The sequence below is a fragment of the Hirundo rustica genome, chromosome 2 (genome assembly GCF_015227805.2).
Source record: "Hirundo rustica isolate bHirRus1 chromosome 2, bHirRus1.pri.v3, whole genome shotgun sequence".
Taxonomy (NCBI): domain Eukaryota; kingdom Metazoa; phylum Chordata; class Aves; order Passeriformes; family Hirundinidae; genus Hirundo; species Hirundo rustica.
In genome coordinates, this window is record NC_053451.1 from 88590453 (window position 1) to 88651400 (window position 60948).

Genomic DNA, 60948 nt, shown 5'->3' on the forward strand with positions numbered 1-60948 from the left:
AAATGTTAACAGTACACTAACAATCCCATAATAAGCTTTGTCTTAACCATCTATCCCATCCTCATCTCACCTAATCCCTGGTGCATGTTGTATTTTCTCCTGTCTCAAGTTGGATATACAATCATCTGAGTTCCAATACATATGCACTTTTATCTGTAAGACAGATACAAGCAGTTACTCCTGCTTCTTCAGAACAGCATTGCCAGCTCAACATCATACAGTCATGTCTTACTTAAGCAAGCCACTGTCCTTTCAGCAGCTACAGCACCGGAAATTTTTCAGTAGAAAACAGCAGTAATACAGAAATTATGCACCATTTGAGAATTCTGAGTAGTGCTGCAAGCAATGCAGCAAAGAGTTGAACCAGATGCCAAAATAACTCTAACTCTGCTGCTCTGGAGATGGCAAGAACTTACAGAATCATGAGCACAAAGTAATTTGCATGTGTTTTGTTAAATATGTGTGCATTAAAAAAACATGACAATGGAGGAAAGAACTAGTTGGATGTATACTGGCAAATCAAAGACCATTTTCATTATGTAGCCAAAGTCATACACTCAAATTAAGTTCCAAGCTTCCCTTAAATCCACAAGCCATGAATTAAAGCCCTAATCCAGACCTACCTCAAACTATTAGCCAGTGCCTCCCATCCCTGCGTGTCGAGCACAACCACATTTTATTCCATAGTCTATGATAAGGTAACTTATGTTCTGACCAGGATCACCAAATCCTAGCTTGAGGGGGTGGGGAATAAGTTGGGTGCTCAGCATGAAGTATAACAGGAAAACTGTAGAACCAGAAGACCTTGTTTTCTTTCCACTGCAATATACCTCTGCCTCGCCCTAAATTCTGAACCAGATCTGAGCCTCTGACCCTCCTTAGTCTGGTCTCCACAATACTCCACACTTTGCCTCTCCAGATGCCTCTCCAATCCAGTCCAGCTAATATTTATGTGCAATATTAGTTTGGTTTTGGAAAGCATTTTGAAGCGCCTGTATTGCATTAAGTTCACCATCATCACCAAAAATGAACAGAGTTAGGACTGCCTGCCAAGTTGGTGAAACTGAAGTCTGAATTTACGTCGTTCAGATTCAGTAAATGAAGTACAACTCCCCAAGTCATTTGGGTAAAATGAGACTTTTCAAATGGAAAAATCTTCTCAGCCACACATGAAATTGTGTCACTATTACTTTCCTCGAGGAGAGAAGTCATCCAGCATTTTGAACAATGTAATTTGGACAGAGAGCAAAGGATTGAAATGAGACATATCAGCAGAGTCACATTTGCAGAACCTTCTTTTGGAAGAAGGGACAGGATTTCAAGGCTACAAATTGACACTCTTGACTCTCTTGTTTCAAAACTTTCATTAGAATCCCTACTCACTGCACTTATGAAGCTTACAAGGTGAAAAATAGATTATACCCGCTATAACAAATAATTTCTTCACCTAATCAAGAACCTCTCTTTTTACTCAGGTGGAAACATGCCTAAAAATACCAAAAGACCACCAACAAAACCAGCATACACGTATCACATACATCCTAGAAAATTCAAAGGTTAGGTTTTCCAGGAAGATAATGAAAAGACGGCGCTGAGTTCACAAAAGCTGTCTATCGCCTTCACATAATTTGGGCTCCATCTCTACCAGCTGTAACCACTGTTCCATCTCAAATCATTTTCAGTGCCACTAACTGCAAACGCATTAAGCGGATTTTACTTATGCATATAACTCCACTCCTTAGTTACTGCACTGCAGATTTCCCAGAGTATTTATCCTCAGCACTCCTCCCAGAAGGAAAGCTTGCTTCCTTATGTGCCAGTTCACAAATACCTTCACAGAAATGAAAATGTGGATCCTGTAAACTATAGCTTTATCTTCCACGTTCTTCCTTGCCAGTATTCCACAGACCTTTCCATCAACTCCCTTCAAAAAGCCTACAATTTAAAACACCAACAGTACCTTTTCCCTTTATTCCCAAAGTGCACTGAAAGTGTTTGAACATTTACAAGTCTGAAAGCGTCAACCACAAACCAAACATTTATGACTACATCAGAGCTCGTAATTATATTGTGATATATTATTACAATCCCATTCAAACAATCGTAAGGTTGAACCCGCATTTACGAAGTCAGTATAAATACAAATGTATTATTGTATATATGCACTACATTAAATCACACCCTCTACATAGGTGGAACTTTCATCAGCAACATTCTGCCAGTTAAGAGGAAAAAAACCCCAACAAGCAGTCAGAGAGCACTTCTCTATGCCATGGGCAGATCTAAGTAAACTAACGAAGTCCAAAACTGAGTATTAAGCCCAAGAAGGTCTTCTGTAGCACAAAGATGACACCAGAAAAGAGAAACTTAAAAAAAAAAAAAAAAAAAAAGGGCAAGATGAAAGAAGGAGAAATAGATTCAATAAAAAACAAAAGAGCAAATAACACTTATACACTTATGAGAGGTTACAATGGGGAGTGGAGAAGAATGCGGAAAAAAAAAAATTGGTATTGATTGGCCAATACTGGGTGAAAGCAAGAAAAAGAAACTGTTTCAGAGGAAAGCAGTATTACACAGCAAAGTATCTTAATCACCACCTAGGATCAAAACCAAAGGTTCATTTTATCTAGCATCTCACCTCCACTTTCACAGTGAGCTAAGAATATGAAAGGGGCCAGGCTGATCTCAAGCAAGCAGCAGGCTACAAACAATAATCATGATTCCAATCCCCCAGTAGGTGCCCACTGGGTATTCCAAGAGGAGAGACGTGTTTTCCAATAGATAAATTACACGTGCAATAGAGCAACAGCTCCCTAGCTGAGATTTTCAGCTCACTACACTAAGAAAATAAGTTTGTTTCCTTTAGAAACACATTATGGCTTTACTTCATCCTAGTGCCTGGTCGTTCCCTTCCTCACAACCAGGAATGAGAGCCCAGGCACTAATAAACTCATTGTAGGAAAAGCATCATCTACAGAATTTTTTACTTAGTTTGCCTTGTCTTTGTATCCTCCTCTGAAGACCTTCCAGTTTCTCAAAAATCTACAAAAGCAAACAGAATTTAGTGCCAAGTTATGAGGCGTTTTCCACCTCTTTGATTTAAGCATTTCATATTGTCATAACTATAAAAATTCAGCAAGTCTTTTGTGTCATAGCCCAAACGGGGAATGTGGTGACAGAACATCTGGGTTCCTATTTCAGCAAAAATCACAGAACTCTTCTGCAGGCTACATGGCAGCAGCAGTACGCTGAGACAAGCCACCATCCTTCTCTAGGATTCAGTTTTCCTACTGCATTTGCGAGCGTTTAAGGATTACCTGATGCTTACACCTCCCTCTCAACAGACCTGCGCAGGAGAGGACGATGAAGCTATTACAACAAAGCCTATATCAAAAGCTATCTTCAAATAGCTCAGCTGTACCTTCAAAAGCACCTGGAGGCATCTTCGGGATGCCCGGTGCGTTTCCACACGGCCTGCAGAAAGCGGCCTACCTGTGGCCGCTGTAGGCATTCTGCCGGAGGGTAGCAGGCAAAAAGGTATCCCTGAAGGAGATCCAAGCCTCCCACCCCAGTCTGCCACACGGCTGCCGGTCCCGATGGCTGCGCCGCATCTCCTCCCTGACGCCCGGCCCGTAACTCGGGAGACAGAAGGCGGTCCCGGCTTTTACCCTAGCGTGCCTTACAGGAAGAGAAGACAAAACCCCGGCTTTCTGTACCATTTTTACAGGAATTTCTGCTTCCCCACATCCCCATTCCTCACCGCGCAGAGCCGCATCACCGATGCGGGCCGGCGTTAGACAAAGCGATCCCGCCGAAAGCATCCCCCCGGCCCCTCGGCGAGCTCACCCAGGTGGGACATGGAGACGGTGCTGTTGCCGAAGCGGGCCTCGTTGTAGATGACCACGGCGGCCGCCCGCTTCCGCGCCGCGTTGGTGACCTTGTCCTTGAAGGTGCAGCCGCCGCGGGCCACCAGGGCGATCCAGGTCGGTGGGTCGCCCTCGCGGGCCCCGCGGCCACCGGGAGGCAGCGGCACGTCGTAGTCGGTGTCGGCGGCGCAGCCCTCCATGTGGCGGGGCGAGGCGCCGCGGGGAATGCCCACATGGCCCTTAGCGCTCTCCTTGGGCGAGCTGTCCCCGTAGCGGCCGCTCTCCGTGCGGCCGCTCACCGTGCGGTTGCTAAGCGGCTCCACGTAGGACGTGCTCACCCACGCCGTGTACCACTCCAGCGCCCGGGCGCCCGCGCACGGCGGCGGCGGCGCCCCCAGCGCCACCAGCGCCGCCGCCACCAGCGCCAGCCGGGCGCGACGCACCATGGCCCGGCCGCCCCCGCCCGCCGAGGACAGGAGAAGGGTGCGCAGGTCGCTCCGCCGCCGCCGGCGCGCTCTGCCCCGCGGCCGCCCCGCGCCGCGCAGGTACCCGCGGTGCCGCCCGGGGCGGAGCCCGCCCGCCGCGGCTGAGGGCGCGCAGGGGGCCGGGCCAGGCCGCCCCGCCCCGCGGCATGCCGGGAGAGCGGGGGCGGCACACAAGGTAGGCGGGCGGGGCGAATGGCGGCGCGGGGCTTGTGGCCGCCTCGGTGCCTGTGCGGTGCGGCAGTTACGGGGTCTCAAAATCGATTAGGTTGGAAAAGACCTCTGAGATCGTCGAATCTAACCTGTGATCGAATACCACCGTGCCAGCTAGACCATGGCACTCAGTTCCATGTCTAGTCTTTCCTTAAACACTCCTAGACTCGGTGGCTTTACCGCCTCCCTGAACAGCTCGCTTCAATGTCTTACACCCTTTCCGTGAAGAAATTCCTCCTAGTATCCAACCTTAACCCACCCTGGCGCAGCTTGAAGCTGTGCCTTCCTGTCCTATCCCTGGTTGCCCGGGAGGAGTGGCCGACCCCCACGTGGCTGCAACCTCCTTTCTTGTGGTTGTAGAGTGGCAAGGTCTCCCTTAAGCCTCCTTTTCTCCAGGCTAAACAAACCCAGCTCCCGCAGCTGCTTCTCACAGGACGTGTGCCCAGACCCTTTACCTGCTCCGTCGCCCTTCTCTGGGCCGATTCCAGCACCTCCGTATCCTTGAATTAAGGGGCCCAGAACTGGACACAGCACTCGAGGCGTGACCTCATCAGTGCCGAGGACAAGAGGAGAGTTACTCCTCTAGCCCTGCTAGCCTCTCTATTTCTAATACAGGCATTGCCCCCGGTCTGCCGGGGCTCTTTTAAGGAGCACAGCTCAGCCCCGGCCCCCTGCACGCAACTGGTGCCCACGGGGATCAAACCGCAGCGCCTCCCGCACGGAGTGACCGCTGCCCCTGCCGGGCACCCGCCTTCCCCTGCCAGCGAGCCCTCGGGGGCTGCTCGGCCTCGGACCCTGCCGTGGGGGCGGTCCCGAGCCCTGCACAGCAGCCCCGGCAGTGACACAGGCCTCGAGTTAAGTGAGTCACCGCCACACCCTCCGTGGCACGCCTCGCCCGCGTGCGAGGGTGCAGCATGGCTTCCTGAGGAGTGGAGGCACGATGCAGCACCAGAAGCAAGGACTCAAGGGAGCAGGAGGTGGCCAGCAGACAGCAAAGAACAGAACGGTGCACAGACACGCAGGGGAAAGGGAACGGAGCTACACGCGGTCGGATACACACGGTGCCTGTGCTGTTGTGCTGAGGGGAGCTCATTCCAGAAGGATGAAAAATGGTGACATTTTTCATCTGTACTGTATCTGTAGGAAAAAGTATGTAAGTACGAGATTAAGGTACTGAATAGACACGATCATTCTATGGACTTGTTTTCCGTTAAATAGAAGTATTTGACATACGCCTCTTCTGGAATAAACACAAAGTCTTCCCTATTTCTTTCGTGGAGCACATCTGTACATTTTCCCAGCTTTTAAAATGAATCACTCATTTTCACCAGCTACCAGCCTTTTTTTAATGGTTGTTTTCCTTCAGAAGACAACAGTTGTGTGTTCTTGCACTGTTACCTATGTTGTCGAACAACATTGTCAAGCTTTGTTGATATCCTTCCTAATCGTGATTATATGTTGTGGGCGCTGACACAGGCAGGGCCTAATAGAGCCTGGAACAGTTTGTGCAGAAGATATTATTGGAAAAAGCCATGAGCTCGATGAACTGCCCTATTCTGTGTCAGCATCAAGCCAATATGTTCCCATTTCTGTTCCAGAGGCCGTGTTTCAACAAACAAACAAATAAACAAACACCTTCGAACCCAAAGTATTCCTTAAAGCAACTCTCTAGCACTCTCCCAAAATAGAACTTGGCAGTGTTAGGACTCTTTCCAAAGGCACCAAGCATAGTGACAAGAAGATTAAATTGGCAAAATCAAGAAGACAGGACTGAGCAGACAAAGTAATGTGGAAGAGGCTGTGGAGAACTTGGAAGCTGAGGGAAAACATAGTAAAATTAGAGTTACTGAAAAATATTAGGGAAAAGAGGATAAGGAAACAGGAGCATCTAGCAAAATGTTAGATGGAAGAGGGCATGTGGAGGTGGTGGCAGAGAAAAGACAGGTGAAAGGTGAGTTTTATTGAAGGATGACAAGCAACACAATTTGGAAGGAGCACAAATTCAGTAGTTAGCAAAAAGATTAAAAAAAGAAAGTGCTTCAGTAATTCCAAAAATGTTCAAATTAGGGTTTGGTGGTAGGTTTTTTTGTTCATTTGTTTTTGTAAATAAATGAAAGACCCTTGGTGTAACCAGAATACGCATCACTCCAGAAATGGGATAAAAGCAAAAACAGTAAGTAAAAGGGAAGAAACCAGCTGCAGGAAATGTTCTTTTAAAAATACAGATTACTAGAAATTAGAAGCTTGTGTTGACTGAGATTTGTACAGGTTAGGGAGCTGTTGACACAGTTCTTACAGTAAATGCAGTCCAAGCAGTGGCAAGAGAAAGATTTAAAGTGTAAATAGGAAACACAGGCTGTTATTTGATCCTTACATAGGCCATCTATTCTATTCTATTCTATTCTATTCTATTCTATTCTATTCTATTCTATTCTATTCTATTCTATTCTATTCTTTATTGGATATGAAGAGGGGATTTTAGTATGAGAGCTTGAATTTTGTTGAAAGGAGGTGATGTGAGAAAACAAGATGAAAAGGTAAATTGTCAGACTTGGCTTAAGAAAATGCATTAGAGGAAAGTGGACAGAAGAGAACAAGCTGCAACAAGAACTTGTAAGGGCAAGGTTGGCAATGGAAGAAATAGCACTGAGGAAACTTCCAAAACACTAATAATGCACACCCAAGAGGTGAGTGCTCTGTTCCTAGGGAACAATAGAACAGCAAACTTTAAGAGTGACATTTAACTGCCACGGTGAAAGCAAAGAACACAATAATGAGAAGATGAAGGAATGATTAAAGGTGCTTGGCTTTTTTTCTCCCAGAGAAAAGGGAGATTGGAGTCTCAATTCCCACAAATATTTTGAGAGAAATTAACTTGGTCTAGGAAAACTCAGGGAGAAAAAAAACAAAACAGATATTCAGATCAGAGAGTAATTGTAATGGTTGTTAGCACAATGTGGGTTATTCTGGCAAATGCTGTACTGAAGAATATCCTTATACAGTTTCTGTTTTGAAATTTGTTTTATTTGCATTTCTTCTTCATGGCCATTTTGTTAACAACTTTCAGTATTTCTAGAAATCAAAATACATTGCAAATTGCAATACACATCCAGAAGTGAGACAGGTTGCGTTTCAACCACTGAAGTGATCAAAATTTCATCAGAAACAGAGTCTTCTTTGGTTAAATAATAACAGCAGTTCAAAATAGCTGTGCCTAAATCCTGTACATGCATTTCTTTTGCCCAAATTAGCAAGAAGTGAGACCCCAACTTTTCAACTTCATTTTTCTTTTTTCAGCAAGTATACAGAAATGACTAAATACATCTTTTAAATATTTCAAGACCACAGTTAAAATTTTAAACATGTTGCACAACAAACATTTTGGGAAGCTACAGAAATAATGAAAAACAGAACACATGGAGATTACACATCAGCTAGTTGAAATGCTTAATAAATACATAAGATCCTATCAAGACTTACGAAAATGCTTGTTTGATCCAATAATTAAAGCTCAACAAATAAATGGGATTTTTGCTATTGGCTTGAACTGAAGCAAGATCAGACTCTACAGTCTTAAGGAACTATGGTTTTATTTTGGTATTTCAGATAAAACTCTGGGATAAAAGCTTCAATAAACCTCACTTACCATGTGATGACCAGATTACTTAAGACATTTGTCTGTTTAAAGAAAAATTAGAACTACCCTATTAATAACAATATAAAGCCCAAATAAGCAAACTAAGCAAACTATTATCACGTCCCTTTTTGTTTGTTGGGGGGGGGGGGGGGGTGTGTGTGTGTGTTTGTTTGTTTGGTTTTTTGTTTGTTTGTGGTTTTGTTTTTGGTTTTTTTTTTTTTTTTGTCTGGAAAATTACATTTAAAAATCTGCAGGTTGTATTTTTGATGAATTTCTAGGCTTTCAAGGACTCTCATAGTAGTTATCCCTTGCATGAAGGAAGCATGAAATGAGAACAGGTGATATAACACAGCATTTCTTCATGAGGCCCCTTTTGTCACTTTACATGTAACCAGCATTTCATGTTTTGAGGTCCTGTCAAGAGCCTCATGGCAGGTCCATACAGAAAAGCTTCTTGATGAATGTGTCATTTTACAATGCAGGAGATACTCCAATTAATCTGTGTGCGCAGGGAAGCAGCCTATAACAAGCAGGGTGTTGTAAATTCAAAACCTTTCTTAGTACACCCTGACTTCTTAAACCATTAAAGCTCTTCTGAACCTTCTTGACACAATCCCTTACTGCTTTCAAGGCTTGCTAATAAGGTAACTGATCAGACATAGGACCATGTCACTGTTACCAGGGGATGTGAATGAAATTGAGAGTATAGTAACAGTAGCACTTCTAAAATTCTTCCTCTCTTCTTCAGCTTGCTTAAACATTAAGATTGTACTCTGGATTTGCTTAATCTGTGTGTATTTAGGAGTGGGGAACAGAATGGGGGTTTCAGGTTTCTCTGGGAATAGTAGTGAACTGGGAAAAGGAAATATGTAATTATACTTTCACAGAAATGTCATACCTGTGAAATAATCTTACAAGGACTAGTATTCTTCCTGCTGAACTCAGATTTGAAAGTCCCATTAATCGTAATGGACAAAGTCATCAAAATAGTGCACGAAGATTATAGGAAATCAAGGAGGATTTTACTTGATGGTATTCTACAAATCTGTATAGAACGGGCCATCTTGCTTCAGTATTGCACAATGCAAGATTCAGGGGCAAACTCAAATGTGAAAATGCAGCTCATCTGCCAAGAAAAAAAAAAAAAAAAAAAAAAAAAAGGAAATAGATTCAGGCAGGACACTTCCTCCTTTTGTGTAATTACCTCTGCAAAAGTCTCTGGCAATGAGACAAGAATAAAAAAAGCATAGTGAGTGTCTAAGCAAAGTTTCCCTCCTTCATTTGCCTGAGCTTCTTACAGAATATCAGGAATACTAGTGATGCCTGGGGCCCGGGACTGGCCCTAGGGCTAAGCTGGGCATGCTGGGGCCCCTTGTAGTTAAACCAGCATGGTGCCCAGCTGTTCTGGGAATGACTCCCTCTCTCCATGCCTGAGCCAAAATAAGCTCAGCTACACTTAATTGGCTTCCAGCTGATCATAGCTCATGCAGCTGCCTCTGAGCTGTGCCCAGGAATTAACCTGTACAAGCTCAGAGCACTCGCCCAGGCACTCAGGCTCCTCCCCAACCCAGACATGGTGCAGGCTGATGCCCAGAGCTCAAGTGCCCTCCCAGGGATGCTGGAAGAGATTCCCCACAGGCACATAAACCCCATCTCAATGTGTCTCCTTCTTAATGTAAAAGGGAGAGCAGCCATGTAATTTTCAAACTGTGTGGTGACTTGGCTGGTTAGCCATGGGAATTTTCTTTCTGTGATACCCTTAAGAACTGCAGAATAAGTTCACCAGGAGGACATCTAGAGAAAGAGCTGGCAGCAATTAAAATACCTTTGAACTTTTTTGGTATTACCACATGATAAACCTATACATAATGTGTTTGCAATAAAGTTTCCACTTTCCACACCGGGAAAAGTAGTTTTTCATGGCCTGAAATACCTACCATCTTTAGGCGTCTTTAAAAAAATAAATGCATGAACAAGCCCTTTAAATCTTGGGGAGGAATCAGAGTTAAGGGACAGGCTCCACCCCTCAGTGAGTTAGTGAGGGCTTACAAAAAATCAGTTGCACAAGCCAGTTAAAAATAAAGCAGTGGCTGGAGCAGGGAGGCCAAAAGAAATTGTGACTACAGGCTATTAAAAATACTTTTCCTGTCTCAACAGGAACAGGCTAGCTGAGAACATTTACTTAAATTCTTCTTATGAGAATGTTTATACTTGTATTGAGATAATCCTTGTGGGGCTGATTTGATTTTGGCCTTTAATGTGTTTAACCAGATTTGTGTCAGAGACAAGTTCTATTGGAGCTGTGTTGTTAGAAGTGATTGCATTTTTTCTGCTAAAGAGAGAAGTTTTACTCAATTTCCAAGTGAAATATCAAATTATCTAATTAGGGGAGAGCACACATAGAAAAGAGAGCATACATAGAAAAGAGAAGTTGGAAATGAGGACAGCTTTAGCAAATAATTTGTTTTTAAACTTAAATACCTAAATTTGCAGCTATTAAGTTTCTGTTACATACCTACAAATCAAGGTAGACCAAGCAGCAGTAATGCCTCCACAATGCATAAAGGGTTCTGAGTAGGCAATTTGCATTTTCTGCAAATCAGAACATTATATTTAGCACATAGTGTAGTTCCTCTGTGGCTGCACAGCAATAGAAGTCAAAACAAACAGATACAAAGCATTTTAAAAACAGCATTTCAGATGACGCATTGCCTGCTTGAAATGACAAGTCTGTACATTGCAGGGTAGGGCTAATATCCACCTCTCCTTTATAATTTGAAAGTCTGTGTTGATTTATTTTCCCTCCACTCCGTGTGGGACAGGGCTATTTTGAAGGTTTTTGGGAGAAGAAAAATATCACTGTAAAGAAACCATCTACCATGAAATTTTAAAAGTGTCTGGAAAGGAAATTCAGGAGACTTCTTTCTCAAAGCCCATTCAATCATCCTTTACTTGGAACCGCTTTTAAATACTCTTCTACTGCAATGGGAGAAACTTCTCCGTACCAGTTTTGAAGCCAGATGTGTTCAATGTTCATTTTCATGAAAAACCACTCATAGCTACGAGGCCACTTTCTTACCACTGGGTGCCTGGAAGGACAAAGAAAAGCAAAACAAATATTAGAAGATATGCCAAAGCATACGCATAGTCTGCTTTTTTTCTTCAGCCTAGTGTGCTCAGCCAGAGTGAAACCTGAGATATGAGAACACCACCATTCATCTTTTTGGCCCTTCCTTGCTGTGACGTTTATGATTTTCCATACCCCAGTCTGGGGGAAACTGCAATGCAGGCAGCCAGAAATCACCACCTCCCACTGCAGAACCCTGCCTCTAAAGGTAGATGTTTGTCTCTGAGGAAGCGAAAAACAGTTAGAGAAGACTCTTTGAATGTATGTCAGGGTCGTGCTTGTATCTGTTTAAAGGAAACAGTGTCCTGAAAATACTACATCTTTGGTAGCAGTTGTATGGAGGGAGGGCTAATAAAACTGGGTAGCAGGTAGAGCATAGCCTCTGCAAGCTGTCACCTCCGACAGCCTTCTCATCCTGTATTTATCATTTCTCTGGTCTCCCTTCAGCTAGGTCAGACAGATTCTCCTTGACTGGGTGCAGATGTCTGGTCCCCAGGCCCCAGCAAGTGCAGCTGTGGGAAGCTCAGCAGCGATGCACAGAGTGGATACCACAGTTCTAGACACAGTGTTCACAGGAACATGGGTGGGAAGTGGTGCAAGTCCGGGCAGGGTTGGCTCAGTGTTCCTCTGCTCCTGCAGAGGACCCTGCAGCAGAGGTGCTTGGTTTGGCAACCTCTTTGTTTCCCTCTCTTTGGGAAAATGGTATTTCCTACCATTTTCTGAGTTGTCCCTTTGAGCGCCTGTGACTCTGGGGTTAGTAAATGGCATCAGATGGTGCTGGCACTGGATGTGTCCCAGCAGCCCTCACTTTATCATTGTGGCTCTTGCACTTTGGCATCAGAGCATCCTCTGCTGAGGTGTTGGTGGACTGGATGATATGGAAATCTAATTTCTGTGAAGTTTGTAAAGAAGGCTTGTGTGTCAATATGGCCCCATCTGTTCATGGTCCCACTTTTGCTATTGATGGCACACACTGACAGTGTCCCACCCTGACCCCATCCTCTGGGTCAGAAAGAATATCATCTCTGGGCTGTTTTGGATCCAAGCTCATCCCAGTTTCCCAGCAGTGTTTGATTGACCAGGCAAGGTGCACCTGGAGGACAATCCCTGGCAGCCTGTGTGGGAGGTGTGTGCCCCAGCTAAGGTTCAGGCTTTTCATGCCTGGAATTCTGGAGACCCACTGAAGGGCATGGGGCACACCCTGTGTGTGTGCTACACATCTGGGTTGTGCTTGCAGCTGTTCAAAGGAGACTGTTCAGTAAGTACCATGGCTTTGAAGCAGCTGGGATATGAGGAGATGTAATTAAATTTGTAAACTCCACCCTGAAAATGTTCGTAAGCCCAAAGGCAGTAGACCTCTGCTCTGTCTCTGAGTCCACTACCTGTCATAAGGTGGGGTAGAATCATTAAAGATAACAAATACACCATGGAATTATGGAATCTCTCCTTGGAACCAGGTGAAGTATCTTCATAATCCCCAGATTATAAACCATGTGCTTTACCAGAGTCCAGCACTAACTAACTGCATTTCCATGTTTCATTTCCTCAAGAGCTAAAAGGTGTGTCATTCTAAGCCACCCAGAAGCCAACATGCCTCATGGCCCCAAAGTAAAGGTCAGGCTTGTTATTTCTCATTTTTTTTGTACCAAATGGCCACATTTGTGTATTTGTCTCAAACCCTTGGGTCGCACTCTACTACGTGCCTGTTAGATACAGACCTGGAAAACATTGCTTGCTTGGCAAATTCTGTTTCCTCTGGAGGCACCATGACCATCTGTCCCATGAGAGTCAGCCTGGCACACCTTGGATCCTCTGGATCAATGATGTTTTTTCTGTGCATAGAGAAAAATGCTTATGAGTAATTGTTTGCTTGCTTTCTTAAGGGTTTTTGTAGAAGTGTGGACTTCTGCTCAACTCCTGCTCACATATAAAAAGCTTTGTCAAGCCTTGTGGGTCTTCTTTACTCCTAGCTATACTGTTAGGTGGAGGGGGGAAGTCTGGAAGGAACACTCAAGTGGCACATAGCTCTGCTGTAGATAGTTGCTTAATCCTAATTTATGGTCACAAAAATTGGATTAGTATATATTGGAAAGTAAAAAGAATGTGAAAATGGCAGTATTCCCAGACAGATGTACAGACCTGTATTCAAGATGCTGAGCAGAAGTAGTGAGATGGTTAGTCTGTGCCTACAGAAAAGAGTATGAATATGTGTATCTGTGGGTAAAACATAAGGTCTTTTCATTGTGCTTGTCCTAGAAAATCAATCCTTGTTCATTTTTAACCCACTTTTCAACTGCTTTATACCAAATAGAAAAGTTCTCCAATTGCTTTCAGACCAAGACAGAGAAGGTACTTGTTACTTTTTGACTCTCTTTGTATATAGTAATAATAAATAACTCCCATTAGTAACTGCAGGGCAGTTGCTGAGTCTGACATATACAATACAAGGACATAAATCATAAGTAAAACTATCAATTGCAAAAAGAAAGAAAGAAAGAAGAAAAAAAAAGGCATATGAAATGACTGCAAAGGCTTAATCTTGGCAAATACCGAGCAGCCCAAAGTCCTATTGCCAGCAGTTTGAGGCTGCTTAGTATCTCAGGGAACCATGGTTCCCATGTCAGCCCAAGAAATTACATTAGGAAATGAAAGCTGTATTTCTTCTTCACCGTGTTAAATTACATCTCATCTGTGTACAATTTTACTTAAAGATCTTGGCTTGAGCCCTTTAGCCTTAACTGTGTGCAATCTGCAATGGCTTCATTTTTGGTTATATTTCTCAATGTGTGTCTAGTGTATGCAGGAAACATATGGGCATCCTCCCACAGCTAATTTAACACCTGCAGATTCTCTACAGATGGTTCTGAGAGACTGTGTAGCTCATCAGATAAAATATCTGCTTTTCTAAAGAGGCTCATGAACAGAGATACTTGGCTATGTTCAGTAAGCACTTGCCACTGTCTGCAGCCTGACCTCCAACGTGCCGTTTGCAGTAACATCCTCTCAGGGATACTTTTTCAGTGTCCTGTTCAGTTTGGAGCAGTAGTTGTCTGAAGGTGATGTTCAGTTTAACAACTTTTGGACAAATTCCACTTGTATTCGTTCTCCTCTCCCATGGTTATTGATGGGAGGAAGGGTCAAGGTCAAAGATCAGGCTCAAACTTTCTGTCCGCATCAACTTATAATGGTCTAATTTTCTCTAGTGCAATTTTTAAAGTTCTAAAAGTGGCGTTCTGAGTACCCAAAAAATCTGCATTCCCTGCCCAGACACTGGGTTTATTTCTATCAGTGTGTATGCAGAGTACAAACTTGTCTACGTGATCACCTTGGTACACCACAGATCCTCAGCGCCGACTCCTAGTGCCTGCTGATGTTGGCACTTCATGTCTGGGTTCTAGTGGCCTGAAAGAGCTCTGTCCCTAAGGAACACAGCTCCATGCCCTAGGGACATCCATAGCTCCCGGCATTTCTTTTGCTCAGCCTTTGGGTGTTGTGTGGCTGCCCAGCATCCATGGCGCAGTGAGATGCTCACCCACCAAAACACAAATAAGTAAAGGCAAATGCAGTGAATAGAGCTGAAGAGAAAGGAGCCAATCCCACATGCAGAGGGTGTCAGCTGGGGGTCTGTGTGTCCAGCAGCCAGGGCACATTCACACGCTTGCAACTGTTGGCCCTGGCTGGTGAAGTGTTAAAGTCCACTTGAAGCAATCCTCTGATCTACTGTTATCTTTTATGCTTAATCTTAATACTGCACCCAAAGCCTTCTTCATATATTTACATACTCAGTATATATTTAACATTTATATTGATGAAGGAAAGGGACTTCTTGTGAGCAGAAAGAAAATTACTGTGCATCTGAGTATATGATACAATTTCCTCCACAGCCAAACAGTATCATAAAACAACTGAAGAGCCAGGAAAAGCAGGAATATTTGCAAGTGTCTTTCTTGCACACAGCTCCTAGGTACTATGTGGTTAATTACTTTAAGAGAGGATTTTCAGAGGGATTGCTATTAAAAGATGTCCATGTTTCACAGAGCAGATCAAGGTGATAGATTTCGGATGTGATCAGGAGCAGTAAGAAGTTTTGGCCTGACCTTCTCAGATTACAATTATTTGGTGTTTTTGTGCAAGTCCATGTTTATTCTGAAAGCATAGTATTTGGGTTTGAGTAGACAATAGAGCTGATGTCGCTGTGGTTAAGCAGTGAACCCTGCCTGCCTTTGCTGAGAAAGTTTTGCCTGATAGGACTAGTGTTTGATGTGACTCTTCCCCGATCAACATGAAAAGCTGCCCTCCACATATTTGGCTGACAACAAAGCCCACACACTGTGCATCCATAGCTTGAATATGGCTGTTTTTATGTTTTGGGGTTTTTTTCCTCTGGCTTCTTCTGCTTACAGTTTTCTGTACATTCTCATGAGCCAGGGTGCTACATTGATTGACACACATATTTCTATCTTCCCAGTAAAAAATATTCAAACTGAATTTTGCATATTGGAATAATATTCTGGAGGGTCAGTTTGTTTTTCTGGAAAATGACTCAAAGAAATTATTTGTTAAGATTGTGATAGGTGAGGTTTTGGAAGAACTGAACAGGACAATGATAAATTTGAGTTTGGCGCACATTACTTTGTTGGTTTTGCTTTCAGGTCTGCCTCTTATCATAGGTTTTTTGTTTCAGATTAGGAACCTTGTATTCTAATCTGAAATTAGCATTAATATTTTCATTTTCAAGGGAACCCTTTATATTCTGAAGTGAATCTGTTTCTGGGGTTTTTTTGTGGTTTTTTTTTTGTTGTTTGTTTGTTGGGGGGGGGGGGGGGGGGGCGCTAGTATTTCCCTAATGATGTTTGATTACTTTTATACTTCTTAAATCATCAAAACCCACTAAACTTACAGCTACCATTTCTAAATGTTGTGAATGGGTCTTGAGTTTTCAGTGTTGTTGCCAGTGCAACTAATACAAATGCAGGATTTGCTTTCTTGGAGCAAGGTAATATGATCAGGATTGATGTTGTATTTTTATTAAAGATAATAAAGGGATATTTACTAAAACATTCCTCACTTGTATCTGTAGAGGTGTAGTCATGCATCCACTAGATATTTTCTGCCTCTGTATAAATACATATTCATCTCTCAATTGCTGAGTTCTTTTCATCTTTGCTGGCACAAGAACATGTAGATGCAGAGGATCTTTATGTAACATCTGTTTGCTGCTGACTGGTTGTGAGGGGCAGGCAGGGTCAGGGGTAGAGGTGGTGACGCTGTTGCTCTGTTGAGAAAACCCAAGGTGATTTCTCAAGTGGTTGGTCTTAACCAGAATCAAGCCCTCTGTCTCCACGGAGAGGACTTCATGAATGCTACGGTAAAATATGAGCAGAGGGGAAGAGAAAGCAGGTAACTGTTAAAGAAGACCAAGCACTAGGAAACACATTCTTTTTTTTTCATGCTTATTTCAAATACATACACTTTGTTGCAGAAAACTAGGAAGACCTGATTAAAATGGAAGAAGATTCAGTTTATGCATTTTATAAGAAAACAGTGCATTAAGAGGGATAATCTTAATTATTCATCTGATCTGTGAAGAGAGAAGAATTGATTGTTCCTGTTCCTCTGCTTACAGTGAACAAGTATGCAGAGTTTGACCCAGTCCAGGCAGTTTTCTTCCAAATGTGTGAGATGACTTCACCTACAAAGGTGCCAGCTTTACTGAGCTTAAGAAGAGGCCAGCATCCAAGTGAAAAGTATTTCCCAACAGAAATGCAGTGCTGCAAGCACACTGCTAATGAACATGTCCCACTTATTTTACTATGTAACACTTCTGCAATTTCTGGGAAGTGGTTCAGAGTGAAGACTGCCACCTATTCATTAAATTGTTTACTACACTAGTGATCTCTTGGAGTTTAATTAGAAGGTTCTTATACAGGAACTCCAAGTCCAGGTGTAATGAACCTATACTTCAGGTTGCTGTGGTTCTATTGGCACTTAAGATGATGATGTTGGGACTTGGTTGGACTTCCCTTTCACAGCCGAGATCTCTGCTTTGACTGATGATGCTCTTTCTCCTGGTTTCTGACCAACGTATCCCTGAGTATTATCTTCATTCTCAGCCTCTGCAATCCATTATTGAGGTGACACTGATCTGCTACAGATCAACAGGAAAAGCAAATTAAGGGTTTGGAAGGCACCTGGGAAGGGAAGATAGGTACTCCCAGGAAAGAACTGGCAGGAGAAAGGCAGGAGGGATCAGTACTGTTCCAGTCTGGGTGTAAAAGCAGGAGTATATGCAGAGGAATCCCTCTCTTTTTCTTCTTTCCCAGCCTCCTTTTCCCACAAAGGAGCCAACATCCTTCTCCTCCACCCCCTGAGGAAATGAGACCTTCCATCCTCCCTGGGAGGATACACAAATGTCCCCTGAACACATTTCTCACTGCTGTGTGAGAAAGCACTGTTCTTATCCCTCTACTTCTTCAGAGTTGAAGAGAAATGAAGTTGGGAAAGAGCTTTCTCCTCTTGCAGAAAAGAAGAGACAGAGAGCCAAGAAGAAAGCCCCAGAGAACAGCTTCCCTACTTTTTTATTTCTACTTTAAAGCACACAGCTCATGAGTGGCATAAGGGCTTCCACATATTCTAAGCTCTCCTATAATGGTAGCAGTCATGAAAACCCATGTAATTATGAGGTGGGGATTGGCTGCTGACACAGCTCATCCCTGTCACCTTGCATGGATGCAAGGTAGGTGACTGTCACACCATACTCAAGGCTCCTCTTCACATCGCCCCAAACTGGGCACAGGGTGAAAAGGCAGAGTTATTTTCTACTATATAAAATGCATCAGAGGATTTTTGTCCCCTAAAATCTACAGAAAGGAAGGGAGAGAATGCTCTGTCCTTAGAGAATTACTGTAATGTGCGTATGATTTTGATTTATAAATGTTATTCATTTTGAAAAGTAAGTTACTCTCCTCATTCATTTAATTTGTTCACTACTAACTACCAGAGTCTCTGAAGCAGAAAGAATGTATTGGTACTGCTAATCTGCATGGCATGAACGTCAAACAAAATCTCCACTGAAAGCAGTTTCATAATCTGAAAAGCCCTTGCTGGCCTTCAACAGGATAAGGCTAGGCAGTTCTGCCCTGCTCTGATTTTGACAAGTATTTCTTTATCAGTCATGTTTGGGAGCCAGCAAAGTTAGTATAGAACATCTTTGCCTTTGGAAGAGGTCTTCTGTTCTGAATCTGAGTTGAGTCAGGGAGCTAAAGTGTATTGTAAAGCCTATTCTATTCATCTAAGTGAGCCTGTGCTCCTGGTATATGTGTTTTAATGTTTTAAATAATTTCATTCTTTCTAGAAGATAATCCTTCCTAAAATGTTTTAATTAAAGTGTGTTACGTGAAGCCAGTCTGCTTGCCTCTCTCCATTCACAATAACAAAGCATTTCTTCAGCTGAACTCCGTGTTTCAGACAGGACACTTTTATATCGTTTAACCATAGACAATTCATGGAGGAAAAAAAAAGAATCACAGCATCAACTCTTTCTGTAAATAGAGTCAGAGAAACACTATTTCACTAGAAAGGGATTTTAGGAAGCTGGTTATTTAAGAATACAGGAAAAATAGTAATTTAGAACTGTAATGTGTGTATTGGGTCATGATGATAGCAGGTTTCATGTTTGACTTTCTAATTTGGTACCTTCATTTTTAGTTTTTTTCAAATACAGATTTTTTTAAAATACAGGGTTTTCAGGAACAGCTACTGACATAACTATTTGCACATGACTAAAATGGGACAATATAAATACCAGAACTAGAAATGTGTCTGTGCCACAGAATCAGGAGGTGGATCTTAAAAATTGATGGATGTCTGAATTCAGCCTTTGTCTTCTGCATGCATAATTTCTCTTTGTGTGAAGGTACAGTACCAGATTTCTTTGTTATATTAGTCCTTGTATTAGCAACAGTGACTCTACAAACCCAGCATATGTTGAGTGGCCATATGACATTCCACCCATGGCAGGCTTATTGTCCCTCAGGATTGGCCAGGGAATGAAGTTGGATGTTTGTGCATGCTGCCGATCCACCACACAGCAGGAACCCAGACCCACAAAATTCTTCTCCTCGTCCCATGGCTTGGTGGCTCAGCACTTCCTGTCAACATTTTCCATGCAGCATTTAGGAAACATACAGAGTCAGCTTACATCCACTGGAGACATCTGCCTGGTGCTACCTCAAGCACCAGAAGAGTATGGTGGTAAAATGGCTCTGATGGAGTCACCCCTGATGGAGAACACAAATTAGAAAGCGAATCTGAATTCATGAAAATCACTCCTGGTCTGTAGTATGGATTTGAAACACCATCCTCAACTAATAGCAGGAAAAAAACAAAGGTGGCCTGCCCCCAACGCTCGCCGCTTTTCCCTTGTATGAAAACCAGCTCATGGCAGCCATGAAACTGCTCCTTCTCTAAGAAAGCTGCAGTGTGTCCCTGTGAATGTGCTGAACCTGATGTCAAGGAGTTGACACATGTTTAAAATTAATTGCCTGTTTTCCAGGCTGCAGCTGTAATGAGGCAGACTCAGGAGCTTACTTGGAAAGAGGAATCCTCTGAGCAGCCTGTGTGTTGTGAAATGTGTTTAGAACAATAGCTGCTCTATTCTTTAATGTCGGGCTTGGTCTTGCTCCCTCTGAACGCTGCAAGAATGGAACTCAATCTTTTCAGTCTGTCAGTGGCATAGACATACCAGCTTAGTCTATTTATAGCCCTGAACCATTTAATTTTTCTTGCCTCTATTATCCATTTATCAGCCTTCAGAAAAAATGCTGTGTAGTTGCTAACAAATGCTGTCTCTATCCTGGCCATCAGAGCCTTCTCAGAGAGGGGCAGCCCATCTCCCTCTGGGAAATGGCAGTCTCTAGGTCAGAGATGAGGAATCCCAACTGTAGCTGCAATACTAAAATGTCTCGCGATTAGTGCCTTGTCAGATGCATTGCAGCTCTCTTGCTTTCAATATTAAATGTTATTTTTCTTATTAGTTTAGGATTTTCAAACTTTCTCTTCAGCCGATTAAATATTGAGGCTGGAGAGCCATAAAGGCCAGTCTGTATTTCTCACATCCTTGAAAGGGAAAATATTTATTGTCAAGGTTTGGAACTTGAGTCTGTTCTGAAACAAAACAAATGAAATTTGCTACTAAATAAATTTAATATCAAATTGGTGTACACAAGTCACTTGAAACTCATTAGGTACATGAAGACATTGAAATGTCAGCTATGTTTTCTTTCTAAAGGCCAGAGATTTCTTTTGCATGCAGTAGGTCAGAAGCATTTTTCAGGAGAGTGCCAAGTACTCCCAGGAGCATTGGCTACAGGCACCGATCAGCTTTCACACTTACTTTGATTCTTGCAACACGGAGTAGATTAATAATGGAATTCTAATAAAGGTTCGCATGAAAACAAGCTACAATTGCATTGCTGGCATACAAGGACACGAACTTTCTCATGTAGAATATTATTCATTTAGCTATATTACATAATTATTTTGCAACCAAAACAATGAATGATGCACTTGAAGAGAGTGTCTGACAAGAATGACACTTCACAAAGAAAACCTCACAGATACCATTTTAATACGAGCAGGAACTGAGGTCTCACAGAGTGAAAGGTCTTGCCTTTCATATAGTGCTAGTAAAGAAGAATAAATAAATAAAGAGCACCAAACGTGAGGCACCACATAAAGCTCTGCACTGAGGATGCTGTGTGCCGCTTGCGTGGCACAGCCCGTCTATCTCAGCAGGGCAAGTGCACCCTGGAGCAGGGGACAGGCCACCCCAAGCGCTGGCAGCAGGGCCTGGGCACCTCGTTGTTTTCTTCAGTGTAGCACTGCCCACAGAGGCCCTTTCTGTGGGGTAACAGGTGATGTTCTGGGCTGCACTTTTACATGTTGCTGCTTTTACATGTAAAAATTGCTTGTGGATTCCTGGTTTAAAAAAACCCATTAATTTATGACCCTGGTTATAGGGTAAGGGGAGAGAAGAAAGGTAAAGGCCAGTGCCCATACTCTTCCTTGCTGAGAGACAGCCTCAAAGCTTGCTCATATTTTCATATAATCAAAAAAACTGTAGCTCAAGTAAAGACCCAGCTTTTTATTGTCTATATTGCTTCTCCTTTGCGTTAAAGCCAGTCAACATCTGTTCCAGATGAGAACTTCAGAGATAATGAAAAAGAAACTGAAGGTAAAAAAAACCCCAAATAATGCATGGAGCACTGATCAAACTGAACCTGTGTACCCAATTTCAGTAGTAAGCTCAATATCTGGAGTATGGTTACATGCTAAAATGAGAATATTCTATTTTCCACTATCTCCTCTTTTCCTTTCCCCTCTCCTTTGCTCTTCTCTGGCTCTTGAGGAGCTGATTCAAGTTACTAAGCCAGTAGAAATCTCATCCAGAAAAGAAACAAACCCAAGAGGTTTCTGCTGGGTTACTGAGCTAAAATAGGCCCACCATATGGTCAGCTGGAGGGGGGTGGGACTGCGTGGCCAGGAGCAGAACCGGCCACAGGATGAAAAGAAGAGGGATCGGCAGAAAAACTTATTCTTGCTGTCAGGATAATTCTCTTCACCTTTGTATTTCAGGTCAGGCTGAGGCAAGGCCCAGAACTGATGGGGGGCAGGGTTGCACATGACTGGTGGCAGGGAGGGAGAGTAGGGATGTGGTAAATGGTAATTAGTTTGGACTAAGCTGTTTTGGAAATCCAGGTTTAGCTTCTTGGCGGTGCCCAGAGAGCTCTTTTCACCAGAGAGCTCAGTCTCAAGCTGCTGAGGGGACTGTAGAGCCAGGTGACGGAATCCGGGTTGCCCCGGCTGCAAAACAAGCAGCAGCAAATATCTGGCATACTGATCAAAAGGGTACGGATTTGAAAATTAATAGTGATGTAATAAAAAGACATTGAATAAATATCCACAAAGGTTTGCGGTGTATATGGATTTCATATTTCTATAAATCATGCAGCATTTCTCTTTTGTTGGTGAACTGGCACTTCCCAGACAGGTAAATCGGGCAGTGATGTTGCTAAGCCATAAGAGGCAAAGACTTTCAAGAGTGTCTGTTTAAAGTCAGGGATCAAAGGCCACACTTAAGTGCCTAAATGGGTATGTGGTTTTCAGAAGTGCTCAACACTACCATTTATCATCAATGGAAGCTACTCCGAGTCTTGGGCCTCTGAAAATAGGGCACTGAGTAGTAGCCCATAGGACTTAAAACACATTTTTAAGCACTTGGGCTGGGTAGCAAGTTTGCTATTAGACTGAATGGAAAAGCTCAGAAAGCAGGAATAAATGCCATTAAGCCTGCAATGAAAGAACGGATGTATTTATTTTCTAAATTATTAATCCAAAATATTTAATTAAAATATTTAAGCAATAAGCAGAACCATTCTACCATTAGCTTTCCTACTTCACCGACCTCCTCAAGTGTTCAAGACTGAATTACCTTAACAAAGGTTGGTGACAGAAGTTTCCTATTAGGTGTTTGACATTGTAAGAGGAAGCTATGATTTCCATTCCTTGGGAATAGGATGTCAGCCTGAAATTACTTGTACTGCTTCGGACTAAGAAACGTTTCATTTTTCCACCATATAACTCTCTAGAAAACAATATATTCTCAAGACAAATATAGACAAGTGTAACAGTAATGTTTTATATTTTTCATTCCCTGCTTTTCCCAGGGTTCTTCTCTGCTATTAGGCTTGAGAGGTGGAATAATACTCAAGGCAATCTTCAGCTGGGGAAATCTGGTCTTAAAATAAAACCTCTCCTTCCCCAAAGAGGACCTTAAGTTGGAATAAAAACTACCAACACCATTTCTTTCTGAAGGAGTCAATTTCTTACCAGTTCTCTCTCTCTCTCTCTTCTTGCAACGTCAGCTAAGACCTGCTTTGGTAACAGAGTCCTGACATTGTCTGACACAATTTCGGTGTCATGTACCTCGTCACGTAAAGAGGCCTCTGTAAATAACACTTCACACAAGGCTGACCCAGCCAAGTTTGACACATGATTGTCTGTAAACAAACATATGGTAGAGATATGTCTTCCTCAAAGAGACAAGAATGGAGGGGAAAATGGAGTAATCTTTGAGGTCGCATACATATGTGTTACACATGTAAAGCTCTGGGGATCTGAAGTTATTCATTATGTGCAAAGAACAAATTGGACGTGTTGGAACAAATCCAGAGGAGGTCATGAAGATGATCATAGGGTTAGAGCACCTCTCCCACAAAGACAGGCTGAGCAGCTGGGGTTGTCCAGCCTGGAGAAGGCTCCAGGGAGACCTCATAAGCAGCACCTAAAGGAAGCCTGCAAGGGAGCTGGGGAGGAACTTCTCACAGGGGCATGTAGTGGCATGACAATGGGATAATGGATTTGAACTAAAAGAGAGTAGGCTTTGATTAGATGTTCGGAAGAAATTCTTTGTTGTGAGGGTGGTGAGGCCCTTTACTGTGAATTGGATAGCCTCTGAAACTCTATGGATTTTATTGGCTGGATCACTATAGACTATTATAGGATCTTGAACACCTAAGTTTTATGTAAGCACCTCCAAGAAGAGATTAAAATTTAGGTATGTTAATTTCAAGCTGAAAGCCACTCCAGCTGTTGATGCTACAGTATACTTCAGTGACACCTCTGCTTTTCTCTACTATGCTTTACCAGGGGAATTTACTGAAAACAAAACCAAAACAAAACAAAAACAAACAAAAAAAACATGTAGGAAGGGGCATGTAGCTGATCATGAGAGTCAAAAGTAAGTGCAGGACATTGAAGGTGGGGGGACTCAGCATTCTGTTCTGAGGTATCTGTTCTCACTGAAAGTGGTAGGAGGCAGATAAAACTGTTACCTGCAGAAATTTCCATCTGCTTCTGGAAGGGTCAGAGAAGCCATGGGATTCTTCAGAAGATCTGTCACAGTGTTATCCTTTGGTGTCACGTAAAAGAAAGGGATTCCAGTGCTGTTATTGACGGGACCATCGCTGAGAAGTAAACAGTTCCCATAAGGCATATCTTGGATCTGCAAAATCCAAATAAGCAACTGGTTACATCTTTGCACATGGACAGTTTTCAGTGTGGGGGATTCCCTCAAGGGCTCTAGCAGAGAGAGCAGCCAGCCCCATTGCTACCACTTTCTGTTGTCATCATGAGACAGCATTTCTTCTAAATTAGATCTATCTCCTCTAAATTAGATCTTTCATGCTTCTGTGAAAATAGATCTCTCCTCTATTTCTTCTCTCTAGTCCTGTCCATGACACTATAGAGAACATTTTCTCTTCCACTAAGCTTAAAGGAACTACCAAATTAAAAATGTTTAAGTGTATGAATACCTTTTTTTCCTGCCATTGATATCAGGAAATGTTTACTCTAAACTGTTGCTGGTATCTTTCCTCAAACCCAAAAGGATATAGAGCCTAATTTAGCCTTGATTCAGCCTGCTTTTAACTCTAATACTGCCTCCTCTTTTGGTTTTGACTTGCAGTGCGATTGCAAGAAGGCGTTTGAGCTCGAATTGTGTTTGAAGTCAAACTGGACATCAGCTCAGCTTCCTGTGCAGAAACATCAGATTCCTGATGGGGGGATGTCTCAACTACCAAGTCAGCCAAGTAAAACCTCTTCCCTTGGCAGACAAGGGACACTGAGGAGACAAGTTTTCAAAAAGATTTTCTCCCATACACTGACCTGTGTACACAGAGTGGCACAGTGGCTATAATGCATGCAAAATGTCCTCGCCCAGCAGTGACACTCATCAATATGCTTCAGAATAACATATACTCCTACTATATGCTTTTCATCCCATTATAAATAAAAATGACAGATATTCAGTTAATTACTCCTTTTTTTTTTTCACATCTTCAGATATTTTTCCTCATGATCTATTAGGTGTTAAACAGGAAAATTATCTGTCAATACATTAAATCATTTACAACAAAGTTAAATTAAATATGAATAGCTAATAAAAAAAACTCCTGGAAGATGTTGTCATCTGGGTAGCATGCTTTCTGATTTTCAATGTTTATATGCCTTTAAAATTTTAATGCTTATACTGCTTATAAATGGTCTTTGTTGGCTTTCCTTAGAAGTAATACTTTAATGATATTACATAACTTAGAAAATAAAAATACTTGTTTATTATTAAGGGTTGCAATTTTAAAAACAACAAAAAAGCTCTCAGTAATATTGCAGGACATGTTCCCATTGCTTAAAATATCCAGTCTCTCATGCAAGGTTAATATTACTCTAGATTCTTAAAAATATTTGTGATCACAGGCAGCATAGTTCAGCATTCAAAGCAGCAAACACCACCCCTTGAATTTCAGATTTTATTATGAACCAGATTTTTCTGTATTACTTCTGTGTTCTGTCTGGAGGCAGGTAGCTGCAGACTATATTATGGCTGTAATTCCACTGAGGGTTTCTGGCGAGAGCATAAACCAAAAGAGTTTTGATCATAGGGTGAAATAGGATTTTTAAAAGCTGATGTAGAATTACTGGCCTCTTCTCTCTACATACAAATTCATTTAATTGTATCTTTTTTCAATCTGTTACTTTGTATTTCACAATAACATTAACTGACACTAACTTCCTGAAGACTTAGGTGCTTCTAATTTAATTTTAAATTGTAAACTAATTAATATGTGAATACTTTCTACAGAAAGTTAAGAATGCCTTTTTTTTTTTCTCTCTTTTTTCCCCCCGATTTTGTCTGAATGGTACTGGATGCGTGTCTCATCCCAACGTTTCACTTTAAAAAAGGAAATATTTTAAAACTGGAAAAATAATGACCCTAATTCTCCAGTACAGCTCTTTTGTTTAATGTTCCTGACAGAGAAATCGTCCTATAGGCTGGTATAGCTGGACGGACGGGCAGATTTTGCGGTAGCCCAGCAGGCTCTCTTCCTCATCCTCATCCTCCTGAAACGGCCTCTCCAAACCCTGCGATGCAGCTCTGCCTTCTGGCCTAGAGATTTTGCTTTTTTTTTTTTTTTTTTTTTTTTTTTTTTTTTTTTTTTTTTCAGTCTCTCTGGTGCGGTTTTTAGCGTGCATCCTCCCTCCCTGTGCTCCGAGCACGTTTTCTCCTGCAGGGTTTGCGCCGCTCCCTGCGTGGCGCGGGCGCTCGTCCGGCGGCTAACGCGTGCCGTGGGCACCGTGGGCACCGTGGGCACCGTACCTTTCCTCGGGCGGCCCGCGTCGCCACGAAGCCCCAGGTGTTGCTCCGGGCGAGGAAGCGGGCGGTCCCGGCGCGTCCCGGCGCCCCGCCGCCCTCCCGCCGGTAGGAGAACATCCCGGACGCGGCGGCCCCCTGTCCTGGCCGCCGCGCCGCCGGCCCGGAGCCCGGCGCCGCATCCTCGCGGTACGCCGAGGCCGGGTAGCTCTGCTTCCAGAGGCCGCCCGCCTCCTCCAGCAGCGCGGGCAGCGCCTCCTCGGTGGAGGAGCCGTGCCCCTCCTCGGGCAGCGGCCACGACACGGAGCTGACCACCACGTACCCCCCCGCGCCGCCGCACAGCAGCGCCGGCAGCAGCCACCACGGCCGCGGCCGCCCCGCCGACATCTTCTGCGGCAGCGCCGCGCCGCTCCCGCCGCGCCCTCCCGCGGCCGCCGCCGCCCGCACCGCCCCTGCCCCTGCCCGCCGCGCCCTCCCGCACCGCCCCTGCCCGCCCCGCCCCTGCCCCTGCCCGCCGCGCCCTCCCGCACCGCCCCTGCCCGCACCGCACCGCCCCTGCCCGCCGCGCCCTCCCGCACCGCCCCTGCCCGCACCGCACCGCCCCTGCCCCTGCCCGCCGCGCCCTCCCGCACCGCCCCTGCCCGCACCGCCCCTGCCCGCCCCTGCCCCTGCCCGCCGCGCCCTCCCGCACCGCCCCTGCCCGCACCGCCCCTGCCCCTGCCCGCCGCGCCCTCCCGCACCGCCCCTGCCCGCCCCTGCCCCTGCCCGCCGCGCCCTCCCGCACCGCCCCTGCCCGCACCGCCCCTGCCCCTGCCCGCCGCGCCCTCCCGCACCGCCCCTCCCAGGCCCCCCCAAGCGACCGGCAAAGGCAGGGTTACCCCACGGTGCGCTCCGCCCGCGGCCGCGCCCGCTCCCGATCGCCCCGAGCCGCCTCACGCCTCCGTGTGCTGCCCCGGCCCGGGAACGTGCGGGAGCCTCCGCACGCACCTGCCGGGGACGCCCCGGGGCTCGCCGGGCGCGCAGCTCTGGGGCCCCTCGCTGTTCCCAGCCCGGGCGGAGCGCACCGTGGGGTAACCCTGCCTTTGCCGGTCGCTTGGGGGGGCCTGGGAGACGGCTGGAGCCCCCGGCTCAGGTCCGCGGTCCGACAGGTATCTCACGGATTAAGTTCTCTACGCGCACCCCAAAACCAAAAAGATGGAGCTGTCCGGGCGGAGTAGGTGCGACCTCTCCGTTTATCCAAATATGAGACGATCCGCGAGGGAGAGTGTCCATGTGAACACTCCCGTTGTTTGGGCACTGGGGTCAAGCCGCAGCAAGACCCCGAGTCTGAGGTGGCAGGCAGCAATAGTTTGGTGCTTGCAAGGATGAGGTTTTGATATGCAAATACATGGAGCTGCTATTAAACGTTTTCCAGGCGAGGTTTTAATTAGGCAAAGATTTGCATGTATATGAGTTTGTATCAATAGCCCAATTTAATAAAGGCACACACGCATCCAGCTCCTTTCTTGGCAGTAGTTCTGTTCAATATGGCAATGCAAAGTTGTAATTCTTTAAAACATATGCTTCTAAATTTCATCGCATTCATGCAAATTATTCAAGGAGCACGGGTTCAGTAGCAGACAGGGATGAATGAATCTCACAGAAGCCTTTGCCTGTCAGAAGGTTCTCATGTACATCTAAAAGGTGTTCTCAGGTACATCTTACTTTTTCATATCTGTGACGAACAGATTCCAAGATCAGTCTACTGATACAACTTCTGCTTAACTGTGCCATGAGAACAGGTATATCTAATCTAGAATCCTGAACTCTTATTAATAAGAGTGGACTTGAGAGCACTGAGTATTGTTAGCTTATATTTTTTCCTGTATTCCCTGTTCCATTTTTTTTCTTCACCATAAAAACCTGAGGAATAGTGGAAATGGGTATAACGGGCCTTAAACCCTTATTAATTTTTCCGATTGTGAAGATTCACTTCCCAAGAAAATGTAATTTTGGCACCAAATGCTTAATCTTATCTGCAGAATTGAATACATGACTACCTTTCCCTTTAGCACATGGTCCTCTCTACATCTCCTGCAACACCGCACTTTTGAAAATTGACTCCCACTTCAGTGCTTGAGCTGAGACAGAAAAAGGGAGATGCAAGCGGAAAGTCAATGTAGATTTCCAAACCCAAAATGAGTGAAAACTTCCCAAGCTCCTAACAAGTGTTTTTCTCTGATCCAGGATATGTCCCTCCCTAAAATTTTGAAGCAGCTGTCCCTTCTTGAAATAGCAACCAGGCACAGAGAACTCACTGTAGGCATTCTCTTCAAAAATAGTTAAACCCCAAATTTCCCTGGTGTTTCAGGGAATTTCCTCACACAATCTGATGCACGCAACATACAAATCTCACAGTTTGTATTACACTATATACAGCCTATTTCATTTCAGTTAATAGCATTATGTGTGAGATATTGACTCTGGTATCCTTCAGAAATGGGAAACAAAGGAGGAATTTCTTAAAACAGGAATTAGTGCTAGGTTTTGTGTTCCATAAATATAATTTTTAAATTAAACATTGTAGACACAAAGCAGCACTAGCACAGGGTCATTCATTTATGCTGTACCTTCCAGATAAATTTACCATTATTACCTCAGGTAGGTTTTCAGCTTTACTGACAATAGAAAAATACAAGAAACAAAGCCAAATGTAGTTCACCTTTATCTTCTGAAGGTTTATTCAAATAATCTAAATCAAATCACATGACAAAATAACTGCATTGCTAGCCCATTGCATTTAGTATTGTTTTTAAAAAGATCTGAAGTTTAAGAGAATGAAAACAGTATTTCTTAAAGTTCTATCAAAAAAGCGAGAATGGCATAGCATATAGAATGCTATAGTCAGGATGCTTTTCTCTGAAGATCTGCTGTTCATTGGAGGCAAAAAAATATCAGTTCATCTTTTTGAGTAAGAAATGTTTCCTTTCCAACTTGAAGATCCAACTTAGTACATAATATAATAATTTTCTCTTCCTATATTATCTGGAAAATTAGAAAAGAAACATGGAAATGTTTTGACTGTAGGAATTGTAAATAAATTGTTTCTTCTTTCATTGAACAAAAAATATTCTCTATTCCTAACTGTTGAACCTGAGGTATTTTATAGATACCCAGCCTTATTGTACATGAAATAAACCCAACAAGAGGAAGTGCATATTGGGGTCCATCATAGGGTGGTAAAGGTCTGAGAGAAGGGCATATCCACTTTGAATATGTCATTCACACTTCTCACACTTTATGTGTCAGCTGTAAGCCCTTCTATTCATTTTCAAAACAAGTAGTCCCAGCCTGTCTCTCTCCTGACAGGGACCACTTCTCCATGCTGAAATTCTGGCTTTCATAGAATCAGCAGAAGTTTTGATGTTGAATTCAATCAGGGTCATGATTTTGCCCTCATTTTTTGGTCATTTTAGTCAATGATTTCACTTGATCTCTGTATCCTAGTTTATACAGACCACTCAGATGAACACTTACTGTTCCTATAAGTCAAGTAGTTAACTATGTCCTATTTTTTTCTCCCTTTTTAACAAACCAAAGTGTCTGATTTGCTCTCTGTCAACAGAGCTAGGGATAGCACACCCTCAGTCTCTTTGTGCCCTGATTTGCTGTATACTGTATGTTACAAAAGTGTGGAATTGGATTAAAAGCTACAGCACAGTGCTCTGCAGATAAATCCACTGCAGGTGTGCAGTTTAATAGGATTTTAATTTGGTAACAAGTGAACAAAAAGCAAAAGCCTAGAATGGGATTTTCTAGGTGAAAAAAAATGCTGTTCATGCTGAGAGAAAGAAACTGCAAGCTCCATGATAAGGAATAAAGATCTGGCCAATGCTCTCTGAGCTGCACATTTATAGATTACGGCTTGTTCTGAGCATCTTTGTTCCTGCCACTGGTTTCATAGATTCTGAGTTCATATTATGTTTGTTTGGCTCTGTAGCATTTCACCCGCCACGCTTCCCTGCTAAGCCAGTGTCTATAAATCTTCTACTGTCTCACTCCCTGCCCTCTATATTTGTTCATATAAAACCAATGTTTTCCTCAGGAGATGCCACCAACTTGGAATATATTCTGTCTTCCGGAGTATTAACTCTATTTATTAACTCCATGTATTCATTATTCAAACTATATTTAAAGGTAAGATTCATAAATTTACTGCGCTGTTCAAAATAAGTGGGAAAAAAAATGGTCTCTCTGCTGAGGAGTCTAATTTATATTCAGCATCAACTAGGAATGGAAGACCAGAAACAGATGGAGAAGGAAGAGGAAGAATGAAGGTGACAACTAAAAGATCATGAAGGGATCTGCTGAGCCACACATGCTGCTGATATCAGGGTAAGATTCTTTTCTGATTTCTGTTACCAGTCCTCCCTCATGTTTTTCCAGGGTTTTGTAGCAAGACCGAGTGGTTAGCACTAATTTCAATGAGCTGAGTGTGGAGGTGTGATGAACAGATTTTTTTTTTCCACAGGATGTAGAGAAGGCAAAGAAATGCCTTGTGGAACAAGATTAAAACTACAGAGGTTGGGTGGTGCTGGCAATGGATGGAGGATGGGAACTGATGAAAAGCTCTGGGTTGCAGAAAGCTGCCAAGCCTGCTTAAGGTGAAGGAATTAAAAGCAAAAATTATGAAATAAACCTGAGCAATATGTCGGGCAGCAGAAATGTGTTCCAGGAAACAGCAATGTGGCTGGTGGATGCTGCTCTGGCTGCCGAGGGTTTAGATACCCACCAGAATGGGCTGTGGCCAAAAGTGAATTAGTCAAGAGCAGGGACAGATGGTTTCTTGGAAGCATGATGATGATTTTTGGTGGTCAAAAGTCACAGAACAAAAATCCTCCTGCAATGGACATCTTGTCAGAGGATCTACAAAGATGACAATACGAAGCAGTGGGTGATAGAGGTGCTTTTGGCAACTGCGTTTTTCAGCAGCCCGTGGCATCAGTGTTGATATACAAAAGAAAGAATCTGCAATGGTCAAGGTGGGAGCTACCACCCATGTGAAGAACATGAGTGGGCAGAAGTGCTCACTCACTCTCTCACAGCTCCTGAAGCCCTTTTGAGCTGCAGGTTCGTTTTTCCACTCCATCACAAACTGTAAGCACTTGAACCACAACATAAAAGGTGCTTACCAGAATCGCTTTTTCATCCCAGTTATTAGCATCTTGCACATAGACTGGCAGAATCCATCATTTGTTGGGTTCTTTGATCTCTAAACTTCTACACTTTCTCAGTCATTCACTGTGTTGTCCTTCCCTCATCCACAACTCTTCCCAACTCCTCATACTCCTCATTTCACATTTTACACCCTTCCCCCCTTATTCTGAAAGGGATGATTCCTCATCCCTCACTCTAATCAGCCTTGCTCTGTTCTTGTGATCAGGTACAAAAATTCAAAACTGGTACATATTTATAAGCACATCACTTTACACAGACTAAACCTGGGTCAAATCCTTGTCTGATGACCCCTGAAAAAAGCATTGAAATGGGCATAGGACGTACAAAAGGCAGCACAGTGAATGGACAGATATTGAATAAAATTTCTAGTGGTTCATTTCCTCATTTCTGACCATCAATGATTTAGAGCTCTCTTGCAAATTGTCAGCACGCAGCACAGTTTATGTCTTGCCATAAAGGTGGTACAGCAGGATGGGTCATTATTTTACATTTGAAAAATAACAAAGGCTGTCAAACATGCTCATCACATGTATAAATCATTCTTGGTTCATCCTCTGTGTGCCTGCTTTCTCCCCTCTGATGTTCTTTGCTGAGCTAGTCTTAGTATACCTTATATTTTAAAAAAATTAGGGTCCCCCAAAGGTCTTTATAATTAATAAAGATGTTTTAAAAACAGTCAATTTCCACTCCTGTGCTAGTGTATGGAAACAGAGTACCTCTTGGGAATAAAATAACTGTTCTTCACCCCAAGAATGTAAATTTCTCTATAAGTCTTGGTGCATTAACATTTGCCTTTCACAGTTTTCTGGAAAACACAATATTCTCTGAGACATAAGACAAGTGCTCTTACTGCATGGAAGAGAAATATGAAAACAGCTGAATGTCTAATTCATTATTTGCATCAACCACAGAGGCTTGATCCATATTCCCATGTGTTCTTGTATTTTAGCCTTGTATTCTAGAAGACTTAGAGTCTATCTTGTTTTCTACCTGTATGCCACACCTTATACTAGTATGTTTGGAGCAGTGGACTGACTGCAAGAAAACCTGGTAGAGCAGAAGGGTCTCAAGGATTTCATATTTCTGAAGCTATTTCATATCTTTTGATAAAAATAACAGATCAATGGAGGGAAGAGAGCCTCTTAGTGCTTCCAAAAGTGAGGAAAGACCACACTGTGCTCTCTCTTTTTTGATCAATAAATACAGGCAGTCTGTTTGTCAGCTAGCCCATGGCTTGCTCTCAGCCCACTAGAAGAGCACTGCTCTTCCTTAGACAACACTTGAGGACTCAGAAGGAGCTCCAGAGGTCTGCTGGAAACTTAAGGAAAGAATCAGGAACCTGTGGTGCTGGGTGATGTTGAGATTACAATCCCTTGATATCATTGTGGGATGGGGACAGGATGTGGAGGATGCTTCGTGAGTTGAGGTTTCAGTGACATTGAACAGAGCTCCATGCAAACCTGGATTTCGTTAGTTCTACTTTACATGCATCAAAAACCCCAATCAGCCATACACCTCCCAATCTGTCTTAATTTGCCCAAATTATAACATTTTTTCCATATTTTTCTTTTAAGTTATGTTAATTTCACCTTGCTGACAGTGGCTGTGTTCACCAAACAACTCAGAACTCTGGAAAGCATTGCTTAATCCGAAGTTATTCTGGTTCTGCATTACAAGAGCTGTTTGTGGAACATTGGCTTGAGATTCCTCCTCAGCAACACAGGCTGAGAGATGGCTGGGATCGTAAACACACAGAACAGGGACCTCATCTTGCTTTGCAACCAAGGCATTTCCTTCTTCCTTCTCCTCTTCTATATAGGACAGGAAAATGTGAGCCGCAAAATCAACAAGCAGCATATTCAACAAAAGCCAGGATCCTAGGTTTAAAGAAAACAAAGATAATTATGACAACCTCTTCATTTGTTATCTCAATGATGTGTTCTTATTTGAAAGGCTTCATTATAGTAACAGGCTAGACAAAGTAATGGACCAGCACTCATCAAGCAGTACTTATAAAATTATCTACTTCCAGATATCCCAGAAGAATAGGCACCAGTGCAAGTTTTAAGCATAAGGAATTTTTTCCCCTTACTTAACTAGAGAGGAAAGATGCATTTGTTCAAGTTCCTCCTCCACATTCACTTCTACTACCAGGTTTATCAATAACCACATATTATCCCCATTCTCCCCTCAGACAGATAAATCATTCCATTCCTTCCCAAGCAAATCTTCCTACCAGCATCTGTGTGTGTTGTATCTATGACATTAAATGGCCCACCTTGCAACTTGGACCATAAGTGATGAAAGCCAAGAGAGACTCACTGAGGTCATTGACCTTTGAATCATACCTTGGTTGAAAGACCTTACAGTAAAAAGTAGATATTTGCCATAAATCTGCATAGGAATTCATCAAGGAATTTATAACCTCTGCATCCCACAAATTAGTTTACATGGACATCAGCAAGGAGATACCACAATTTGTATTGATGATCAGGGTTTACAGAGCTTTAAAAATGAAAAGTACTCTCTTTTGATGTAATATGTATCTGAGAAGCTGCTGCATCTGCTGTTCATCCTTTTGAAGATCTTTAAACTATAGGAAAGTAGGAGGAAGTACTATGGAACAAGGAAAGGGATTTCTATAGTTGGAGTTGAAACTATATAGATTTGTTACTAGTAGTCTAAGGATATTTCTAACAGTCCTACAGTTGTTTTCAATATATTCTCTAAGAGTAAGCATGAAACCAAAGCTACCACTCCAGCTGTCTTTTGGGATAATACAGAGGAACACAGTTCTCAAGAGGAACCAGGTTGAAGCAACTTGCTTGCAGAAGAGAAATGCACAGCTCACTACTCAGTCCCCATGGCTTGGCAGAGCATCCCTGATTGCCTTGGAAGGCAACGGAGGAGTGTGAGCTGACATGAAACTCCATGAGGGAGGTGTGTGGAAGCACATTTTCTGGAAAGGAGACGGAGCTGAAGGAGCTGTAGAGGTCCCACTAGCCCTGAATGCTCTAGCACACTTGTTCCCTGCTGCCTTACAGCAGGGGTAACTGCAGGGTTCCTCTGATCTCACTTGGGCATCACCCAAGGGGAGGCTGGGCTGGAAAAGGGTGAAAGTCAATCCTGAATTGAGAGGTGTGAGAATGCCAGTGTATTATGTCTGCTGGATGAGGCAAGCTAGAAGGCAAGAGATCAAGTTAGAATTAAGACTAGTGTTGGTTACTGGATTAACATGACACACATTTCCCCAAGTAATTTGTTTCCTCAGTGTGGACGCTATATAGTTCATATTTTGAAGAAATACTGATATTTAAGACATTTCTGGAAAGCAAAGAGCCCAAGTACAGAACTTTTACACCAGATGGCTTGTTAACAGAACTGCTTCAGCCTGTCTGCTAAAACTCAGTATCCTAAAGGAATAGAAACATGCAAAAAAAAAAAAAAAATTGTAATTAGTTTAACAAAGTCTCAGCAGACCAAAAGATGTGCTCCATCCATTGCATCCCATCCATCAACACAACTGCTGAACAGGGAGGTAATTCATTAAACTCTTCTTGTGGTGGAAATAGGGAAGAGGATTTCATCATCATGGGGGATTTCAATAAACTTTATGCTTCCAGTGCAGTTCTTGGAATGCATTCTCAATTTATTCACTGCCAAAAATATTGCATGTAACATTGGAGAGTTTTGTGCAGTACTCCTCTGGAGAGAGAGAAAGGACTGATTATTTTATTGTTAGTGTAATGCATCAGCTGATGGACGAGGAACCCTACTGTGTTATGTTCCCTGCAGACACAGAACAACACTCTGATCCTGCTCCAGACAGTTTACAAGTAATCAGAAGGCACAAGGTAGCAGCTTGATGCAGAAGAAGGGTGTGTTCATACATGCACAAGCACGGACATTAATGGGGTAAGAATACTGAAGAACACAAAAGGCAGCAACCTTGACATACCACTTTGTTATGTATTTATAGCAAACACATGAAAGTATGGTTTTGAAGGGACATTTCAAAGAAAATAATGATGTTTTCTTTGGCTACTTGTATGAAGTTGCACCCAACTGAGTTAAAAATATGAAGGTGTTCCTTGGAAAATCTAAAAGGCATTTCATACAGTTTGGGATTAGATGCAACTCACAGGAGACAGTACATTTCTGCAGAAATGGCCCTCTGCAAGGTGTTACAAGTGAAGAGAAAGGCAGTTAGGGTAGAGATTGGACTGATTTAAGGCATTTGTATCACTTCAAGCCTCTTTGAGTGAACATAACTGCACAGTTCCTTCCCCTCTCCTGCCTGGCACTGGTGTGTGATGGATTTGATGTTTGATAGCTCAGAGCCCTAAGATGGAGAGAAAAACAACCCAGCTAAAGACTATTTCTAGTCAGTTTAATACCTTCCAAAGGTGTGCTGCTGGCTAGGCAAGCACTTAGGTCAATGTAAGACACAAGTAAGAGGAGCATATACCTTTTGTCAGAGGACCTAACTGCCTTTTTGTCAACTAGTTATTGAAGTGGTTCTGCTCTGGCTCTCTTATACAGAAAGAACCTGGGGGACTCAGAGCTATCATTTGAGATGTCTGGAATGCTTACAGTTTGGAATATTAGTGGCCCTAGATCTCCATCAAACCATTCTGCTGCGGTGTGCAGCTCTTTTATGGAGGGAAACCAGAGGCTCTCATCCCAGGCTGCTGTTCCCTGTTTCCCCGCGAACGACAGTTTCTGCCAAAAGAGGGAGTCCTGGCTTTCCTGCCACCTACAGCTGCATGCTCCTGCTCTCCTCTCTTCTGCTCATCCTTGAGTTTTGCTCAGAGAACTGGTATGGTCGCAAACTGATCATTTCATTTCCCTGACCTGTCTAGCCACATCAGCATAATGGTGATAAAAGGAAAGGAGCAGGGAGAAGAGGTGCCTCTATTAAATGTTGCATGAATTTATGTCAGCTAAAACCACAGAATCACAGAAATGCAGAGTGGTTTGGATTGGAAGGGACCTTAAAGACCATCTAGTGCCACCCCCCTGCCATGCACTTTCCAGAGGTTGCTCAGAGCCCCATCCAAGCTGGCCTTGGACACTTGCAGGGATGGGGAGTCCACAGCTTCTCTGGGCAACCTGTTCCAATGCCTCACCACCCCCACAGTAAAGAATTGCTTCCCAATATCCAGCCTATACCTGCTCTCTTTCAGTTTAAAGCCATTCCCCATTGCCCTGCCACTACATTGCCAGCTCTTGTTGGCCCCTTTAGGTGCTTTTGGATCTGTTGCCTCTGCCATCTCAGGTTAGAATGAGGCATATGAAATTAGAGTCACAAAGATCCTATTTACCAAAACTGTCTGTCCTGTTGATGGTCAGAATCTTGCCTACATTGCTCAGTAGGAGGTTCCATTTCAACATGAAATCTGATGCCTCCTCTTTAAAAGCCTCTTTACTCTTGCTTGGCTGCAGATAAAGAAAAAAAATAGTTTATGATAAAGTTGGTTAAAAGAATTCCTTACTGCGTGGCAGACTCTTTCCCTGTACAAACTGCATACAAAGGTGAAAAAAGCAACAAGAATTTTTTTTTTCCTATTAGAATCCTAAAATATTTTAGGATGAAAGAGATCTTTGGATATTACCTATTCTGATCTCTTGTCCAAAGCATGGCCAGCTAAGTTCAGGCCTTGTCCAGCCAAGTTCTGAATATCTCCTGGCTAAAGGTTCTACAGCCTTTCCAGGTAACCCCTTCCTATGCTTAATTATTCTAATGGTAGGGGTTTTTTCTTTGTTGGAAATTTCTGGAAATTTTCTTTGTTGCAACTTGTATCTATTGCCTTACGGCCTCTAACTGTGAACCCTCAGGAAAAGTCCCACTCTATCTTCTCTGTACCATCCCATGAGGTAGCTGAGGGTTATGGCAGATGGAGGAACCACAGAATGGCAAAGTACTCTTCCTCATTTAAAAAGATAAAAATAAGAATAAATAATTTAGCTAAGTAAACACAGTTTACTCTGCTTCTTCAGAAAGGAGAAAAAAGCCCCAAGCTCCAAGTACCAATCAAACCCAAGTTAATTGTTATGGTAACCAACGAAATGCAGTAGTACCAACACGTGACACAGATCGAGTCAGTGAAGGTAGAGGGGTGGTAGAGTTGGTAATCTATTGAAAGGTGCATATGTGAGAATCTTTCACAAGAATCACTAGAGTCTTTCACAAGAGCTAGAGACTTTCTACTAGAAGTTCTTAGTACTTGCTAAAAGTCAACAGTTTGGTAAATGAAGGATGTAAGGAACCATGAAGTGTTCTCTTCATTCATACCAACATTTACTACTGAATTTTGGTTTATTAGGGCTATGATAATATGTGTCTATGAAATGAGAGCAGATACTGAAACCACTAGAGTGGATATATGCACAGAAATATGCTTGTAGTTGTTTGCACAGATGGAATTTTTGTATGCCAATTAATTCTCCCTTTTTCCACAGCATGCATAAATTGTCTTTATGCAAATCTGCAGTCTGGTCAGGTTGCTAGTGTGCAATGTAGCTCCTGCAGACTAGTGACAGTCAGCATGCAGCAGGATAAATGATGTGATCACTCTTTCTGTTCTGAAAATATTAATTTTATACCTTAATAACAAAAGTCTGGAGATCTGAAGACAAACAGCTCAGGAGATCCCGAATATCTGTAGAAGATGTCAGTGAAGAAATGAAGTTTTTCAAACCTATGGAATACGGAAGGAAGACCATTACTTGAAGTGATTGGTTTACCTTTTCGTTTGTTTCTGCAGTTTTAAGCTTTTTTTTTTTTTTTCTTTTTCTTCCCCTTTTATCTTTACCTTAAAATAGATAAGACATCTGTTTCTAGCATTTTAATTAATATACCATTTCTTTACTGAGGAATAGTACCCTACTTTGAAATCAGTCAGAATTCGTGTTTATGTCCGTTTTCAGCATAACTGCACTGACAAAGTCACCATAGCAAAGGTGGCAAGAAAAAGCAGCTCCAATGAGAAAGCTGGAATTTGGTTAGAGGCAATGCTAACTTATCTGAGATTTTATGTGGTTGAGAAAAAAGAAATAATCTTGGTCTGGCTGTTGAAGGGAGAAAAAAAAATTTAAACAGAAAATGCTGAATATTTTGTAGACCAACAGAATTATGGATAATGTTGCCACATATCAGAGCAATTGTTCCCCCAAATGGTTGGCATCTACTACCCAATGCCAAAAGGTGAACTGTACCTCCCTGAATTTATACCCTTCTAACTGAGACCTCTTCCTTCAAGAAAGCATATGGATAAGTTCAGTGAAACCTTGCTTATTATAAATGACGGTTTGGAAAAGCAATGAAAACAGAGAATGCAATAAAACCACCTTGGGGAGATTAACAACATCGATGATATAACGGAAAAATGTAGTAAGTGTTCTATGCAGTGGATTTGGGTTTAGTATGTATATGTATATGTATATGTATATGTATATGTATATGTATATGTATATGATTGAAATGGTTCTCCTGATGGTTCTGTGAAGCAGGCAAGTTATTATGCCTACTGAAAAGAATCACAGAAAGTCTGTGACAAATCCCTTGTCAGTGCATCAGTCAGTGATGGACCAGGTGAGGCTCCTCTGGTTAGTTCTCTGCACAGCCTAGTCCAACTTGCCTATCTCTTCCTAATATTTTAAATGGCAGACCATTAATCTAAAAATTAAGTTGCCATGCTATTCCTTTTCATTAGGCTGTCAAATCATTATGTCACAAACTGCATATTTTATTGTTTACAGCACAACATTGATCCCACAGGCTGCAATACAGCAAAAAGACACAAAAGCTAAAAGGCCAGTTCAGCATACACTATTTTAAAATCTGGCCACAAGAAATGATTTTGTGTGCTTCAGCTAATAACAGAGGAAAATGCAATGATTGAAAATATCTTTCCTGTCAAAATAAAGCATGAAAAAGTATCCCTGCTTGTCAGCCTTCTTCTAGGAGATACATAATTCAGTAACACAAACCCCACTCCTGCTATCATAAAAAGCTTTAAGAGAGTCAGAACCAAAAGTCTTAAATTCTTAACCTTTAAAGTTAGGAGGATATTATCTCATTCTCCATTCTCAATTTCACTGGCTCTTATCAAGCCCTTTAGGTTACAGGAAGACTGTAATTCCCAGTAAGGCAGATGTCACGAATAAACGAGAGGAAATGCTGGACCTTTAAGAATGACAAGCTAGTGCTTAAGACGAAAGACAATAAATAGCAAAAATTAATTACATTTTAGTTGTATATTTTTCTGCCTCTTCTTTGGATTCCTAAAATTCTCTTGAAAGAGGTCTTTAGTCACATCCAGAGATTTCTCATTGAAGACGGCATGCAAGCCTGATCTCAGAACAGTGACTGTGCTGTTGTTGTTCAAGAGTGCTCTCACTGTCTGTAGAGAACAAAAAAACAGTAAATGCCTTTCATTTTCTCAAGCCCTTAACTCAGCCAAATAAGGAACTGAAAAAGGAAAGCTTCCCTTAATCAATACTAGACTTCATATGGCCAGTCTCCAAACTGGGGGTGCGGAGGGGTACGGGATCAAAGGTGGTAAATCTGAAGTTGTTTTCAAGAGAGTTTTGTTCTGGGAGATGCTCTTTTCAATGATACTCTGTGTTGTCTGTGATGGAGCAGACAAGGCTAACACACTCGAATTATCTGGGCAATTGCCTGGGCAATTTGCTTTGCCTAGAGTTATTATAATTACACTAAATAATGATATTTTGTCTAAAGCGTGGAATTATGTATCAAGGATGACTTTCCTTCAGTGTTATCTGTCCTTAATTCATGTTACAATTTAATTCAAAGGCAAGTTTTCTCGAGTTGCTCAACCCTTTGAGAGTGTAAAAATAACATTAGAAATATGGTACTAGTTAAAACAATATTAGTTGGTATTTTATCCCATTTATCTGGTTATAAGTAATTTGTGAATGAATCTGTCTTCATGTTTGTCCCAAAAAGAATTACTCACATAGACATTGCAAACAATTTTCAGACTAACATTTAACATCATCTCTTCACTTTTTTAAAATTAGTTGTTAATATCACACAACAGTCCTTAAGATTGTTGATGAGACAATGAAAACAGTTAAGGAAAATAAATCTGAATCCATCTAATTTTGTTAAAAAATACATTTAGTCTCTCACTTCCATACTGAAATCAGTAAGGTCCTAAAGCCATTTTTGGACTTCAGGCTTTTCTGTGAGTAACCGTTGTCCAGTTGGGCTTTTCAGAGGAAAAATATGGTTTGTAAAATTCCAGAAAACTTCAGGATTCATACATGTTTTAATAGATCCCATTCACCAGGTGCTTAACATGACTTCACAAGCAGCAACAAATCCAGCTGATCAGTTCTTTGCAAAAAATTACCAATACAGCTATTTTTCATCACTCTGCTAACTTTTTTGAAATACCAAACCCAATCAGATTCTCACTCAGCGATCTCCTTCATGTAACTTACAGACAAAAGCATTCTTCTTATTTGACTTGGAGTTTCCAGTGACAGAAAAAGAGCCTGCTAAAAGAATACATGACCCAAAGGCTTAGAATCACTGGGGTAGCATCTTCAGTAGGCTGCTAATACCTGACTCCATGCCCCAACACTTTAGACTGGTCCCTTTAGCCATTGGATTTCACTATACTAGACATGATTCTCCAAAATGACTGAGAGCCAGCCCTCTCAACACTCAAATACAACTTACCAGAGGCAGGAATCAGCCCCAAGAAATAATAAGCATCATATTCACATTCTCTTCTCACAGGGAATTAGCACCTTTTTATGCTCTAATTATTTCTACATGTCTAGGTAGTAGCAGCTGTCAGCCTGCTTTATCTGCACATGGTGGGAAAGTTACCTTTTTTCATTTGAATGCTGACCCTGCCAAAATGGCTCTTACTTTCTCACCAGATGGTTGAATTATTGTGAAGTACTCTACAAGGGATGGTGTGGTTACAGTGTCCAGAGGCTGCAGCTGCACAGTGCCTCTGTAGCACTTCTCATCAGGAGTGCTCTTGCCTGCTCTGACCATCAGTCTTCAGCTGAAATTCCAGATGCATTTTAGACAGAAAACTGAGAAGGTTGATTAGAAATATCAGACGACTCCTGTGTGAGAAGATGAGATAAACTTCACCTTCAGAGAGAAATAACTGAGGAAGGATGTGGTGGAGGTTTGCAGGAAGATTTGCTTGAAGAAGGATGGAATTTTTAAAATAATGAAAGAAAGTATTTTTTCATACAACAAAAAATTAAGCCTTGGAACTCACTACCCCAAAATGTCAAGTACAGTAAAACTCTTTTACTTTTTCCTTGTGTTTTGAAGAGTCTCTCAAATAGGTACAAACAACATTTACTTGTGAGAGCTGTAAGTATAAATTCAATCCTGATTCTCAGGTCTGCTGTGTTCAATTTGTGTGGGTTAAACAGTGTAAAGGGGATGTAGAGCACCCAGAGGTATCTTCTAGAGAATTTCCCCCAACTGCTGCAATTCTCCAGGGTGCAAATCCAGTTTTGACTCTGCAGCTTTTCCACACATTAAGAATAGGGAAGGAAGACTGAAAGAGCTACAACTATCCTTTCAATATCATGGCTTGAACATAAGAAGGACAATTTGAAGTCTGAGTATGCAAATCAAATGCAAATGTCTGGGAATAGGTGACACTCATGATTCTTGCTGGATCATGCTCTTCAATGCATAAGAAGACCTCTTCAGAAGCACATGAAGCTGAGATTTCCAGGTATTAGTATCTCCAAGGGCTGCTGCAGTAAATGGAAGCTGCGAGTGCTCAGTACTTCATGGAAGTCAACTTTTTGCCTGGGTAGGCACCCTTATGCTTGCACTTTCTCTTTTCTTTTTTTTTTTAGCTTTTTAAAGTAAGAGGGAGGTGTGTTTTGCGTGCTGCTGGTGATGTCGTTTTCCCATAAAGAAAAGTGACATTTAGTGGTGCGAGAAGCTGCAGTTCCTCCTGTCCCTCCCTTGTTTTCTCCCTGCTTCCCTTCTTCCGTCTGAGTAACGATTCAAATCAGATGGCATGTTGGGAAAATCTTGTACATGTTTGAAGGAGAGAATATACCACCTGTTCTCTTTTGTTTTCTTCCCTATTTGTGATCTTTTTTCTGCTACAGCCCAGAGGACCTCAAAACCCAAGGATTTGGAAGGATCCAAGGACACCAATGGAAGGAATGCTCCAGCATGTGCAGTTGATTGACTTTGGCAGGGATGGGCAAAGTTACTGGAAACTGTCATCTGACCCTTCCAACTACTGTGTTCTTCTCTCCATGAGGTACCATCAACTACATCTCAGAGGCTTTCAGAAGAATCCAGGGGGAGGAAAATGTCCCCTCAGCATGCTTAACAGTGTGGGAAGAGATGGTAGGAGTGTGAATACGACATGGTCAGTGTACAGTTAAAAACATCCATGATCCTGCACTTCTTCTACAGTGGAGCATTCCAAAATTAGTGCAAACTGCTGGCAGGAATGAAATTCCCAGCTTTTTTTTTTTTTTTTTTTTAAATGATTTCTGGAACATACCTTGACCATGTTGCAAAGGTCTGTCTGTCTCCTGAGCCTTTTTACAAACTCTTTAGCTTCTGTTAAAGAAGAGGCAGATGTTTCACATCATTAATATTTTACAGTCTAAAATACACTAATGAAGACATCTCTTAAGTTAGAAAGTAGTTCCCTAGCGCAGATTTGGAGGGTAGTGGAGGGCACAGCAGGGGCACTGGGACAGCATTATGGGACGGGCTGGGGACTCTTGCAGTCAAAGCCTGCAAGGAGAAACTGCCCAGCTCACCACTCTTCCTTCACTGTGAATCTATTAATCCATGATGTACAGGAAAACGTCTTTCAATATTTTCTTACGTTCAATACTTCCTAATTAAGACTAATGCTCTTTTACTTGTATGGTTTCAGGTGAATGAAAGCGATGTTAAATCTAAACCTGCTGTTATTTTGTTTAGATAGCTTACATTTCAACCTTTATGCATCTATAATTCTGCAGCACTGTTGAAAGGAGTTGGTTTCTTTTGTTCTCCTTTTATCCTGTTTATAATGTGTTATATGGAATTACGAAGAGCATGGTCCAAGAATACCCTTCCTCAGAGTAAAATATATAACTTTCTCAGTTGCAGGAAAATAAAGTATAAAGCAACTTCTGTAGACAGACAATAACTTTCAAGTGAAAATTCGTGTTTCTATGATGCTTGCGCAAACCAGAAAGATCAGGATGTATATACAAAGGGTCACAGCAGATTAATTACATACACTTGTATGCACACACATGTTAAAAACACATTACTACGTTTGCTCTATCAAGCATTCAAATGTAAGAAGTGCCAAAATTAAGCCTGTCTGCAATATTGAGCACATAAATCCTTACACAAGCTTTTGCCTACACAGGAGCCCTGCTTTAGCACTGTGGAGTTGGTCTTCACTCAATGAGCAAGTGAGCAACATGATGTTTTAGTCTGAATCTTCAGCTTAATAGGTATAAAAATATGTGTGTGTACATATTTACAATCACTCACATATACCACAGCTTTGGAGAGAACAGATTTTTTTCCTATCATCTTCTAATACCAGTCATATTTTCCCTATGGGACTATGGCTTTTTTCCTTTTATATTGGACTGATACGATACAGCCATTAATTAATTTATCAGCATAAAGTCATTTGCAAGAGGAAGAGAAACAATAATATCTGAGTTTCAGAGGGCATGCTGCATATTATTGGTCATCTATATGGCCAAAACAATCGTGGCAAGAGACAGATCTGTAAAAAGATTTAGGTACGTTTCAATTTACAATGAATTGGGAATACTTTAGGCTTAAGTTTGTTCTCACACATTATGCAAGATCATTTATTTTTAACTGTATCTCAACTATCTCTAGTTGTTGCTACTATCACTGTTATGTCAGCTAAATTTTTTAAAAAAATAATGTAAGAGTTTTGTAATACAATCTTCTCTGCAGTTTAACCAAAGATTATTTTTGAAAATATCTCTCTTACTCAAACTTACCATTAGACTTGGATGTTTGGAGCAGTAATGGAAAACCTCCCAAAGGATTAAGCATCCAACATTTAACATTTTCACTGAACAATCTGACGGAGTCTATGTGTTGTGCAGGCACCTCCTCCAGGAAATCAGGAAGTAGGATGTTCTCCAATTCCTAGAATACAAATTCATGCTGCCGGTGTACCACAGATATTTACAGCAGCGTGAAATAAAATTATATTGATAATTTAAATGTAAGTGTAAAGAAACCCATTTTTTTCTTCCAATTAAGCAAGAGCTAAGCTGCCTTTTTTAACAGAAGGACAAAGATCCTAAGAGTAAATGTTGCTTCCTGAATTAATTTCTAGACAATACTTAATGATCTCTGGAAATAAGAAGCAAATTATTTTTATCAGAAAACTGCATATTTCTATGTAGAAGGTCACTGAGAAATCCAGTAGTGTTCTCAAGGGAAAAGTAACTCTCACAATCTGGAAAACCATCATCAGTTGAAAGTTCAATCCTATAACCTCATGCCAGAATCAAGAGACCACATTCGTCATAGCACGCTCCATTGATACTAGGAACTTTCAAATTAATATGTAGGAGCAAAATGGAAGCTATCCCAAATTCCACTGGCTCCTTTCAAAACCAAAACCCATACTGGGATGTCTCAGAAGAAGCCAAAAGATAGAGTTGAGGAATAAACGAAAATCCCATTGTACAGCACAAAAGAAAGAGAGGGCCCTTCTCCACAGAACTACCAAAAAGACACAAACACGTACTAGCGTCATTACAACAAGCAAATGTGTGTGCAGTACCTTGAATAGATACCTATCATAGCTTTTTAACAGCTGGCACACATCTGGCAGGCACATCAGTTCTATTCTTTCAGGCTGCAGAGATGTCCAGAATGACATGATAAAATCTTCCACCTGTCGCACAAAGCCTTTTATGAATTTTCACGGATTTTACCCTTGTGGAGTGTGAAGTCTAATTCAGTAAGACAATACACAAACTCAGAAGCAAAGGAATGACCACTGGCTGGGCCCCAGTGTAAGTGGAGGTGTGCTGGGGAAGCTGCAACAAGCTGAACCTCACCAGGCAATGCACAAAAGAGGAAAGAAACAAAGAATTGTGCCATGAATATGAGGATGTAATTAAAGATATGTATCCATGGCTATGTGTTATGAGCTCAGCCCAGACTTACTGATGTGCCACGAGGGCTCAGGATAAGCATACAAACTCAGATTCTTGGAGCATGTTGTGTTAATTCAGAATTTTAAAATGACTTGACTGAATGCTCCTTTTGTCCATAAATCATCATCTACCTTAGCTCAAACCATCAAGTAAATAAGCCACACAGACACAATTTTGCCCTTACAGTTGTTTGCTGCTTTCAGACTAAATGTTATTAAAGAAAAGGCATACCTCGTCAAGCTTGGTCTCTCTCACCATTTGTAAAATAACTTGACAATAGTTGTAGTAGTCATTGGCAAGCAGTGCAATCTGTTACCAAAAAGAGGGTACAAAATGATCTCACAGGAAAAAAGCTAACTTGTTTTATGGCCACGTACTTTGAACGTACCAGCTCATAGGGGTATGTTTCACTTTGTGCTTGCTCTCCAAAGAAGAACTGGTTGAAATCAGGAGAAAGGTAATGAAATGTCTCCTGTTCCGTCTTCAGATAAATGACAGGTGCATAATACTGCAAATTCTTATTCTTGATGCATCAGAGTTTATTTTGGACAATAAAAAAGATAAAAACATTGCAATTACTTTGTCGGTTTGGTTAAAGGTATTAAGTATTTTCTTGAAATTGTAGGACACAATTTTATAATAAGATGTACTTCTTTAGATAAATGCTTGGGTTTTTTAGAAAATAGGGGTGGGTGAAAAATACAAGAAGGGCCGCCTAAATATTTAAATCCTAAACCGTACACAAATTTCTTCTCAAAACCAGTAAATATTTAGTGCTATACACATCTTCCGTATATATTTTCTATAGCGCTCGTGTCACACTTGTAACCCACGGGACAAGGCTGCAGATAGGTGGCTGTGCTGACATTTCCCATTGGCGCTCATTACTCCACCCAAGCACTCAGTAGAAGACAGACAAGACATCCAGCCTCTCGTTTTTTCCTCACTTTGGTCCCCATAAGTTTGTGGCTCCTGCTCTGCTGGCTGACATCCAACAAGCCCGGTGAGTCCATCCTGTGACAGCTGGCTGAGGGGAGAACTGCTGCGGGTTAGTTTTGCATCTGCCCTTTTCAGTGGGCAGGGATTGTGCTCTTTTTTCTTAATCATTTCCTAGTGTTGAAATACTTCTCTGAGCAGGTTGAAAAGACACAGTCTCAACAGCATGAGGGTCTGTTAACGTGGGCAAGGAGGGTTGTTCCCCACTAACTCCCCTAATATTCAAAACCTGATCTGTCAGCCACAATTTCCGCTCTCAGTACAGACAAAATTATTTGAGCTGATGTTAAGACAAAAAAAATATTTAGCTAATGGGTGAAATAGGAGTGGGGAAAGTAAGCATGTAGTGAGATTACACAGGCCAAGATTATTTTGAAGAAGATGGGCTATCTGTATTTCATCAGAACATACTAGATAGCAGTTATAATTAAACACACAGATAGACATTTTGTTATGTCTAATGTATCTGAAACTCACCGTTCCTTGTTTTTGTCTATTCTTCTTGTAATCAGCTGCATTTTCAGAACTCCAGGAACTTCTACTGTGATAAAATACATAACAGAAAACAAACAAACATTCAAAAGCTCACTGATATATTCTGTATTTAGTAAGAAAATGAGCTCAAGATAGACTACACTAGGTTGGAGAATTGTATTTGGGAAACAAACCCCGCTCTCTTTCCTGTCATTTGGTAATCTCATGATTTGCTAACTTCTGAATTTTAAGATGAAACTGAAACGTTCATTTTAATGACAATTGACCATTTAACAGTGCAATGTCTTTGAACTCCTTGCATCAGAAACATGGGTTTGTATTTATATTTGCAGTTTGTTTCCAAGGGTAATTACTATTACAAATATGAAAATAACAAAAGCATTAATATCCTTTTGCTTAGGTTTCACAGTTACTACATTTTCTGCATCACACATAAGTTTAAGTGACATTTTGTTTCTGACTGCTTCCCATTTAATTGGCAAGTTGGCCATGGTGTTCCACGCAGTCAGAATTTACCTGGAGCTGCAAAGGCTTGACCACTGGCTGTCGCTGAAAGCAGGCACAACAGGCTGCTTTCTTGCTGTACTTTCTCCCGGCTCTCTCCCTGCCTGTTTTGTTGAGGCTAATGGAAGCAGAGGGAGGGGCAATGCTGCTAATAAAATGGACATTTTAATGCAAAAATTGGATGTCTCCGGTCAAGCCTACATCTGCCGCTGACAGCTGCTCACTGTCTGTGAAGGCATCTCAAGCTCCAGGGTCCTGTTGGACTTGGCTCTTGGGAAAGGTGGCAGGCTATCTAATCAGACCCTGGCTACTGGGTTTCACTGCTGTGATGCATTACAAACCAGGACACCACCATATGTCCTAAAGGGACAGAGGACAGAATGTAACAACTTATCTGCCTGTAAACTCCAGCCACCGAAAATGCTTCCTCTCCACTCCCTGCCATCCACAGGAGCGGCTCTTGCCACCTTTCCCTCTGCCCTGCTCTGTGCCATGAAGGCCGTGCTCCAGCAAAACAACCAATTTGGCTGCCCAAGACAGGGGCACAACATTCATGCTGAGTGTATTTGGTAGTGCTGGGGACTCTTTCCCCCAAACAATTTAGAAGTGGTGACTGGACAAAGCAAACACATCTAAGTAGAGATGTTTCGTAACACTTCTTTCAAATAGGTCCTTCCTGCAGATTTCCAAAGCCTGTGAAAGAACCTTAATTAATATTTTCCAGCTCCTGCTCTCCCTGAGAAGGCGGCCAGCTGTATCTTCTGCTGCTGCTACTATGGCAACACGTATCAGCACCGCTCTCCTCCAGTGCGCCGTTCCCTCGGCAGCCTGGCTCCCACTCTCCCGACACAGGGACGTCCGGGAGAGACAAGGAGCCCTCTGTGCCCCAGCAGCCAGCCAGGAGCTCAGTGATGGTTGAGTGCAAATACCTACAGAACACTGACAAACGGTTCTATCTATCCACTGCTAACAGTTCTATCCACTGCTAGCAAAGGGGGCTGGGACTCACCTGGTGCTTGGCTGCACATCCGAGATGCTCACCTCCTCCGGAGAGCAGTGCCTGGGTAAGGACAGAACACACAAAAGACGAGGTGGGTGGGAGAAGGGGAAAATGGGTGACAAAAAAAAAAATCACAAGGAGTTTCACCACCTCCCTTGCAGAGTTTGGGTGATGCTATAGGGTGTTAAAGCTAAAATGGGAAATACAACAACGGGGATGAATAAAGAATAACAGAGACGCAAATGGGAAGGACAAAAGAAAAACGAAAGGAGGGAAGGCGGTGAATGTGCATACTGTGGACTGTCAGATTAGACAGAGATTAGAAAAGTTAATTTGCTAGAAGCAAATTTTTTTTTTTTTTTAATGAAAATATAATAGGTTTGCTTCACTAGCCAGTCAGGAGCCTAAACCTTGCCATTACAAGAATCAAAAAAACAACATTTATAGAACCAAAATTCAATGACATTTTTTAAACACTGCTGTACTCTGAGCCAGAGCAGGTACCATTTTAGGGAGAGCTTGTCCTCAAAGGTCCCGTTCTGAGAGGGAACCAAATTATTATTTATTACACAATTACTATTTCTATTACTATTGTAATCCAATCAGTAAATACCATATTCCCTTATGTCTGTAATACATTTGGAGACCTCATTGACTACAGTTGCATTTATTTACACTATTTTCATAGCACCATCATCAGAGCTGCGGTACACTTATCTCCAAAGAATTGAAAATTTCTAAATGAACCAATTCACAGGTGCTGTGTAAGACCATTCTCATCACTCCTTGTGTGAATATGTTCCAACCTCGACACATCCAAGGTCCCACCAACTATCAAAACGCAAATGCCTTCTTTGTATTTAAAGGCAAACCATTATAGTCTTACTGCCATTTCTGTGACACCAACAAGCACAGCTCCCAAGATGCCAGATCCTTCAGAAACCTAGTTCCTCACTACCAGCACCATGTCAGTTGCTGGCCATCATGGTCAAGAAATATCCTTTTCAGTAATTAGAAAGAGTAGTTCATAGTTTTGAAACCATTCTTTTCTGTGCCAGCCCACAGGCTGGATGGATGCTGTGATCTGTCAGCTGGGCTCAGGGATCCATTTTCCCCTCTGGTAGGTGTGACAGAAAAAGCATGTTGGATTTTATTCAGGCATGGGAGGGCGCAGTAGCTATTTAGGACACCTCCACTACTGAAACAGATATCCCCAGCCTCTGCCTGAGGGAAACGGCAACAAGCCAGAGAAGTTATCCCATTAGAGGAGTCTGGACAACAGACTGGAACTGGACTGCACTGAAATGGGACATTAAAAGTCTTCTTCACTCTGATTTGGAAATTTCCACACAAATGCACTCTCAAAAAATTGAGATAATAGGTCAAATACCCCGCTGTGTTTATACATACGATTACTTATATGAGAAGACAATTTCTTCTTGCAGGTAAAAAAGTCTTCACGTTTTAATTACTTTTTCAAAATAATTTCATTTTTTTAAACTAAAAAACAATCTAGACTTTTCCATTGCTGGTTTTATCAGTTTTATTGGATCATGAAAAACTAATGGTGATTTCAAAAATTACTGAACCCTACTGATAGGACAGTAAAGATGAGTTTTTTCTTTCATGACTTACTTGCAAAAAAATTACAAAACTCCATTTATTTGGTTGAAGCAGATGTTTTTTTAGTATGTGACCTAATTATTTCTTTCAGAGTTGTGGTACTCATCCTTCTCTGGCTGTGCTTTGTGCTTTTCGACTGCTTTCTCTCGGTTTTCTCCGGCTGTGCTATATGAGATGCTAAGAAGTAATTGTGACACCCGTCTGCCCAGGTGTTGTGGGCCTGCATGCTGGCTTGGGACAGGGACATGTAGCTGCATTTAGAGTGGAAGCTGTTCTAATTTCAGCTGTCTGGCTTCACTCAACATCTTAGTGTCTTCTTCAAGCTGTCTTCAATGAAGGATGCATCAGACAAGACAATTTTGTAGTTAAGGGGCTTTTCTACTGCACCTAGAAAGATGATCTTTGCCTGAATATGATCTTTATATTTTGGTTTTTTTTTAAATCTGGAAACTTATGGAATCATAGTTTGGTTTGTAAGGCCCCATCAAGGGTTATCCAGTCCAACTCCACTGCCATGGACAGTGACACCTTCCACTAGGGCAGGTTGCTCAGAGTTCCATCCAACCTGGCCTTGAACAATCCCAAGGATGGGGATCCACAACTCCTCAGGGCAACCTGTTCCAGTGCCTCTCCACCCTCACTGTAAAGAATTTCTTCCTAATATCCCATCAAAGCCTATCCTCTTTCAGTACAAAGTCTTTCCCCAGCCCTCATGCTGGCTCCCTTTAGGTACTGGAAGGTTCTTATAAGGTCTCCCTGGAGCCTTCTCTCCTCCAGGCTGGAGAACGCCAACTCTCTCATCATTTCTCAATAGGACAGGTGTTTATCTTAAGAAACAATATCAAGAGCAGTAGGTGGCTGGTTGATGTCAGCGCTTTTCCTGGAATGCACATCCTATTCCTTGGCTTGGCCGAATTAAATACAGCTTTTTAGGAGTAGGTGTGTGGACAGGCACCTCTGCAGCTGGTGGGGAAGGAGGAGGCCAGCAGCATCCAGGGCAGCAGCTCCCCTATGGTAGAGCATGACCTACAGGTGTTCCCCAGCCCATAGAGGAGATGGCTTATTTCCATGAGGAGGGCTGTGAAAAGTGCATATTATATGGCTCTATGCAAGATGTTTACTATATGTATTATGTTGTATAAATTGTTAATGTTGTATTGATGTTTTGATAGTATAGTAAATATAGTTTTGTAGTTAAAGTGTAGTTTTTGTGTGCCAACCACAGGAAAACATAAATCTTTCAGAGAAAAAAAGAATTTCCTACTTCCTTATCAGAAGAGACCAACTCCTCCTGCCTCTCTCAGCCTTGAGAATGCCACAGAGATTAAAGGAAAAAAAAGTGAGACTAACCAGAGACAGTTCTTTGTTTGAATGGAGTTTATGCATCATGTATGAAATATATGAATATTCAACAGGCTATTGCTTTTAAGAGATGGTCCTTTGTTAGCAGGGGTCCTTCTCCGGAGCCTTTTTGCTCGGGGAAGCACCCAGATGTCTGTAACTTTGTTTTTATTGTCTCGTATTGTCTTAACTCTAATTGTTCGATTTTTTTACTCTAATTCTATTTTTATAACCATTTATTTACTATTAAACTTTTAAAATTTCAAAACCAAGTGAATGGCGTTTTTCACAGGGCCAAAGACAGAAGCTATGCTGGATATGTGGTGTGTCTGTCTCCCAGCAGCGGCTAAAATCCTTCTTTCTGCACCTGCCCCAAACTCAGCTGACACCGCTTCTTTGGTTCCTCCTACTTTATAAATTGTTTCCTCATGTTTCCACACTAGGAGGAAAAAAAGAGCAACAATCCAAATCATTCTGTTCTCTCTCAGCTCTCATATGACCAGAACCATCAGCTTTCCTTTTCTGCCCATCAAGATTGCTGTTTTTAAGCGATGCTGCAGGGAAACACCTTTCTTTCCCTGAAAAGGAAAGGCCAGCAGAGACTTAGCCAGAGACCTGCAATATCCCTTCAACAGTGGACAAGACTTTTTCTCATTGAGGATGTCAAACCTTAGGCCTGTTCTGGGCACACTGGGTACAGAGGAAGTGAAGGATATCACTTCAGTAAGCATGACACGGGAAACCAGCCTCAAATTTCCAATGAATAATTTGTTTAGTCTCACAACAACAGACTGCCAGTCGATCATCTACAGAACCTGATCCTCTGTTCTGTCTCAACATTTACCCTTGTCCCTCTATGGCCTTCTGCAACATTACCTGCCATAAAATCTGCAAAGAAAGGCAACAAACCTATGGGTGTAATTTTACCGTGTTCTTCCAAAGCAGGCACTCGATTAAGTAAATATTATATAAAATATCACTGAAACAGCTTCAGCATCACCAGACATCTGGGTCCTTATAGGCTGACTTGTATGCTCCTAGCACTCATGCCATAGTATAATGCTGTATCTCCATATTAAAGAATGGAAATCTAATTACAGGATTTACCCATGTACACACTAAAGTAATGTACAAGACCGTAAGAGAATGAGGATATGAGCCTGGTCTTCAAAGTCCAAGGTATATTCTGCACCTAATTTTTTTCTTCAGTGTAAAGGAGTGTAAAACTCTTGCAGAATGGCAGCATTTTTTTTTGTTTTCCCCCTGGGAAGAAATTAAAGCCTATGGTTTGTTTATCAGAACCATGAGCTCAGCTATGAGAATTCTACCTCTCCTGCCCACGCCATGTTCCTACCTACCCTTTAAACCTACCACAGTATCTTACACTCACTTTTAGGTTTTTAAGTTTTGCAATACATTTTTACTTGTCTTACACATTTTCATATTGATGTTCTCTTACAAGAGGTGATTTAAAAAAACCTGATATTTTAAAATCAAGTGAATGAAGTATTTTTAAGTACTGCTTCAAGCAGTAAAAACCCCAGACAACATGATTGTTTGTAGGACTCTTCAAAACAGCACAGTCATTTTTACTTTAATACATTTCTTCAGCCTACCATTTAATGAGGAAGGTGACAGAATGTCAAGAAACCATTTTGATATGGGTTTTTTGAGCTCCCATTTAGAGTCTCAACATATTAAGCTCTTCTTTTAGGTTCAGCATGAGTTCCTGCTTTTAAGATCTACATGGCTGAAATGTCCAATTTTAGGCAGTCTAATTAGGCAGTGTCTGTTTCCAAAATGCAGCTTGTCTATTAGGGCACAGCACTTTCATAGTGTTTATAATGAGAAAAATATAATGCTACTGTCAGTGTTCAACAGATGATTTACAGATTTTCTTGGCAGAAAACATATAGACCGTCATGTGGTATTTTTTGGTTAAAACATTTTAAGAAACAAACCTGAGATAATTTTGTTCATACAGAAGACAGCAAAAACGTGCATAAAAGGAAGACTCCTTCTTGATAGCTACTCCATCATAATGATATCTAGAAATTAAAAAATATGAACTGTATGATTTTCAACAAGTTGGCAAATAAATAATAATACTCTTTTGAAAGCAGATGATCATTCTGTTTAACCAAGAAAAGATCAAGTAGAAAAAGATACATATGTTTTTAAAATTCTGCTGAATGCTTTTTTTCCCAAACAGACAATAATTACACAAACTTCTTCAGTCTCGATGACCTTAAAACATCCGTTTTCCTAGCCCGGATGTTCAGCGTGTGAGTGTAACTTTGGATATGAAAACCCATCAAACCCTCTGTGCTCTAGAAGAGAGGGAAGGGAAAAGAAAGGACATTTAGAAGGAGGACCTGAAGTTGTCTGATTTAAACGGTTTGAAACTGTACAGCACTTCCACTGACCATCAGGATATGCTGGGTGACTCCATGGATGTGTGCAAAGACAAAAAGCACAATACAGACATTAATCACTGCTGCCACTCCTGTGCATCCCAGAGCCAACCTTTCCTGTCTAGAGATGTCTGAAGAGCTCTCAGTAAGGCTCTGATGTCTGGCAGATGCTGCATCCAAACCATGCTGATAATAGCCAGTACAAATTGGAGCAATAAGGCCTTTTTAAAAGCAGTCCAATCTGGAATTCATGCCTCACCAAAGCAGATCTGATGTGGTGGTTTTCATGGAATTAGCTCTATTTTAATGTCTTGGTTACACTATTAATTACTCTCGATCACATGATGTGTTACAGACTTGCAACCAACAATTCCGCTGCCATATTACAGTGCTGGGGCTGAAAAGTCAGCCACTTTAAAATTGTATTAGAATTATTATAAATAACATTTTCAAAGAAAGGACACAAACCCAATACCTGATACTCCCTGCTGTGGTCCGCTTTCTTGTCACCAGGCCTGGGAAAACTAACTGAATAAGCTGTATAAACAAACAGAAAATTAGAGATACTTGGCAAATTCATTCTAAGATGCAAAAATGTATCTGGCACACTTTTTTGTCTTTAATCACTTTGTTTGCTTTGCATCATTTCCAGGCTAATATCTGTTCTTACATACCTCTCAAAGGGTAACTGTTGAACTAAACTCAATCAGGCATTTGCAGATCCAAGGCTAAGTAATTTAAGGGATTACCTCTCTCATGTAGGAAATTTTTTTACAGCTTGCACTAGAAAACAGTGCTCACACCAAGAGACTCCCTGCAGCCAGGGCAGGATCAATCAGCAGGGGGAACTTAAAGGTGCCCTGATGTTCCCACACCCTGCTAGACCTTTGAGCCTTATTCATGTAAGAAGGACTTAGAGAAGGGGTTTCACGTACCCACTTGGTCTTGGAAGGTGTACTGACAAGATAGGGCCAGATTTATCAGTCTTAAAAGGACCTGAATCATCAAGCTGCAAAGCAACCTTCTGCATGCATCCACCCCAGCTGCTACCTTTCTCAAACTGATAGTTAGCATAACCCCATTTTTCTAAAAGGACAGCCTATGAAACTGGGGCTTTTGTGGCACAAGACATACCCTTCCTCCTGCTGCCATTTCTTACAGAGACAGCGATGTATTTGGGCACAGAGGTAGGGCAGATGAGATTAGTGATGTCTTCAATCACCACAGTTTGATCCACACAGGGCTGGACTGCAAAAGCCCTTGGTGTCCACAAAGATGGAGCACAGTCAGGTTACTACAGCTTGGTAAATTATTAATAGCTCAGCCCATTACAGGCTGTGGTAACTGATTACACATGCACTCAGGTTAAAGCAGGATTGCAGCAATTCCTGCCCTCCTCGGCTTCTTGCTACAAGGTCCATTCTCTTGCTGCAGAAGGACAGACCATTTCAAGGCACTGGGGAGCTGCACCCCAGCTTGCTGCTTTGGGCTGTGTTTACTTGCACTGCAAAGCACTGGGTTGGTGGAGGCTGTGAGCAAATAATGCAAGCACCAGCACCACCACGGCAGCTCTGACTTGGCAGCTCTTCCATGTGACCAGACTCTGTCCCAGCTTTAAAGTAAAACACATTAAGGTGAAGCACACAAAGGCTTAGCTTACAGGTGGTAACTCAGCCGTGCTGGAGCACTGGAAGGGTACAGGCAGGGTAGGATTAATCTCACCTACATGGCTAAAAGGCAGAGAAGTCTAAGACAGTTGCTGCAGACTACGTAGTCAATGGGAAAAAAACAAATGGCAGTTCTGTGGCCCCTTTCATTAGAGCAGTCTGAGGTGACTCATTTAGTGTGAGGAAACATGTGTAACTACTTATTTCTTTCCAGTGGCTGCCTAGAGATTTTTAAGGTGACAAGCTTCATAGCCAATGTCTATGCTGAGCCAGACAAATTCTACCCGTGGTCTTAGCTGATGGGTGATGATCCATTAAGCTGTGGTAATAAATCACACTACATCACTCACTCAAATATTAATTTTCAGCAGAAATGATTTAACTTATCCAGTAAAAGATTAGATTCAACTGAATTGATATAAATGATTCCTAGAATGGGGTTAGCCCCACAAATGTAATTGACTTCAGGTACAACTTGTGCTTAAATTATTTTGGGCTAGTGTTAAAACAATGCTTAGCAGCTCTTACTATGGGAATTAATAGAAAGTTAGCTATAAAAAATAGGAAGTTCTGAAGTCTGAATGAGAAGTCTTGAACAAGAAATAATCACAAGGCTTTCTATCTTCCTTAATTTGTTAAAAAAGGTTGAATAGCTATGGGTGTTGATTGCAATTGGGATTTCAAAGTATTAATTGTTCCATGGGTTGTATCAACCTCTATGTAATAGAAAAGTAGAACTGTTAGAAGGAGATTCAGTTCTATATCTGCATTTGTTTTGCTTGGATGATTCTGTAACAACTTTTTAGGGTGTGTTTGGAACAAAATCTCCTCAAGTATACTGAAAAGGGAAAGTATAAAGTTATGTAACAACCGAAGATATCTTTTAAAGACAGAATAGTCATGTCCTTGGAATGAGTTGTATAACTTTAGATGTTAAAAAAAACTGTAAAGCTTTCAAAAATATATTGGCAAAAAAACCAACCAAACAAAAAACTTTGCCAGTGTATCATACACCAGTTCTCTGAAGAAAATAAATGCCATCCCAAACAATACTCTTTCCTCTGGTACAAATGCATCTACATGAGGCTCAGCAGAAATACCTTAGAAAATGCACAAGCATAATTCATTACATATTCATTCTTCTCTGTTATTTAATGTCTTTTAATATGCAGTGTGTTTAGCTGATGATCAGGCTTTCTCTTTAGACATCCCTGCCTCTTATGCTGTATATCCTATCTACTCTGTACCTTGCCAAATGTGGATGGATGTACTTGAATCTTGAAATCTGGATTGCAGGTTTCAATATACAGCTCATATAGTAGTCGACAGGGCACAATGCATCCTCCACACAAATAGAAATTATCAGCTAGCCTTTAAAACAAAAATCATCAATTGGTTTATGTCGGAGTTAGAAGAAAGAATTGTTAGATTTTTATAGTTCATCAGATTTACAGTGAACTCTGTAATAGTCACTTTGATTTTATAGAAGCCTAGAATCAAAAAGAGTTGCTTCCTTTGTGTTAATCTGTATCCAGGGAAACAATACACATTTCATATAAATATATACATATGAATTTTAACTTTTAAAGCCCTATTTTCCTTGTTTTCAACATGTAAGGGAGGTCATGTGAGATTCTGCTAAGAAATTAACTAGTTCTCATAATTTTTTAATTAAAACACTACAACTCAGTAATATCATTATAACATTAACACCAATACAGACAGTATTAGAATTTCTCATATACAAAATGTTGTTTGTTATATCAAAGGACCTAACTTTGGTCTTCTAAATAGAAAGGTATCCACTATACCAAAAATAATAATATGAGCATTTTTTCCACCTAAAATGTACAATATGGTGTTTTGGGACAGAGTACACAAACTAAAAAGGACTACATTCTGTTTTCATATAACTTCACTGATTTTAGGACAAGTTTAATAGAAGAACAGAAATTTATTTTGCAGTTACTATATAACAGAACTACCAGGACTGAAACAGGCTTAGGTGTTTAAATATCCGTCCTTTTGTCAAATCCTTGATTCATTCTACTAATCAGAATGGTCATAGTCAAGTAAATGCAACTACTTGTGTGAATAAGGTGAGGAAAATGTATACTTGGTTACTCATTAGCCTAAGATATTACCTTCACTAGGAAAAAATTATCTTTAATTATAAAGTGATGCCAATGGTTTTGATGTCAGAAGATAATAGGTTACATTAAACATACGGGAGCAAAGCTGAAGCAAAAGAGCAGAGAGATTAATTTTCTAAGAATGACACACTGCTCGTATCACAGCGGTTTCTTGCTCTGACTCTGTTTCCATTCTAGCAAATTATTTAATATTTAATTAATTTATCAGCTGAATGCTAGCGCAGCACAGCGCCAGTTACTCACTCTGTCTTTACTGACAATTGAGCTGGTTGGGAAGGCAGCCTTTTGACATTTACTGGGTGTGATAAGTCAGTTGTATTTTAAATCAGCATCTTCTGTTTTAGCACCCTGATTTCAGGCAACTCAATTGTTTATCTTAGTGGCTTTGGCAGTGGACAGTGGACAAGGTCTACAGCAAATTGGCTTGCTAGACCAGACTGAGCAAGAGTATGGTCTCTGTGCAGCTTGATGATGTTCTGCTCACCTGTTATTTGTGCCTCCTCCCCTTTTTCCATTGAAGAATGCTATTTGCTTCCCCCAGCTTTCCTTCTCCATAGCAAAAGACCCCCAAATGCCTCACTTATACCTCCTTGAAGACCATTTCCTCACCCAACAATCCAAGAGGCTGTGGTGGGCTCCCTGCCAGCTCCTCATCACCTCCAGCCCCACCATCCAACAGCAAAGGTTTCATGACTAGACCTGAGCAGGAACCTGCACCCAAAGATAGGGAATCTGCTGCTCTAATGGGGTATTTCCCATCATCAGGCTAAAAGGTAAATGAAATTTATTCTACAGAAGAGTCCTGGTGAGTTCTGCCTCGGAGCAGGAAGAAATGCTTCTTTTTCTAGAGCATCTCAAAACCCTTCACAACTGAGCAGTCTCAGAGGAGAGTAATCTTAAGTTCAAATTCATCCTTAATAGAACACCACAAGAGTCATTGGAAGTGCATGAGAAATAATTCATGCTCCAGTAGCTGGTTTCTGCCAATAGTTTTTCCTCAGCATTTAACTGCTTAGTGACAAAGTATTTGGGAATTTCATTTGGGGAATTTTTGTCTATTAAGCTGCCAGTCTTTTTCAAATAGTAAGTCAAACACCTTCTTAGTGCTGACACATAATACAAAAATATTTCTATCAGGAAAACAATCCACACAGAAAAGAGCACAGCACTCATCTTCTTGCTTATTAGCCCAAAGGTTTTCAAAACCTGAGTTTTTATGGCATGAATCGAAACAGAACTGTGAATGAAGACAACAAAAAAAAAAAAAAAAGGAAAGCGTGGTAAAGGCAAAGCACAGGCAGGGGATAGGACCTCCTCCGTTTATCTACTGTGTATCCACACACTGTATAGGGGGTTTTTATCAGATTGATTTTAGAACTTCACATAGACTCCAAGTGTTTAGGGTTTGCTACCTATTCTGTGTGAACCCTCAGCAGCCAGGCCATTGTACAGATGGGCAGGTCTGCTGTTAAAGCACTTCTGGACCAAAATCTGGTTTGTTATTGGAAATGCACCAACTGTAAAATGAAGCTGAACATTTAAATCTTTTCAAAACGTGAAAAGAAGGTTGTCATGATGAAAAAAAAAATCATCCTTTCAAGGATAACTTATGATTCAGTTTTATGCTGTGTCTCAGACTTGTTGGATGAATGACCTTGTATGAATCTCTTCCTTCAGTCCTTTTAAAATGGGAGCAGCGGTATCTATGTCACAGTGAAAACACAGACTAACTCCCACTGCTCAAGTATGACTGACAGGGGGAGTAAAGTTAAGATTACTTGCTGCGGAGTTTAAAGTTTGTATGTTTCACAAAAGCTTCAACATTATTTACAAACAGGACTCATCTGTGCTTGGGGAGAGAAGTAAAGTAACCCTGGTTTCTCTTTGGCTGTCACATGGCAGCTCTTCTCAAAGCCCAAGAAAACAATGGCGACAACCTTCCTCCACTACACAAAGTGTCTCATTAAGGAGCTCGACCTTCAGCACCAGGAAAAATAACCTTGCAGAATGTCGAAGGCCCAGCATCACCCCGAGTGCCAGTGTGCCACCTGCTCGCAGCCACCTGTGTGCTTTAAGAGCCCACCAGGCACGAGTGGTCGAGCCAGGGAGATCCTCGACAGCTGCCCCGCAGCATCACACCAAGCAGACGGCTGCCAGGGGCCCGATCCCGGCCAGTGGGCAGGCTGAGACAAAAACCCGTTTCGCCCATGTCAAACCACCTCCATACCACCAAGGCTTGCGGCAGGAGATGGTCTTCCAGGAAAATCCCCCCGCTTTCTCGGTATCGTTCACGCATCACCATGATGATGGGGTCTTCGCAGCAAACCGCACTCTTGCCCTTCGAAACCGCGAGAAGAGTTAAAAGCAGGACTCCTACACTCCCTGGGCCAGGGCAGCTCCTGCGAGCCCCCCGGCAAAGGAGACACAGCCGCGCCTCCTCCCCGCTCCATCCTCAGCCTCGGCCCGTCCCCGGCAGCGGGCAAGGGGGCAGCACCCACCATTGGAGGACGGGGAGGTAGGTGAGGGACGTGGGGCCGAAATAAGCCATCTCGGCCGGCTCCGGGACGGCCTGCTGCTCCGCCTCGTCCATTGGGACCGGGACCGTGGGGCCGGGGCCGCCGACTGCCGGGTAACGGACGGCGGGTAACGCCCGGCCCGCCCCGCGCAGCCCCGCGCCCGCCCCGCGCACCGCGCAGCCCCGCGCAGCCCCGCGCAGCCCCGCGCCCGCCCCGTCCCGCCCCGCGCAGCCCCGCGCAGCCCCGCGCAGCCCCGCGCCCGCCCCGCGCAGCCCCGCGCC

General features: G+C 42.1%; 3 protein-coding genes across 4 annotated transcripts in view; all 3 read right to left on the reverse strand.

Moving 5' to 3' along the window:
- Positions 1–4324, reverse strand: part of RNF149 (ring finger protein 149) — an 18000-nt gene extending 13676 nt beyond the window's left edge. Inside the window, exon 1 of the mRNA XM_040091289.2 lies at positions 3847–4324. Within this exon, the coding sequence (XP_039947223.1) occupies positions 3847–4312 (466 nt within the window). The 5' untranslated portion in view covers positions 4313–4324. The remainder of the gene's footprint in view (positions 1–3846) is intronic.
- Positions 4325–7563: 3239 nt separating this feature from the next.
- Positions 7564–26920, reverse strand: CREG2 (cellular repressor of E1A stimulated genes 2). 2 transcript variants are annotated; one of them, XR_005699724.2, is made up of 5 exons: positions 26540–26920; positions 24219–24388; positions 13044–13157; positions 10714–11287; positions 7564–9324 (listed from the first exon to the last, which is right to left on the reverse strand). XR_005699724.2 is itself a non-coding variant. In XM_040057331.2 (4 exons), exons 1-4 carry the CDS (start codon positions 26918–26920, stop codon positions 11140–11142), a joined length of 813 nt encoding a protein of 270 aa, XP_039913265.1. In that variant the 3' UTR covers positions 7564–11139. The 2 variants fall into 2 exon arrangements, 1 of the variants encoding a protein (XP_039913265.1); XM_040057331.2 differs by having other exon boundaries at positions 7564–11287.
- A 2388-nt stretch (positions 26921–29308) lies between these two features.
- On the reverse strand, positions 29309–60741 carry RFX8 (regulatory factor X8). Its single transcript, XM_040055271.1, has 16 exons — positions 60650–60741; positions 57246–57369; positions 54807–54868; positions 53879–53965; positions 48963–49013; positions 47432–47495; positions 46347–46481; positions 46190–46267; positions 45580–45693; positions 44783–44933; positions 43294–43352; positions 39999–40155; positions 38357–38451; positions 37075–37189; positions 33340–33627; positions 29309–29557 (listed from the first exon to the last, which is right to left on the reverse strand). The coding sequence occupies exons 1-16, from the start codon at positions 60739–60741 to the stop codon at positions 29520–29522; spliced, it is 1710 nt and encodes a 569-aa protein (XP_039911205.1). The 3' UTR covers positions 29309–29519.
- Between the last annotated feature and the right edge of the window lie 207 nt (positions 60742–60948).

What these genes read in the sequence shown, in the direction of transcription:
- CREG2 (XM_040057331.2), bottom strand. Translation starts at nt 26,920, where the DNA reads ATGTCGGCGGGGCGGCCGCGGCCGTGGTGGCTGCTGCCGGCGCTGCTG. An exon ending in CGCGGGCCGCCCGAGGAAAG is followed by an intron (nt 24,389 to 26,539) that starts GTACGGTGCCCA and finishes TGGATTTTGCAG; the next exon opens with ATCCAAGATATGCCTTATGG. An exon ending in GCAGATGGAAATTTCTGCAG is followed by an intron (nt 13,158 to 24,218) that starts GTAACAGTTTTA and finishes CTCTATGCACAG; the next exon opens with AAAAAACATCATTGATCCAG.
- RFX8 (XM_040055271.1), bottom strand. Translation starts at nt 60,741, where the DNA reads ATGGACGAGGCGGAGCAGCAGGCCGTCCCGGAGCCGGCCGAGATGGCT. An exon ending in GATGTGCAGCCAAGCACCAG is followed by an intron (nt 47,496 to 48,962) that starts GTGAGTCCCAGC and finishes ATTTTATCACAG; the next exon opens with TAGAAGTTCCTGGAGTTCTG. An exon ending in TCCAGACTTTTGTTATTAAG is followed by an intron (nt 37,190 to 38,356) that starts GTATAAAATTAA and finishes CTTTATCTGCAG; the next exon opens with CCAAGCAAGAGTAAAGAGGC.